General features: G+C 34.3%; 2 protein-coding genes and 1 pseudogene across 2 annotated transcripts; all 3 read left to right on the top strand.

The window, feature by feature from the left end:
- The first annotated feature begins 12,523 nt into the window (after positions 1–12,523).
- On the top strand, positions 12,524–19,560 carry LOC120128089 (pachytene checkpoint protein 2 homolog). Its single transcript, XM_039145878.1, has 11 exons — positions 12,524–12,551; positions 16,845–16,908; positions 17,079–17,185; positions 17,344–17,411; positions 17,688–17,791; positions 17,866–17,970; positions 18,626–18,715; positions 18,830–18,905; positions 19,010–19,079; positions 19,172–19,242; positions 19,360–19,560. The coding sequence occupies exons 1-11, from the start codon at positions 12,524–12,526 to the stop codon at positions 19,558–19,560; spliced, it is 984 nt and encodes a 327-aa protein (XP_039001809.1).
- A 17,832-nt stretch (positions 19,561–37,392) lies between these two features.
- LOC120127504 (homeobox-leucine zipper protein MERISTEM L1-like) lies at positions 37,393–40,658 on the top strand. Its single transcript, XM_039145402.1, has 9 exons — positions 37,393–37,679; positions 37,786–38,092; positions 38,165–38,584; positions 38,710–38,811; positions 38,929–39,129; positions 39,217–39,391; positions 39,478–39,749; positions 39,841–39,936; positions 40,010–40,658. The coding sequence occupies exons 1-9, from the start codon at positions 37,477–37,479 to the stop codon at positions 40,352–40,354; spliced, it is 2,121 nt and encodes a 706-aa protein (XP_039001333.1). The 5' UTR covers positions 37,393–37,476; the 3' UTR covers positions 40,355–40,658.
- A 19,971-nt stretch (positions 40,659–60,629) lies between these two features.
- Positions 60,630–62,845, top strand: LOC120128081 (annotated as a pseudogene).
- Positions 62,846–72,089: the final 9,244 nt, after the last annotated feature.

Genomic DNA, 72,089 nt, shown 5'->3' with positions numbered 1-72,089 from the left:
GTATACATGACAAGACTCATGATTTTTTTGATCACCCCAATACAACATACAATCATTCGGATAACTATGAATTTTCTCATATCCAAGACCCAAATCTTTTATCATTTTCTTCATATCTTTGCATGATTGAGGGATTTTTGCAAAAGGAAACATTTCTCCTAGAAACTCCAACAATTGCGAAAAAAAGTTACCAGTGGACCCTCCCAAGCATTTTAAGTGGATAAGACAAATGCAGAAAGATAGCTTTGAATATTTTGATCCCTCATAAAGTTGTTCATTCATTTTATTCAGCAACTTGTAAAACTCTGCCGCTTCTCCATTTGGCTCTTCAGCACATCCACTTATTCCAATCTCAGTGAAATCATTAACATCATTGTGACAATCATTTTTTGTAACAAATTGATGATGATTATGCATATTAAATGCATCTTGCAACATCCCTTCCATGTCATCTTCTCTAACAGTTCGATGGTGAGAAGTAGCAGGATAAGTTGAATAATTCATGGAATAAGATCTATCATATATAAACTCTCCATGAAATATCCATTTTCTTTACCCCAAACAAATCCAAAAACAACAAGATTCTCGTACACAACTTCACGAATGTTCCAATTAACGTTAGCACACTTCTTACAAGGGCAAAGAATCATATTCTCTTGGCTTGTATTTAGAAAAGATAAATTTAGAAAATTTTCGACTACATTTCGATATTCGTCGCTTACCCTTGAAAACTCCATCCAAATTTTATCCATTTCGTATTTCTGGAATTTCAATTTCAAATGTTAATTGCTAATATTATAGAGAAAGTTAGAACCTAAACATAAGCATTACATTTAATTTCACAATTTATATTATTAATAAATTCCTGGATAAATTTGTGTCAGAAGAAAATTATGGAAAAAGGACCTATATAAGGGGTCAAATAAACAACAAAACTATGAATCGATTACCTTACAACATTATTAATGTTATCAGAATAAAACTAAAAATATTGAACACATGGCATAGACTTAGAAGGTTATATAAAATTTCATATAAGGGAAAAATAACAGATTGGCCTAAAAATCATTACGATCATGACCAAAAAAAGAATGTACCTGTGAAAATGGTGAAATTTGCACCTCAAATCAGAGAGTCGAGCGTTGATGGCGTAACGATGGAGGCCTCGATGGAAACACTTAGCATTTCAAAAGTTATCAACATTCGTGATCAGATTAGTAAAGGTATTTGAAATCAACTTTAGCAATAAATTATCAACATATTACTGATGAAAATGGTAGTAATCCTAGAACAAATATAAACCAAGCATCAATACTCACAACTAAAAATGCTAGCACCCTGCACCAAATAAGAACTGTGTAAATCTTCTTGCTCTTGAAGATGAAAGGATGGAAAGTCCACTGCAAAGTCATTAATTTGAAAGGATGTAAATATTCTTGCCATTCTACTTATTTATTTCTAGAATGTCCAATTGAAAGACTATCTATATTTTGCATTAACAAAGGAAACTCAGGGATACTTCAAACGCATGACATAATCAGAAAATGTTGCAAGCATCATATTCGGTCGGGAAACTAAACCAGGGTGTGGCATAATTGGCGGGTAGGAAAAGCAACTTTGATTGAAAATTATCACGAGAAAGATGATTTTAGAAATGATGAGGTATCTTAATACATTCTTTATGATAAACAATGGGATACAACTGCTCTTTAGAATTTGGTTTCAAAAGAGATTGTTGATCAAATCTGAAGCATTTCATTAAGTTTGGCAAGACAATGGGAATAAGAGGATGATATTAATTGGGGATTCTCTAAGGATGAAGCTTTCACTGTCAAGTCAGCTTTCAGAGATATCATAAATAAAGTTTCGGTGGATCAGCAAAGGGAGAAGATTGAATGGATTTGGTGAATTGAAACCACAAAAAGAATTATAATGTTTGTGTGGTTAAGCTTCATGAACAGATTAAACACAAATGAAATAAGAGAAAAAAAAACCAGATGACACAGAACCCAAATTGTAGCATTTGTCAGAGTGAAGTCGAAACCATTGAACGCATCTTAAGGAAATGTTCAATTGCTAAATCAATTTGGGAGGAAGTAGAAGCAAACGAATGGATACCCAGTTTGAGGTAAGAGATTTCAAATGTAGGTAAACTGTTTCTCTAAGAAAATAAGTATCGAAGGTATTTCATGGGGAACTCTATTCTCGGCGATAATATAGGGATTATGGAAGGAAAGAAATGCTCAAACTTTCAGAAATATAGATAGAAACCCAATCCAAATAAAAAATTACAACATCAATTTAGGTAAAAAATGTTATCCGGGATGAGAAGAACTGAAATCTTCAAGCACTCAAAATCATTTTCTCGTTGTTGATTCGATCTGACAGTTGATTTGTATCTTTTATTCATGAAAACATGTTGGGAGATTTCTTACTCTCCATTTGATAACTATTTCTTACTCTCCATTTGATAACTATTTCTTACTCTCCATTTGATAACCATTTCTTACTCTCGTTAAATACCACTATGAAATCCATTTAGGTAAAAAAAGGTTAGCTTTTCTACAACGCTGAATGAATGAGGGGGAAAGGGGGGTTAGATTACGGAAACACAACACTAAGAGAGTACCTGAATATTGAGCCTTGAGGAGAGACAATGGTGATCGGAGGAGAGACGATGGTGACCGAGGGCGCGACGATGGTGATCGGAGGCACGACGATGGTGACCGGGCGCTGAGTTGGAGAAGATGTTGTATACCATAATGAGGAAGAAAAAGTTCTAAAGATGTTGAAATGAATTTAGGGATCGAGGAAGACTTTGGAATATATTAATTTTATTGCGGCGTTTCTCCAAAAAAACACCACTAAAATACGAGTTTTTACGGTGGTTATATACAAAACGCCACTATAATATGAGTCTGTAGCGATGTATCTTTAAAAATGCCACTAAAGTACGCGTTTTTATGGCGTCTGTTGAAAAAATACCACTATATATGAACCATATTACGGCATTTTTATACAAATGCCACTAAGTAATAGTCTTTTGCGGCGTTTGTTGAAAAACGCCACTATAGTCGAAACCTATTGCGGTGTTTTTATACAAATACCGCTAAAGTAATACTCTGTCACGGCGTTTATTGAGAAATGCCACTATGGATGAACCTATTGCGACTTTTGTATAAAACGCCGCTAAAGTACAACTCTATTATGGCGTTTTTTGAAAAACGCCACTATAGATGACACTTTTACGACGTTTTTATACAAACGTCGCTAAACTAAAACTCTGTCTCGGCATTTTGAATAAAAACGCCGCTAAGTAACCATTTTGTGGCATTTGGAATGTAAACGTCGCTATATGTTTAAATTTAGTGGCGTTTTCTCTCAAAACGCCGTTATAGAACAATTTTGTTGTAGTGATAAAAACAAAAAAAATTCAAACCACCATCTAGGACATAGTGAGGATTTCATTTCAAGGGAGAAAGTATAATTAACAATAAAAAAATAGGAGAAACAAAATCAAAATAAATCAAAACTTAAAAATTTACATATATATATATATATATATATATATATGAAATAGAAAATTTGAGGAAGAGAGAGTGACCCTAGAACTATATGTAATTCTATCCCTGCCGTTATCCAAGGTCCATGTTCATTATTAATGCATCTCTTATGTTGCTTTCACCATATACATTGAAATTAACAAAATCCCCACTCCTTTATTTTTATATTTTGATATCGTGTTTATAATGTATTTTTTTTATTTTTAAAATTATCTCATTCAAAATGCCTTATTAAAAAAGTCAACAAATGAACAACATTTATATTTCTCTTTTTATCCTTTTATGTCTTATTATTTTACACCTATCAAAATTAATTTGCCAAATCTATCAATCACTTTTTAGTTATAACTTTATCATTTTCCTTGATCAAATATATATCCTAAAACTATGTACATAATTAACATAAGACATAAATTATGAGACGAAGAGAGTAATATTGTACTCTTTAGCTCATCGATTAGGTAAGAACTTATAGTAAATCAAATGATACCAAAATTGTAAATATATATATATATATATATATATATGAAAAGGTCCTAGACTGATTTAAACCTGGGGAGACACACATGAGATAACAAAATTTTAAGGAGCCAATGAAATTACAATACCAACTTCAATAATTTGGAGTGGATATTCTTTGAGATAGCAACGAATGGGTTGTGTCTGATTTGACCTGAGGAATATATTTCCTCTACTCAGATTGGATTCAGTTTAATTAAGAAATGTCGCATCTAATTTAAAATTTAATTCGAATTTTCTTTTGAATGAAAAGAGAGGCTGTAGCCTTATGAAATTACATGAACCATGGTATAAGGTGGCGCAAGGAGGTCTCTTTCCAACAGAGAAACAACAGAAATGGGAGTTGTAGGGAAAACTTGAAGCATGAAGCTTGTCGTGTCATCGATCTTGAGTAATGCATCAGCGGCCATGTTAGCTTCGTGGAGAGTCTAAAGAAATTCAGTGTACCAATGTGGGAAGTCCATTGAGAGGCATTAGTCAGTGAAGAGGAATGAATTCCTACGCTTCCAAGTGTACCAAAAGATAATGGGGAAGAGTAAGCCCCAAGAGAATGACATATTTGGGACTGTATCAATGGAAGAAAGGTTGTTTAGAACCCATTCTGTGAGTGTCCAATTGCAAAAGCTCTGGTGACGTAAAGGTGGTAGGATGCTTTTCCAGATTGCCAAGACTCCCTGGCAATCACGTAGAACGTGGAGAGTGGACTCGATATGAGAATTGCACAAGGGACACAAAGGGTTGAAATCCATGCCCTGACGAACAAGCTCTTGGTTTGTCATGAGACGTTCCTTAAAAACGAGCGAGAGGAAGACTCTAATTCGTTTTGGGATCGGAAGGCGCCAAATACTTTCTCAAAGAAAGTCAACTACTTCCCGAAAATCATCAGTCAAACGACCATAGACTGAACTAACATGAAAATTTTGGACAGGGTCCCATTTCTAGCGACAACGATCAATCTCGCCAACATCCGAAAGAGGGACAACACCTAAAATATGGGGGAAAATATCATCTGGGAACAAAGCGCGGAGGGCATCAATGTCCCAGCTGCTGCTCCTGTCAATTACATCTTTAAAGCTTAAGTGAGAATTTACAGTTTAGGAAGGAAGAAGGAACTCGCGTAGAGGGCCCACAGTTGCGCACCAATCATCATTTAACATGTGTACATCTGTGACATTTCCGGGAAGCCAAACTAAGTGCCACCGAAATTGATCCCAAGAGTGAGACAAAGCATGCCACAAAGGTGAACAATTAGGCCTAGAGATAGACAATAGGCAGAGGGAAGTTATACGGTATTTTTGGCGTAAGACTTTGTTGAAGAATCGGGTAAAGAAAAATGAAAGAACACAAGAATTTTAACGAGGTTCAGCAATGTGCTTATGTTCTCGGTGCCTAGGCGGCGCTAGAAGTTTTATTCAATGTCCTCTTTACCAGTATATTTATGAGCCATACCTAACAAATCTCCACCTTGGCGAATATCTTGCCCTTAGGAAAAATTCAATGTAGGTTGGGTTACCTTACTTCTTTAACAACTCGAAACATTCAACTCGTAACTGGCTTGGTGAACATATCAGCGGCATTCTCATCAGTATGTACATTCTGAAACAAAATCTCTTCAGATGCAACCAACTATCTAATCTTGTGAAACCTTACATCAATATGCTTAGTTCTAACACGATATACCTGATTCTTAGCCAAGTGAATAGTGCTTTGATTATCGCAAAGCAACTGAACTCCACATTGCTGAACACCCAACTCCTTCACTAAACCAGTAAGCCATAAAGCTTCTTTTGCAGCTTCAGCCGCTGTCATGTATTCAACTTCAGTTGTAGATAGTGCTACAACATATTGAACAGTACACTTCCAACAAATAGGCCCTCCAGCAAGAGTAAAAACATACCCTGTCGTAGATCTTCTATTATCCAAGTCACCTTCATAGTCTGAATCCACATATCCTACAACCAAAGGATTATCCCGCAAACTACAAAAAACAATTCCATGTCCCACAGTACCCTTTAAGTACCGAAAGATCCACTTGACTGCTTCCCAATGTTGCTTACCAGGTTTAGACATGTACTTACAAACTTGACTAACATCATGAGCTAAATCAGGACGAGTACATACCATTGCATACATCAAACAGCCAATAGCATTATAATATGGAACCTTTGCCATATCTTCAGCTTCCTTGTCTGTCTTAGGGCACTGTTCTGATGAGAGCTTAAAGTGATTCGCCAATGGAGTGCTAACTGGTTTTGCACTGCTCATCGCAAACCTTTCTAGCATTTTCTCAACATAACCCCGTTGAGATAGCCACAGTTTCCTTGAGTCTCTGTCCTTGCAAATTTCCATTCCAAGAATTTTCTTTGCAGTACCTAAATCTTTCATATCAAATTCCTGACTCAATAAAGTTTTTAAATCGATAACATCATCCATGTTCTTCCCAGAAATTAACATACCATCAACATACAGTAACAGAAAAATAAAATAACCATCATCAATGCTTTTAACATAGACACAAACATCATACTCACATCGCTTGTAGCCAATCTTGATCATAAAGGAGTCAAGCCGTTTGTACCATTGTCTCGGAGACTGCTTCAACCCATACAAAGATTTCTTCAATCAGTAAACTAAATTCTCGTTTCCAGGTTGAGTGAAACCTTCAGGCTGCCGCATGTAGATCTGCTCCTCTAAATCATCATGCAAAAATAGTGTTTACATCCATCTGCTCTAAATGGAAATCCCAACTAGCCATCAATGCAAGTACTGCTCGGATTGAAGTGTGCCTTACCACAGGAGAAAAATTTTCATCATAATCAACTTCTTTCTGCTGTGAAAAGCCCTTTGCTACCAAACGAGCTTTGAGCTTCTCCACCTCTTTTTCTGTTACTGTTGGTTTCTTCTTATACACCCATTTGCAACCAATCGTCTTCTTACCCTCAGGAAGGCGAACTAAGTCCCATGTACAATTGTGATTCAAAGACTCAATCTCCTCAACCATAGTGCCATCCACTTGTAATTTTCCTGACTAGTAACTGTATCATGAAAAGTATCTGGATCATCACCGCTAACAGTAAGTGCAAAAGAGACCAAGACTTCAAAACCCAATCTGTTCAGAGGCTTTATATTCGTCCGTCTCACCTTGTCTCTAGCAAGACTATAATCCTGCAAATCATCAGTGACAGAACCAATAGAAGTCAGTAGAGAAGTTTCTGTTTTCTCAACTAGAAACTGCTCAAAATCCACCACTGTCGTGTCTTTCTTCTACTGCAACATGGGATGTTCATAAAAAATAACATCTCTACTTATCATAATTTTCATCGCAACTAGATCCCAGAACATGAATCCTTTGACGCATTTCTTGTAACCCAGAAAAATGCACTCCTTCGATTTTGCATCAATTTTGGATCTCTCATCAGTAGGTACATGTACATAAGAAGGACAACCAAAAATCCGTAAGTGATCAAAACTAACATCATGACCAGTCCATACGTCTTCTGCAACTTTCCCAACCAATGATGCCCTTGGCGATCTATTGATAAGATAACATGTCATGTTAAAAGCCTCAACCCAGAAGTGTTTGAGAATCCCCACATTTAACCGAAAACATCTGGCTCTTTCATTTAACGACATGTTCATTCGTTCCATAACACCATTCTGTTGTAGTGTCTTGCGCACTGTAAAATGCCTCTTAATCCCATGCTCCTTACAGAAGTGTAGAAACTGTGAATTTGTGTACTCCGTACCATTTTCAGACCGTAAACACTTGATTTTTCATCCTGTTTGGTTTTCTACCTCAGCTTTCAACAGCTTTAACTTCTAAAAAATGTCAGACTTCTGTTTCAAAAAATACACCCAAACTTTCTGTGAAAAATCGTCAATGAAAGTAACATAATACCTAGATCCACCCAAAGAAGATGTCGTGGAAGGACCCCATACATCAGAATGCACATAATCAAGAATCCCTTCAGTTGTGTGCTTTGCAGTCTTGAAACGAACTTTAGTCTGTTTACCAAGAACACAATACTTGCAAAAATCGAGTTTATAACTTTTAACACCATGCAACAGATTTCTTTTATGTAATTTATCCAAGCCACGTTCACTAAGATGAACAAGACGCATATACCATAGTTTGGTAGTATCATCACAGGACTCAACCAAATGAACTCCACCTACAACGGTACTCCCTAACAATCTGTAAATATTCCCTGCAGTCATCTTTCCTTTCATCACAGTCAAAGCTCCTTTAACAATCTGAATGGTTTCCCTATCCTCATCAGCCTTATGGATAAAACCATTCTTGTGCAAAGTGCCCAAAGAAATCAAATTCTTCTTTAAATCTGGGATATGTCGAACACCACTCAACGTACGAACAGATCCATCATACATCTTAACTCTGATACCAATTGTTGAAGAATCGGGTAAAGAAAAATGAAAGAACACAAGAATTTTAACGAGGTTCAGCAATATACCTTAGGAAACATTCAATGTGGGTTGGGTTACCTTACTTCTTTAACAACTCGAAATATTCAACAAGTCCAAGCAATGCTTGAACTTGTCTGTCATAACTGGCTTGGTGAACATATCAGTGGCATTCTCATCAGTATGTACCTTCTGAAACAAAATCTCTCCAGATACAACCAACTCTCTAATCTTGTGAAACCTTACATCAATATGTTTAGTTCTAGCACGATATACCTGATTCTTCGCTCACTCCGCTCCATCCCCTGTCCTCTTTACTGGTATATTTATGAGCCAAACCTAACAGACTTGCATCCAAAAGTCATTTGGGCGAGTGGTAAACGCATAATAGATTTTTCATATAAAAGTCATATTATGATCTTGATTTTGATGGATGCCTAAGCCTCCCCTATTAAATGGTTGGCAAACTTTGAACCAATTAACGAAAGAGAGCTGACACCAGTAGTAGTGGAGCCCCAAATAAAATATCTGGTGATTTTATCAATTTTGTTGTAAATACTCACTGGAAGCTAAGTAGTTTGCATAAAATAAACCGGGATTGCTGCTAGGACTGATTTGGCAAGAGTGATCTTTCCAACTAAGGAAAGAGAGCGGGTAGTCCAACCATTGAGTCTTGCTTTCATCTTGTCAAGGATAAACTAGAAATTCGAACAAAGGAGTCGACTTTTAGTGAATTTGTTAAAACAAAATGTTGCCAAAGTGACATCTTTTGTGTAAGTTAATTTATTTGAAATATCAAGATGATTATGTGTTCTTGTAATTCATGTGTTTATTAATTGACCTAAAGAAAAGTTAATATTTGGTCGGATTTCAAGCGACATCTATGCTAATAAATATGTGACAATTCTAAGGTATTTTTATGTGAACATTACATTATTCCAAAGATTCGTCTTTTGTTCAACATAGTTTATTGTCAATGTTTGATTACTACAATAAGAGTATCGTTTAGTGTTATTATTATTGTCCAAAGACTTGGTGTTAATGTAGTGTTTGATATCTTGTGATGAGAGTTAGCCATTACTTCAAATTTATTGTTTGCTTATGTGAGCTTGTTCTTTATTTTGTTTAGTTAGTTCTTCTGCTGCCAGGGTTTCTACTAATATCAATTCTATTCACATGCTTAATGGGGAAAATTTCAAGGAATGGAAAAGGCACTTACTTATAGTGATTCGCTATATGGACATAGACCTTGCATTAAGGGAAGAACAACATGCACCTCTCATTACAAAAAGAAGTCCTTAAGTAAAAAGGGATTTTTAGAGAATTGACCGTTCAAATCGCATGAGTTTGATGATCATGAAACACAACATTCCGGAAGCCTTTAGGGCACAGAATCTAAAGAGATTACTAAGGCTAAGGTTTTCCTTGATGAAATTGAGAAACATTTTGCTAAAAATGATAATGTTGAGATAAAATCACTTCTGACTTCTTTGATGTCTATGAAGTATAAGGGTCAAGGAAATGTGAGGGAGTACATAATGGGAATATTTCATATTACTTCAAAACTTAAGCCACGTAAGATCGAGCTTTCTGAAGATCTAATCATTCTTATGGTTTTGGTAGTGCTTCTTTAACCAATTTAAAACTAGTTACAACTGTCAAAAGGAGAAATTGACTCTAAATGAGCTCATATCTCATTGTGTGAAAAAGGAAGAAAGGTTGAAGCAAGATAAAACTAAAAGTGCTCATTTGGAATGTTCCTCTAAAGATAAGGGCAAGAAAAAGAAAAATAAAAATGAAGCTGTTAAGGGTCCAACTCAAAAGAAACAAAAACAAGATAAAGAAAGTTGTTTATTTTGTGATAATTCAGGACTCGTGAAGAAAGACTGTACCAATTATCATGCTTGGCATATAAAGAAAGGTATAATTCTTATTTTGGTATGTTTTGAGGTTAATTTAACTTCAATACCTAGAAACACTTGGTGGATAGATTCTGTTGCTACTACTCACATAAGTGTTTCTATGCAGGGTTGCCTAAACTACCGAAAGTCGAATGATGATGAAAGACACATTTATGTGGGCGATGGAAAATTGGTAAAGGTAGAAGCAATTGGAAATTTTAGGTTGCTATTAGGAACTGGTTATTATTTGGATTTAAAAAACACTTTTGGTGTATCATCTTTTAGACATATTTGGTTTATGTTTCTTTATTGGACAAAATTTGGATATTATTGTTCATTTGGAATAATTAATTTATTTTGTCTTTAAATTCAACTGTTCTTGGAACTGGTTATTTAAACCTTTATTTAATAGATATAATTGCATCCTATAATGAAACCTTACACATTAAAACACGTGGTATTAAGAAAAAAATTAAATAAGGAAAATTCAGCATCATTATGGCATAAGTACCTAGGTCACATCTCAAAAGGTAGAATTGAATGCTTAGTGTCTAATGGTATTTTGGGGTCCCTTAATTTTACAAATTTCAGTGTATGTGTTGATTGTATAAAGGGAAAACATGCCAAAATTAAGAGATTAAGTGTTAATAGATCAACATACGTCTTAGAATTAATTTATACGGATATTTGTGGGTCATTCCCTACGATATCCTGGAATGGTCAAGCATACTTCATAATATTCATAGATGACTACTCATGTTATGGGTACCTATATCTCATTCATTAGAAATCTTAGTCTTTGGATGTGTTCAAAGCTTATAAAGATGAAGTTGAGAATCAACACAACAAAAGAATTAAGAAATTCAGATCTGATCCTAGTGGTGAGTATTACGGTAGATAAGATGGATCAGGTGAACAATGTCCAAGATCATTTGCTAAATTTCTAGAGGAATATGGTATTGTCCCACGGTACACCATGCTAGGATCACATAGTATGAATGGTGTAGCTGAGAGATGTAATAGGACTCCTAAGGATAAGGTAAGGAGTATGATTACTCATTCTACTTTACGTAAGTCTCTCCGGGGAGAAGCATTAAAGACAATAGTTTGCATTTTGAATAGAGTACACACTAAAGCAGCTGTAAAAATACCTTATGAGCATTGGACATGTCAAAAGCCTAGTTTAAAGCATTTTCAAATTTAGGGATGTATAGTTGAGGCAAGGCCTTATAGGCCACGTCAAGATAAATTGGACTCCAAAACAGTGAGCAACTACTTTATTGGCTATTATGATTCCACAATTAAGAAAAAGTTTGAGACGAAAAATGTAATATTTTTTTAGGGTGTTGAGTTTGGAGGGAGAAATAAGGTTAAAGACATTGCTTTTGATGAGCAATTGAGTTCTAATTCAGTTCCTACTATCACTTTTAATGTTATTAAAGTTTATATACATATTAATCAAGAAGTGAATAGAGAACCTCAACAAGATAAAATTGAACAACTCCATATTCAAGATGAGGTAATTATTCTAGAAGAACAAACTCAACAACCTCAAGAACAAGTGCCATTAAGGAGATCTACGAGACAAAGAATAAATGCTATTCCGAATGATTATATTGTATTTCTACAAGAAAATGAGGATGATAATGAAATGATGGAAGATGATCCAATCAACTTTCATCAGGCCATGAAAAGTATTAACTCTTAAAAGTGGATTGATGTCATGTAAGAAGAGTATAAGTCCATGTAAGACAATAAAGTTTGGGAACTTGTCCCATTACCTGAAGGTGCAAAACCAATTGGTTGCAAATGGATATTTAAAACCAAGATGGATACATATGGTAATGTAGAGAGGTATAAGACGCGTCTTGTAGCTAAATGATATACTCAAAAGGAAGGCATTGACTTTACAGAGACATTATCTCCAATTTCATTGAAATACTTTTTTTAGGATAATAATGACACTTGTTGCTCATTTTGATCTTGAGTTACACGAGATCGATGTTAAGACTGCGTTCCTAAATAGCAACATTGAAGAAACAATTTATATGGTCCAACCGGAAAACTTTGAGTTGAGAGATCCAAGGGATATATTTTGTAAATTAACTAAATCCATATATGGACCTAAGCAAGCTTCTCGTAAATGGTACTACAAGTTTCATCAAGTAGTTATCTCGTTCGGTTTTGAGATGAATATGATTGTGTATATTTCAAGTTCAGTGGGAGTACGCATATATTTCTGGTTCTATATGTCGATGACATTTTGCTTGCCACAAATGATATAGGTTTGTTACATGAAACCAAGAGATTTTTGTCTAAGCTTTTTTAAATGAAAGATCTTGGTGATGCTTCTTTTGTCTTAGGAATCCAGATACATCGAGACTAATCTCAGGGTATTATTGTATTATCACAAAAGAATTACATCGATAAAGTACTTAAAATGCTTGACATGCAAAATAGTAAACCAGCTAATACCCCTATCGCTAAAGGAGACAAAATTAGTCTTACTCAATGTCCTAAAAATGACATTGAAATTCAGGAAATGAAAAATATTCCCTACACTTCTGTCGACAGTTATTTTTGCCCGAACCCGTTATAATAATAATAATAATAATTATTATTATTATTATTATTAATGTTTATTTTATTTCATTTATAGGCCAGTACAACGAGCCCACCGGACCCAAATTACAAACAGGCCTGATCAGGCCAAACAAAAATAAATCTGGCCCATTTACAGCAAGGCCCAAAGGACTCAACTCAAGATCCGAGCCCAGAAAGCAAACCCGACCCGGACCTAGTTTGATCTCCCATGTGAAACCATTGTGCCATCACTGTAACCCCATCACTGTGCTTGCCATTCCACGCTTGTCAACCCCATCACTGTGCCACCCACTGCAACACTCCACCTCTGCCAACAACATCATTTTAATCAACAATCAATTAATTGATATAATTTGATGTAATGGGATAAAAACAGGGGGAGGGCAGAACGAAAAGGGGGATTTTTTTTGTTTTAGGGGATTTGAGTGAAAAACGAGGAGGAGAGGGGTCTAGGTTTTTTTGAAAAATAGGGGGAACTCGAAAAAAAGAGGGGGGACAACAATGCAAAGGGGAAGAGGAGAACTCTCCTGATTCGAATACAATTGTAATAGGGGTTCTCCTTTTTTTTACAAGCAATGATATGAAACAATTTTTTTTATGATCTTTTTTCTCATAAATCAAACACCAATATTATATATATATATATATATATATATTCATTTCGAATGAAAATAATAAGTTAAAAAAGAGGGAAAGTGAATAGATACATTCGGTCGGAAGCTTCATCGGCATTGAGGGACCCCATTTGAAGATCCGAATGGTGAGGAGCTGTGCAAGGGCGAGGAGACCAACATACCAAAATATCACGACGATCCTAAGATGTACGGCGGAGATCGGGAAGGTGGAAGCAGAGAAGTTCTCGACCATTTTTGTGGAACTTTGGGTCGATTATCGCAAAACAAATCATAGATCCGGACTACATTGATCCAGACTACCCACGTCGAGGTGGATCTCTCGGTGGGCCACCGACGGCGGCGACGACAACTGTCAACAGAAGAGACGGCGGCCGACGAAAGTAAGCCACCAACAACTGATCAGTTTTCTAGAGAGAGGGGAAACCTCTCTCTCTAAAAATAATTTAAAAGAAAAATGGAAAAAAAGAAAAAAGCTTGTATTTATAGAAAACTTTAGGAGAAATTACACTTAGGTCCCTATAAGTTAGGTGTGTTTTTACAAAATGGTCACCAGTAGGGACCTTTTTTGTGATTTATCCATTTCTGCTTCATGTTATATATTTTTGGTTTAATTTCTATTTAGTCCATGTACTTTTAGGCATGTTTTACATTTTTGTCATGTGAAGTGACTGTTTAATTTTTTAAAAATATTTAAGGACTAATTTAGTGATTTTACCTTTTTATTTCTTAGCACTAACATTTTGGTTTATTTTCATCCAGGTCCTTATATTTCATGCGTGTTTTTCAATTTTGGTCACTAGTTCTCTGTTTATTTTCTTTCTTTAGTTTTGTGTTATAATTTGTTCTTGTTTCAATTTAGTCATTTTATTATTGTGATTTATTCGAATTTTGTCACTGGTTTTTGTTTTTATTCATTTTAGCCACTGTTTGGGTTTTATTTATTATTTAATTATAATTTAAATACAATATCTTCAATTTATACATCTTAGTCACTTATGGTTTATGATTTGGATATTGTTTTTATTTTTATTTCATTTTAGTCCCATTTCACTTGTTATCTTATTTTTAGAAATATTTTAATTTGAGTGCCTTACTTTAATAATTTTCATTTTGGTCTTGAATGATTAAAGTTGGTGTATTTAGGATTGTAGTGCTTGAATTGTGAAATATTTACAATGGTTGCCTTTATTTTTGTTGGTTGTATATTTTAATCCCTAAAGTCACTATTTTTATTATTTTGATCCATCGTCTATATATTTGTCAATTACTCGCTAGTTGTAATATTTTCAAATATTATTTAACTCGAGGAATTTATAGAAACCCGCATTAACTAACAAGGAATGTGTTTCCAAGAATTGTTGGAACAAAATAATATATTTTATTTTTGAATGAATTTTTGTTTTAATATATTTAATACATGTGTTTTATCAAAAAACTTGGGCAATATTATTTTGTACGAGGAATTCATGGAAGAGCCCCCTTAACTGACAAGGAAGGTATTTTCAAAAATTGTTCGTGCAAAATAATACCCCTGATATTTTTCTAAAAAGGATCATAATTTAAATGTATATCCGAAATTACCAATTTCAATATTTAGATTACGTATAATCGCTTAGGTACCAATTTCGAGCGTTGTGGGTGTGCTAATCCTTCCCCACACGTAATCTACTCATCTTTTAAAATTATTTTTCTTAAAATTATTTTAAAACATATTTTTTAGGTATTCGATCTACCTAAGCCAAAGGTCGATGGAGACTCCAAATTTGTTTATTTCTTCTTTATTTTAAAACCTAACTATTTTCCAGGATTAAGTTGGATCGATCCCCGTCATAGCCTCATAGAGCTTAAGGATCGTTCCGACAGCTTGACGACTCCGCTGGGGATATTAGAGAGTCAGACCGTAATCGATTATACGTCATCTTTTTACTTGAAAATGGTAAAATCAAATGATTTGTAAATTTTGATCCTCATATTTTGGTTACATCACATTGTACATCTTTTATTTATTAGTTGTACTAATATGTGATTTACATGTTTCAGATTTTTGACTTTTGTTTTGGTCTGTTTGTTTTTGGATCAAGGTGAAGGATTGTGAGTTTCCCCCCACTCGCACTACAACCGTTCGATACTTAGAGCCTTCTAAATGTGCTCTGTCCCGTTAGGTAGGAGTGAACCCTACACTTACGTGAGAAATAATATTTTTCTCCGCATGGGCTTTAGCAAGTAACCTTTGGGGTACATAAGCCTCGTGTTTACAAGTGAAACATTGAGTTTCCTCGCATGGACTTAGGGAAATGCATCCTCTCAAATTGAACTTGATCCGTTTTAGCCTATAACGGGTGAGGATCAAGGGTCTGGCAGGCCCTAGGGGGCACCATTAAAGGACAATCCGAGGACTCTGTTAGTAATACCGAAACTCTCCTCATTTTGTATTGAATTTCTGCCTGAGAGTCTTCAAAGTTCACAAAAAGGGGAACTCACTCTAACCTTTTTCTCGAATTTGTTTACTTATTTTGCAAAAAGCATGAGAACCAGAAAAGTATGTGGTTAAGTTTTATATTTCCGTACGAAGTTTGTGAATTAGATATCATGCAGTTAAGATTATTTTTTGTAAATAACAAAGCATGGGGTAGAAAATATGTCTGGGTAGAACTCACTACAAGAAAATATACCTTTAATGACACACGAACGATGACACACGCTAATTTATGACTTGTAAAAAATATGTATCATAAAAATGTCATGTTTTTTAAAATCTGAAAGATTTATGACTTACAATAATGTGTGTCATATTTAATAGTCATAATCCAAAAATTTTACAAAAATACGGAGTACACTTTTTAATTATGTGTCATATGTAAAAGTCATATTTTAATTTTCACCATTATTTTCATCTTTTCCCGCTTCTTCCCCCTCACGCCTAATGTTTTCCACTTATTTCATTCTCTTTGTTTGGTCTGAGTTTGAATCCCCAGCCTCGTCCCTTCCACCGCACCACCGTCTCTCCCTTCGCCTCATCCCACCTCTCTTCCTCCTCCTCCTCCCCTAAAATCGCTTTCCTTTTCTTGACCAACACCGACCTCCATTTCCTACATTTCCGTCTCATGTTTCCGGTTATTTCTCAGTCTCACTCTTTTTGCAAATCTGATTCTTTTTTGCGATGATTTATGTTTGTAATACATCTATTCTTTTAATGCCAGTTGAAGTTTGCTTAAAACCTTCAAGCACAGCTCGGCCTGATGATGTCCAAAAAGTCGTTGAACAGTAAGATGTTAAAATGATTTTGCTTTATTTATCTATTTAAAAATAGTTAACTGATGATGGCTATTGTTTGATGCTTATGTTGTAAGAATAATTTAATTTTAAATTAATTACGGTTGGGTTTGGGGGTTTTAACTGAAATGTGAAAGTAAATTTTTCTGTTTTGCAATCAGAAAGCTTGAAAAGAGAAGCCTGAGCTACATTGATGGTCCCATACCTGTTCCTAACGATGATCAATTTCTCATGGAAAATGTATACAGAATCTGTATTTGTGACACAGGTTTTTTTCTCTCTTCTTTTATGCTATCATTTTGTCTCTACACTTTAAAGTTTTCATCTATCTTGATAATCATATTTTAGTTTAAGAGTTCCATTGTTTATGTACGGAGGATGAGGGGTTATGATGTACTCATATTGTTCATGTTGTTTGTTGTGTAGATGAATGGGTTAAAAGCCATGATATTCTTTTGTTCTGGCAAGTGAAACATGTTGGTCATGTCTTTCAGGTACCATGCTACTCTGATTTTATTAAGGTTAAAAGTTTATCATTTTTTTATTATTATTTTGCTCATTTTTTCCAACAAATTGACTTAGCAATGTTTGTCTACACCTTGTTTGAAATTGAAACACATTTCAAATGAACAACTACTTGAGTTTGTAGAAGAGGATGTTGATACAACATTTGTGTGGTTGCTTAAATTGAAAAATGTCTGATCGAATCTTCAGTTTATACTTAATGTTGTCTATTTAAAGTTGAATGGATATGATTCTTGACTTGTTAGCTTAGTGAGGAGGGACCATGTGAGGAATTAACTGTGGATGGCCAGTTGTATAGCTTCAATGAATGGATCCTACCAGCTAAGGAATTTGATGGCATGTGGGAAAGGTTTGTCTACAGCTTCCATTTTTCTTGAACGTTTGGATTAGTTTTTATATTGATTTTGGAACTTGATTGTGCAGCTTAATCTATGAATCTGGCCTAAAGCAGCGTTTATTGCGTTATGCAGCCAGTGCATTACTTTTCACTGAAAAGGGTGTTGATCCTTTCCTTGTGTCATGGAATCGGTATGGAACCTCCTCATGACTTTCAATAAAGTAGTATCGTTTTGTTCCAAAAAAGAATAGAAGAAAATGAAGCGTCATTTCTCTCTTTCAGAACTAGTACGATGATCCTTATATAGTAATGAGCAAACTGATTATTGTTTCAGTTGGGGTTTTCATAGTTGGAATCTTATCTAGTATGACTAAAACTTCAAATAGAACATTCTAGATGTTGGCTTTTGAATTATCAACTTGTTGTCCATCTTTCAACATTATGCATATTTACTTGTTCATACTTATTGCTTGACAATACCACTTTGTTATAGTTTCGTATCCTTGATGATGCAAAGCTCTATAGAGAGGGAGAAAACTTACTACGCATCTATGATCTATATAAATATACATGCTTACTTTTCAAAATTCAAACTTTTCACGAATTTGGCAGTTCTCCTGTTGCATGATATTGCACCGTGGGCAACTTCTAGAAATAGGATGAAGCAAGGCTTCATATGGTCTACTGGTCATTGGTTCAAGACTGTTAGCAGCAGATAATATTGGTTTCTTCTTCGATATTTTCTCTAATTATCTTTCATTTAGTTAACAGGAAAGTTCAATTGATTACCGGCATTGATAATAGTAGTATCACAAAAATCTGATCAATGATTTTTCTTTCCTACAGCATTATTCTTTTACATGGGCCTCCAGGGACAAGAAAGACATCTTTATGCAAAGCACTGGCACAAAAATTATCCATTAGATTCAGCTCCAAGTCTTTTGTTAATTTTTGTGTCCAAAGCATATATCACTTTAAGGCCTTATACATTAGCTTGTGAGATGGTTAGTTCTAGCTGATTTTATTTTTGGCTTACCATTCTTTAGTCAGATATCCACAGTGCCAATTAATCGAAGTTAATGCACATTCATTGCTTAGTAAATGGTTTTCTGAGAGTGGCAAGTTGGTATGTTTCTGTATCAATTTTTTGAACTTATGACAGAAGTATCATGACGTCCTGGATGTTAATGGTATGTAGTTTACATTCTTAACTCTGGTCCTAAACTTTAGGTTGCAAAGCTTTTCCAAAAAAATCAAGAAATGGTGGAGGAAGAACACAATCTGGTATTTGTTCTAATTGGTGAGTCTTTTATTACTGAAGTTAGGGTTTTTATCATTTCTAGTTTTTATAGCTTATGACTTTTTAGATATATGATGATGTTGCTACCGTAGATGAAGTTGAAAGTCTTGCTGCTGCTAGAAATGTTGCTTTGTCTAGTTCTGAACCTTCAGATTCCATTATGGTAACAGTTTTGTGCAAGCAATTAAACTTCTTTATATTTTTTCTCTTAAATACACATCTTTATATGAGTATATTTACCTCAAATTTAGACCGAATACAACTTGAAAATGTACCTTAGGTTGTAAATGCGCTATTAACTCAGATGGATAAGCTGAAATCAGCTCCCAATGTTATAATTATGACTACGTCCAATATAACTGCTGCTATTGGTAAGCCTATAATCCATTTCACATTGGTTCCTTATTCTGATTTTAGTTTTAGCAGATATGGTTTACTTCAAATTGCTGATCATCTTGAATTTGATGAGAGTAGAGTCTAGGAAGCTCTTGAGTGCTTCTAATCGAATCAATTTTTGAATCAAAATGCTAGCTCTAGAGTTCTTTTAAACAAATATTTTTGAGTTGAATTGCTATTCAAGTAACGTGAATTTGATAATATGTTCCATTTCAAAAGTATGCTACCAACTTGACTTACTTAAAATCATCTACTTCCGAGGTCAAGTCTCTGAAATGTTATGTTTTTTATTTGATAGAATCATAGAATTTGAGGGTTGCTTGAGAAGTGTACTTCAGACCATGAAGTACGCATGGAAACATTGCATAATGAGTTACGTGAAAGAGCCATCTGAGACGCAAAGTGGCTCCAAATTCAAATAAACTCTGTAAGTGCTACTAGCTAGAACGGTGGTCTGATAATTGTATGAGGAAAAAGTCTTGGTTCTCTGCCTAACTATGAGATTTTTTTTATGTATACTTTTTTTTACTACTCAGTCGGATGCCAACTAAACTTTTAGGAACTTTGAACTGCCTATAAAATTGCAACCGCTGGCCTTAACTGGTGAAGAAGTTGACGTTCTTAGAGGAAAATATATCAAAAGATTAACCGCTGTTCTTGTACAACATATACCAGCTTTCTGGAAAGTGGTACTTTCTGTTTTTAGTGGGAAATTCGCAAAGGTGCTCTGAACTGTCTAAATCATTTTTGCAAGATTTGATGATATTATGGACTATATAATATTACATACTTGTTACTTATCATATAGTTGTTAGTTTGAGATCACATCTTTTGTTTTTCTATACTTTCAACTTATTTTCGATGGTCATATACTTATTTCATATTTTTTACTTAGGTTGGCGATGGGAATGAAGAATACACGGATGATGACATTGATATATTCGCAAAGAATGGGTATCTTATGTGACTAACTTTATTATTTCATGATATTTTGTATCGACATATGATTACAATAGTTTTGATAACTTAATTTAAATATATTGTATGCAAATAGATTGCTTATATATAATATGATATATATATTTAGTATTATGAGGTATTAAATGTGATTTAGTTTGATTATTTGTCAATATACAATATATATATATATATATATATATATATATATATATATATATAATTTACGACATACAATCACGACACACGAATGTGTGTCATCATTTTTAATGACATGTGCTTCAATGACACACAATGTAAGTCATAAATGCGCGTCATAAATTTATGACACACAAATGTGTGTCATCTTCATTTATGACGGAGGCTTCAATGACACGCAATGAGCGTCATAAATGCGTGTCATAAATGTGAGTCATAGATTTATGACTCATAATTGAGCGTCATCTGATATTTATGTCGGTAGCTTCAACGACAGGCATTTGTGTGTCATCCGCACCCATAGATGACGTGCAATGCGCGTTATTAAAGGGTTTTTTTTCTAGTAGTGACTGTTATAAAATCATGTCAGGATATATACCATGTTGGGTAGGATCTTTTCATTTCGTAATTTTTTTTTTGCTTTTTAGTTAAGTGGTACTAACAATTTCTTTTGTTTTATCTTATTTTTATTTGGCTTATGTTTGCATTTTCATTTTCACATCATAACCAAACAAGGTGTTAATTCACAAGTGATTGATCAAATCAGAAGGCTTTCATATCGATATAAGAGTTTCATAGATAGATAGTCAAATCCGGAAGGGCAATGACTCACAAACAAAGTTGAGCGACGAAAGAAGAGCTCAAATTCGATCAAAGACTCCTATTAAATAAACAAAGATCATGATAGTATCAAATAGCCAGATGATAGTTGGGTCAAGAGTAAGAAGATCCTTCGTAAGATATCAAGGTTGAATTCCTCTTGGAGAGTCCCATGAAAATGGAAATTTACAATGGGTGAATTAAAATGAAGAAATGTGGGTTAACACTTTGAAAAGTCGAACAACAACTACAAAGACAACATCAGATCGTAAGAAGTGCTTAGACCAAGTAAAAAAAGAAAATGAAGCTAGGCTTTCTAGTTTAAGGAGCACTCATGGTCTGATGAAGGTTGTTCTATGGTGGTCGCTTTTAGGAATTAACACCTTGTGTATTTGCATTTGCATCTGCATTGGCATGTTGATTTTGTATTAGCTTATTAATTCATTTTGATTATTTTTGTAGTAATTCTTTTCATTTTGTATTAACGTTGTTTTTATGATTATTTTTCTTTTTGCTTGCATCGTATGATCATGACATAATCAAAAGGTGTTGATTTGTGAGTGATCATCAGAGTAAAAGCTTTTCATGATGGACAAAGAGTTTCATAATCAAGTAAACTATAACATCGCTAGAGAATGGCATCTTGAGGGGACTCCGAGAATAGTGAAGAACTATGCACCTAAAGATCGTATGTCCGACGAAGAGCAAAAGGTGATAAGAGAGATAAAAAAGAAAATGTCCAAGAGGATGGATAGATTAGTTGCTCTAGTCTAGGAAAAAATGACTTCTACAAGAGAAAGAAAAGAGCTCGATGAAAACAATCCTGTGACGTTAAATACACAAGAGACTGCTTTAGAGCAAGTTAATCCTAGCCAATCTTAGAAGTCACACACATTCACGATTCGTATCAACAAATTGTCTAGAGACCCCAAGAAAATGGTGACAACTATGTTTAGAAAGATGAAATAAAGCCCAGTAATCAGAACTTGTGGTCATTTGAGAGTATGCTCCCAACGTCAGGAGAAATAAACCTGAAGACTCCAGTTCAATATAAGTCGAGAGGAGCTCAAGGACATGCCATTGAGAATTGCACCACCTTCAAGCATCAAGTATAGAACCTTTTAGATCATGGAGTTCGAGATGAAAGGTCGACCTAGTTTGGTAACTGATTGTCCTGTTAGGTTGGATCCAAAAGCGTTCAAAGGTAAAGATAGCAGTAGAAGCATCCAAGAGGAATAAGGTCTACTAAAGTATGAAGATCAAGAGTTGGCAAAAGGGGGTCACTAAACTGAAAAATGACGCTGAACACAAGAGAAAAAATTGCAGGACTCATGAAGGTCGAGCCAAGAAGTCATCTCTTGATTTACGGATTGTAGAATAATGGTGCAATACAACAGTTAATGATTTGGGAAGATGTCAAGCTAAAAATCAGATGTTGAATATGTCCATAACCAATATAGAAGCTTTATATCAGTGCCACAAGCCTGAGAATGATGTTGAGCTAGAAATCACTATAGCCAAGAACGAGACATTGATGAAGATTATAGATGGTTATGGAGATCTTGTACGAGAAATTAGCAGCCACAAAGACTTTCTTGCAAGCAAAAATGAACAACATTGTCTACAGCTCTGAGAATTGACACAGAAGATGAAAGAAAAAGATGACAAAATGAAAAAAAAACAATGTGGATCATAAGTTGATTGATGTAGCTAGCCTTGTAAGAGAATTGAAGCTTGTGTCCAATTTATGTATTTTCGTATGTGCATTTTTGCATCTTTACATTGACATATATACGTCCTACATTGCATAATATACATTGCATCTTAACATGCATTAGTCGCGGATCTTGGTAGTACCTCGTGGAGAATCTTGCTCAAGAAATATTGAAGGTAAATTGAAGCCATCTTGTTTGTTCCTAAAGAAGGTTTGAAAGACATGGATAAGAAGCTTGGGGCATGCCATTAAGAACTGTGGAATACCAAAGAGCAAGTTACAGGATCTGATCGATTCAAAGACATGGTTTTAATGAGCAAGTGGAACATCATATTGTAACAACCCTAAAGATCTAGTCGAGCACCCACATGTCGGATGAGTAATGGTGCTTTTAATTAGGAAAAGACCATTTCATCCATCACGAAGCTTTATTTCTCTTGCACTGTCTTGTTTGAGTTTTTTTTTTCTCTTTCTTTTTTACTTTATTTACCTAAATATTTTATCAAAAAAAATTTTTGATTGAACTTATGCTACTTTTAAGGATATGAGAAATTAATCAAATTTTTAATTCGTTAGTTCTTTGAGCATAAAATTAATTAAATATTCTTTTAATTTTTCAAGAATTATAAATCTTTGGCAAGTGGTAAAATTAGACCTTTCATATCTCTTCCAAAGACAAAAACACAATTATTTGATCTTTTTTACCTTACATAATTCATGGTTGCTACCAAAACCAAATTTCGACACTACATTTATTTAAGACTCCGAAGTCATACCTTTACCTTTTTTTCGAGACACCAAATTCATACTTTCACCTTCCCGGGAAGAGTCGTTCTTTTTATAACACTAGCTTCCCCCATATACACGACTTCAAAGTCATACCTTTGTCTTTTCAGATACAAAACCATCATTCTTCTTTATACCAGTGAAACCGAAAAACCTCAAGTGTAAAGTTTTTATTAGTCTGTGAATCTTCCTGCAAGAAGAGACGAGATGGGGCATCATAGATCAACTTGTTAAAGAGAAGCTCGAGTAATTAGGGCATACTATATGCAAGAACAAGAAAACAATAAAGTGAATGATTTAAATAATTCTATTATGCATTAATTACATTGTTTTCATGTAAATAAAATTTAATCCTGAATATTCACCCCCATGGGGATACCTCTTCTTACAAGGACTTTTGTGTATGAAGTGATGAACGACCTTCATTCATTTATCCCTCCACAAAAAGAGAAAATATATCCCTTGTTGTCCCCATTTGAGCCATAATTATTTTTCTTCGGATTCAACCCTAACCATGGATCACCCTCCATATTTGGGGGGAAGGTGAAGGATATCTACTCGCAGGAGTAAGGATCGTCAATCCAATTTTATTACATGGGCAAGTCTCGATGAAATAAAGAGGAATAACAAGGAACCGCAAGGTAGATCAAATGCAAAGTGCTCAGAGATTAAATCCAGTCGAGAACAAAGAAATAATTTTTAAATACAATAAACAAAGAGGACAAGAAGGTGCTCAAAGCAATTGGAGTCCTATACCCATCTAATAAATTCATAAAAATAAATAAAAATAGAGAGAAGATAAAAAAGAACAAGGAAAAAAGATAAAAGAGAAAATATAGAAAATATAGAAAAGAAATAAGAAAAAATAAAAAAAGAAAAAGAAAAAAATAGAGTGAAAATAAATCAAGTATTTCAATATGAGTGACTCATTGAGCCTCAAGACACAAGGTTGATCAAGTGCAATCGTTTCAATGATTCAGATTCAACAAGAAGAGCGAGAAATGCAGAAGATATAAGAAAATGGAGATGAACTCTAGGGTGAAAACCCAAAAATGGGTAGTCTAGAGGGATCCAAAAAAAGAAAAAGAAGATAAAAAGCAGGTAGCAAGAAGATACAAGCCAAGCAAGGTAAGATTGAAGGCATCAGAACGAATTGATCCTTGGTTCAATTACCCTTAAACACTTGTTTGGATCTATTTATCCCTTTCTTTCGTAACCGTGAGCCCTGACCTATGTTACGTGCCTGAAAAGTCCATTCTAATCGTACATAGATTTCTTAGTGAAAGAGACTATCTTCAGATTTCATTCCGCTTCCCAGGATTAATTTTTATTTGCAAAAATTGGTTTTCTAAAATCTTTAATGTGTGATAGGAAAAATAATAAAGGGGGTTCAAGATGTAAAATGTTGAATAAAGTCTTGAAACCAAAGGAGGATTTTAGTTGAAAACCTGAAAAGGTGGTTCAAATATTAAATTGTGCAACTACGACATAAGAGGCGGTCTTACAAAGCTCTTGATGAAGTACCACACATCCCAAAGATGTTCTTGAGAGTTTGGAACCAATAAGTATCCCTAGAAGATGAGCATAAGAACCACTTCTTCAAGTCAATGGACGCCCATATAGATAAATATGTTGTAATAAAAAGGCCAACCTGAGAGACTTTACCTTTACAGAATCAACCTACACCTTAAATTTGTCAGTAATTTTGAAACTTGCCAATGGGCTTTGATTTTTTGAAAGATTAAAAGAGTAGTTAACTTGTTTGATATTCATTAAACTCTTTTTTTATGATTTGTCTCAATTGTGAAACCTAGAAAAGGGCAATATTTTTCAAAATTTTTGATTAAATATTTTCAAAATTCTTTTAATTGATATTTTTCTATTTGTTGGAAATAAAAAGAAGAAGAAAAACATTTTCAAATAAGGCAATCTCTTTGGAGTAGATCTTGATAGTTGACACATGTCTCTCAGACACAGAGTTTATGCTTAGAATTAGTGTTGGAGCAGGGAAATAATGAATGTTGGGGCATTTTTGAAGAGCCATTATCTAGGAATACAAGATCATTGAATTAAACAAACATTTATTTTCAATGAAACATAAAGGTGTGAAGAATAAAAATGGTGAAGCAATGAATTTGCTTCTAAAAATCAATGCAAACTTAGAGGGCTAAGTTCTAGACAGTCTGATATTCCATCAATTGCTACAATGGTTAGCTCCAAGTAATGACGTATGATTTCCCCTATAGGGAAATAACACATACACAGTCTCCAATGCTTGAAATGGTGGATCCTCTTTTCAAAAGATGAAAGCTCTATTGAATTTCTACACAAGATCATCCAGAGAAAGCCAATCTTATCAGGGGCAAAAAAATTTACTAGGGGTAAGAAGAAATTGACATAACTCAAGACTTGCAAGAGTGCACGCTGGTACAAACAAAAAGTGAAGACAACCTAATCAGGAAGAGAATGAAGATAGCTCTTGCAGCCATTCCCACCACGGATCAAGAAAACTTGCATTTATACATGATACATGAATTTGTGTCATTGCACCATACATTATTTCATACATACATGATAAATTTTGATTTCCCTCATGAGGATGTTTGTTAAAATTTGTTTCGATAAATTTTTGTCTCTATTAAGATGGTTTCCCTAGAAAATTTAATCTATCTTTTTGATTCTTGACTTTCTCGTGAAGAGAAGTCAATTTTTGTTATTCTTAATTCCCTCGTGAATAGGAGCCAATCTATCTTTGTTATTCTTGACTTCCTCTTGAAGAGAAGTCAATCTTTTTTATTCCTGACTCCCTCGCGAAAAGGAGTCAATCTTTGTTATTCTTGACTTCCATATGAAGAGAAGTCGATCTTTTTTATTCTTAACTTCCTCGTGAAGAGAATTCAATCTTTTTTATTCTTGAATTCCTCGCAAAGAGAAGTCAATCTTTATTATTATTGACTTCCTTGTGAAGAGAAGTCAATCATTGTTATTATTGACTTTCTCGTGAATAGAATTCAATCTTTTTTATTCTTGACTTCCTCGTGAAGAGAAGTTTATCTTTTTTATTCTTGACTTCCTCTTGAAGAGAAGTCGATCTTTGTTATTCTTGACTTCCTCATGAAGAGAAGTCGAACTTTGTTATTCTTGACTTCCTCGTGAAGAGAAGTCGAACTTTGTTATTCTTGACTTCCTCGTGAAAAGAAGTCAATCCTTGTTATACATGACTTTCTCGTGAAGAGAAGTCAATTTTTGTTATTCTTGACTTCCTTGTGAAGAGAATTCAATCTTTTTTATTCTTGACTTCCTCGTGAAGAGAAGTCAATCTTTGTTTTTCTTGACTTCCTCGTGAAGAGAATTTAATCTTTGTTTTTCTTAACTCCCTCATGAAGAGGAGTCAATCTTTCAATGTTATTTTTGACATCCTCATGAAGAGAAGTCGATCTTTGTTATTCTTGACTCCCTCATGAAGAGGAGTTAATCTTTTAGTGTTATTCTTGACTTTCTTGTGAAGAGAAGTCAATCTTTCAATATTGTCATTCTGGACTTTCTCGTCAAGAGGAGTCAATCTTTCAGTGTTATTCTTGACTTTCTCGTGAAGATAAGTCAATCTCTCAGTATTTTCATTATTGACTTTCTCGCGAAGAGGAGTTAATATTTTAGTGTTGCCCTTCTTAACTTTCTAGTGAATAGGAGTTAATATCTTAGTGTTGTCATTCTTGACTTTCTAGTGAAGATGAGTCAATATTTTATTGTGTCCATCTTGACTTTCTCGTAAAGAGGAGTCAACTTTTAAGTAGTATCCTTCCTCAACGTGACTTTCTCATGTAGAGAAGTCAATCTTTCTATAATGTTGTCTTCAATCTCAACTCTCTGAGGATTTATGTCCTAGAAAGTTCACTTTAGTCTTTCTTGAAATCGTTTCGCTAGAAACCTCATCCCTATCTTCCATAAGACTCTTAAAATTAACCTTTTCTATTTTGGTTCGCTTCCATGAAATTTCTAATTTTATCTTTCTCAAAGACCTTTTAACTTTCTCAAAAGATTAATGGTAAATGAATTGCATCATTGCATTCATTATTCAGATTCATTGCACTATCAAGATGAATATTTTATAGGTTTTTCAAGAAAACTAAAGATTTATGATCAGCAGAAGTTATCAACCAATCCAAAATAACAAGAAGGGAGAGGTTAAAATGGCACTCGATTCAATGAAGATTCCCATATCTGGTGGTTGTGAGACAAGTTCTCACAAGAGAAATGGATTCTTAAAGATACTCTCAAAATCTAAACTTTCGAGTATGTTGTTTTCAAATTCTTAAATGTACACTAATGATTGGTAATGTTTGATTTTCAAATTCGAGCTTCTTGAAGACAATAGAAGCAAATCGATCCCGATTCATTTCTTTCTAAAGAATGGTGGAGTGAATCAAATTTCTTTGAAAGGTCTGATCTCCCCTAAAGAGTAGTGGAGTAGATTCTTCTTCTTTCAGATCTGGTCTTCCTGAAAAGTAGTGAAGCAAATTGATTCTGATTCAATCTTCCCTAAAGAGCAGTGAAGTGGATCAAAGTTTTCTCGAGTCTGACCTCCCCTAAAAAGTAGTGGAGTAGATTCTTATTCTTTCAGATTTGGTCTTCCTGAAGAGCAGTGATGCAAATCGATTTTGATTCAATCTTCCCTGAAGAGCAGTGAAGTAGATCAAAGATTTCTCGAGTCTGATCTCCCCTAAAGAGTAGTGGAGCAGATTCTTCTTCTTTCAGATTGGTCTTCCTAAAGAGCAGTGAAGCAAATCGATTTTGATTCAATCTTCCCTGAAGAGCAGTGAAGTGGACCAAAGATTTCTCGAGTCTGATCTCCCCTAAAGAGTAATGGAGCATATTCTTCTTCTTTCAGATTTGGTCTTCCTGAATAGTAGTGAAGCAAATCGATTCTTATTCAATCTTCCCTGAAGAGTAGTGAAGTTGATCAAAATTTTCTCAAGTCTGATCTCCCCTAAAGAGTAGTGGGGAAGATTATTCTTCTTTCAGATTTGGTCTTCCTAAAGAGCAATGAAGTAAATTTATTCTGATTCAATCTTCCCTGAAGAACAGTGGAATGAATCAACGTTTCTCGATCTGATCTACCTTGGAAAAACAGTGGAGAAGATCCCTTATCAAATTTCAGAGTACGGAGATGGAACAGGACAAAAACACATTGTCTTTTTATCTTTGCCCTATTCTTGTTAACACAAGAATGGGCAAAGAGGGGTAGCTGTCGACAACTGTTTTTACTCGGACCCATTTTTATTATTATTATTAACGTTTATTTTATTTTCTTTGCAGGCCAGTACAACGAGCCCACCCCAGTCCAAATTACAAATAGGCATGATAAGGCCAAACAAAAACAAAGTAGACCCATTTACAACAAGGCCCAAAGCACTCAACTCATGACCCGAGCCCACAAAGCAAACCTGACCCGGTTACAACTAGACCCGTACCCGAATTGATCTCCCACGTGAAACCATTGTGCCATCACTGTAACCCTATCATTGTGCCTTTCATTCCACGCCTGTCAACCCCATCACTATGCCACCCACTATAACACTCCATCTCTGCCAACAACATCATTTCAATAAGCAGTCAATTAATTGATATAATTTGATGTAATGGGATAAAAACGGGGGGGGGACAGAAAGAAAAGGGGTATTTTTTGGTTTTAGGGGGATTCTAGTGAAATCGATGAGGGGTCTCGATTTTTTTGAAAAATGGGGGGAACTCGAAAAACAATAGGGGGAACAACAATATAAAGGGGAGGAGGAGAACTCTCCTGATTTGAATATAATTGTAACAGGGGATATCCATTTTTTCAAGTAACGATATAAAACAATGTTTTTTTATTTCTGATATTTTTTTCTCATAAATCAAACACCAAGATTATATATATATCATTTCGAATGAACGTAAATAAGCTAAAAAATAGGGGAAGTGAGTAGATACCTTCGGCCAGAAGCTTCACCGATGTTAGGGGACCCCATTCGAAGATCTAAACGGTGAGAAGCTTTTCAAGTACGAGGAGACCAACATACCAAAATATCACGGCGATCTGACGATGTACGGTGGAGATTGGGACGATGGAAGCTGAGAAGGTCTCGACCATTTTTATGGAACTTGGGGTCGATTCTCGCAAAACTAATCCCAGATCCGGACTACCCACGTCGAGGTGGATCTCCCGATGTAATTTGGTGGCCAACGGCGGCGCAGTGGCAGCTGACGAAGGTAAGCCACCAACAACCGACCGATTTTCTAAAGAGATGGGAGACCTTTTCTCTCTAAAAATAATTTAAAAGAAAAAATGAAAAAATAAGAAAAAAAAATAAAATTTTGTATTTATAGAAAAATTTAGGGGAAATTGCACTTAGGTCCCCCTAAGTTAGGCATGTTTTTACAAAATGGTCACCTACAGGGACCTTTTTGTGATTTACCCATTTTTACTTCATGTTATATATTTTTGGTTTAATTTCTGTTTGGTCCCTGTACTTTTAGGCGTGTTTTACATTTTGGTCATGTGTAGTAACTATTTAATTTTCTTAAAAATATTTAGGGACTGATTTAGTGATTTTACCTATTTATTTCTTAGCACTAACATTTTGGCTTATTTTCTTCCAGGTCCCTAAATTTCATGCGTGTTTTTCTATTTTGGTCACTAATCCTCTGTTTATTTTATTTCTTTAATTTTGTGCTATAATTTGTGCTTGTTTCAATTTAGTCATTTTCATTATTGTGATTTATTCAAATTTTATCACTGGTTTTTATTTTTATTCATTTTAGCCACTATTTGGGTTTTTTTAATTATTTAATTATAATTTAGATATGATATCTTCAATTTATGCATTTTAGTCACTGATGGTTTATGATTTGGATATTGTTTTTATTTTTATTTCATTTTAGTCCCATTTCACTTGTTATCTTATTTTTAGAAATATTTTAATTTGAGTGCCTTACTTTAATAATTTTCATTTTGGTCTTGAATGATTAAAGTTGGTGTATTTACGATTGTAGTGCTTGGATTGTGAAATATTCGCAATGGTTGCCTTTATTTTTGTTGGTTGTATATTTTAATGCCTAAAGTCACTATCTTTATTATTTTGATCCATCGTCCATATATTTGTTAATTACTCGCTAGTTGTAATATTTTAAAATATTATTTAACTCGAGGAATTTATAGAAACGCGCCTTAACTAACAAGGAATATGTTTCCAAGAATTGTTTGAACAAAATAATATATTTTATTTTCGAATGAATTTTTGTTTTACTATATTTAATATATGTATTTTATCTAAAAACTTGGGCAATATTATTTTGAATGGGGAATTCATGGAAGTGCCCCCTTAACTGACAATGAAGGTATTTTCGAGAATTTTTCGTGTAAAATAATACCCCTGATATTTTTCCAAAAAGGATCATAATTTAAATATATATTTGAATTTAACAATTTCAATATTTAGATGACGTATAAATCGCTTAGGTACCAATTTCGGGCATTGTGGGGGTGCTAATCCTTCCCCACGTATAATCAACTCTTAAATCCTTTTCAAAACGAATTTCTGGTTAAACGTATACCATTTTTTATCTTTTAAAATTATTTTTCTTAAAATTATTTTAAAAAATATTTTTTAGGTATCCGATCTACCTAACCCAAAGGTCGATGGTGAATCCAAATTTGTTTATTTGTTCTTTATTTTAAAACCCAACTATTTTCCAAGATTAAATTGGACCGATCACCGCCATAGCCCCAAAGAGCTTAAGGATCGTTTAGACAACTTCAGCTATTGGGAGTTTGATATATGCTCAAGTATGTACGCATTCAGATTTTACGTACATTGTTGGGATATTAGGTAAATACTCCAATGACCCTAGTATGAACCATTGGATAGTAGCCAAGAAGGTTATGAGGTATCTTCGGAGAATAAAAGATTACATGCTCCCTTACAGGAGATCAAATCATTTGGAGGTCATCGGGTATTTCGATTCTGATTTCACTAGGTGCCAAGATAGTAGAAAATCCACTTCAAGCTATATTTACAATCTAGCTAGAGGAGCTATATCTTGGAAAAGTGCCAAACAAACACTTGTAGCTTCTTCCACTATGGCAGCAAAGTTTTTAGCATGTTATGAGGCATCAAACCATGGAATATTGCTGCAGAACTTTGTCATTGGGCTGCATGTTTTAGAGAATGTTGAAAGACCACTTAAACTCTATATGACAATAAGTTAGCAATTCTATATTCCAACAACAATAAGAGCTCGTCTAAGTCAAAGCATATTGACATAAAATTCCTATTTGTGAAATAGAGAGTGCAAAATGGAGAAATATCCATTAAACACATTGGAACAAACTCCATGATAGCAGATCCACTCATAAAAGGTTTAGTACTTAAGGTCTTTCATGAGCAAATTGCTCATATGAGTGTTATATCACTTGATGGTATCATTGTTTGAGTGGGAGTTTTGTTTACTTATGTTAGTTTTTAGACATTTATGTATTTGGTTAGTTTCTGATCAAAAATAAAGTATTCAGTTTATTCATTTTTTTATTGTTTAGAGACTGATCTCACTTATGTTTAAAGAGGACCAGTTGGAAATAGACATGTGTGGTTCATATTGTATGTAATTTCCATGTTACGCTCCATGATTGATTTATGTCATTTAATTGTGTTTGTATACGTGACCATTGATGGGTCTAGTCATGATAGATAAGACAAAGGCCGCTTTGATCCTATATGGTTATAGTTGATGGACGAGATTGTTATAGAATACCTATTACATGATAACAAATTTTGAGTTCATAAGGTTCTACATTTATCAGGAAACATATGTTGTCCAATTAAGAGATTGTTGGATTAAAATCTATAATCATGGGCACATATTTATCATGTATATTGTTATCATAAAATATGAATAAATTAAGTGATCAATTATGTCATAAAGTCATAAGGTATTAGAAGTATCATGGAAATAAAAGTGTAGATACTATTAAAGTTGGGGGCAGAGTTATAAGTACAGACAATAACTGATTCAATCAGCTATATAAAGGGGATATGGTCTCCAAGAAATAGATATCTTGTATTATCTCTTATCCCATTAGAGAGTTTATGCTAAATGGAATTCTATTTTCTTGGAAGATTACAACCAGAGAAAGATTCAAATATCTCAACCTTTTGGTAATCTCCAACAATGAATTCAAATACGCTTCCGCAAATCTAATATTTATTTTATTCTAGATGGCTTGACATGATTTGATCCTGGTTTAATTTTATATTTATTTATGGTTTGGTTCTAATATTTTTATCTAAATGAGCATCCTTTAACTAAGAAACTGACATGGATAAAATTACGTTAATGGTGTTGGGAGTATTATGGTTTAGTTACATTTTAAATTGATGAAATTAAGTTATATTTTTTATTTAGTTTTGAAATTAGATAAATAAAAATGTGATACATATTATTGATAATATAACTGATAAACAAAAACTTAATATACAGTTGAAAAATGACATCAAAGTTAAAGACATGACAACAAACTGGTACGTGTCATTAATATGAACCCGTTCCTAATATTTGAATGTGTTGGTCTTTTACAAGCAAAACACAAATTTCATTTAATATTGTATAAATGATTGTCACTAATTTACGAAACAAATTAGGTCATGGTATATAATATAGTATGATGGAAAATAATTTATTTAGACACAATATATATACTAAACCATTATATTAACTCACTCTTTGAGAAGATTCTGTAATCCAAAACCCACAAGAACTAAAACCCAATTTTCTAACGATGTTTTAGATTCGAGAATCAAATTATAATAAAATATTAGATATAGAAGCGTATTTGAATTAATCGATAAGTTAAAATCTTAAAAAAATTATTGTTGTGATCTTCCAAAAATATAAGTTTTCTCTTGCTATAAAAATTATCTGACAAAATAAGAGTTATACGAGTTAACCTATTTCTTGGATATCACTATCTCTTCATATAGGATGAACATTAGGTCAATCTATAAAGTATTTATAATTTTTTCACTCGTCAAATTATAAATATAACTTATGATATCTACACTTTAATTCCATGACACTATAATACATATGACACATATAATATTATTGATCACTTAATTTTATGTCATACTTTGTGATAGCATTATACACTATACATATGTGCCCACAATTATAAATTTTAATCCAACATCAAATATTTGGTTGATACTAAAATAAAAATTTAATTATTTATAAGTTTAGATAAAAACATTTACCCTTTTCTATATGCACTTATTTCTCCGTTGAATAATGCATATTAATATAATAGACAAAATTAAGTTATCCTATAAATCAAAAAAGAACTTACATAGATTTTGGTAGGCATGGGTGTAGTTTCATACACACTTCATTTAATGGATGGTTGGGAGGCATGGGGAAGAGAGAATCTATCTATGTAGTTAGGCTCATTTTGGAGCATAGGGAAAAAAATCTAACATCTACACACATAGTACACAAGTTGGTTGGTTTCTTAAAGGAATGAAGTATAATTCCTCGACTATAATTTTAGGATGAAAAATCAATTCACAATTATAACTAGATATAATTATTTAACAGATGTCAATATAATCAATAATACATATGTACAAATAAAATACATATGTATAAATAAGATACGCACGTGTATCTTTTTTTTTCTTGTGTCACAATTAATCTTCTTTTTTTTTCATTTTTATGATAACTGCATCAGTCTTAGTGCTAATCGACGACTATCGGTATTTATTATTTATTTTTTTATTATATTTTTTTTCTTCCTTTTTATTTTTGAATAACTATGTCTTTGTGACACATTTTCTTTTCTCCTTATGACACTTTTTTTCTATTTTTTCGACCGTTATTTTTGTTAATCTTTTTTCTCAATGTTAGATTTAACATTGACATGACTAATCAAGATAACATTTATTTGTTATCATAATATTTTACTTACTTTAGACCCTTAAATTTGATTTGAATACACGATTTTTATTAGTGAATAATTTTCTCACGTTGCTCGATTCTGATTTACGGTTTGTCGGTGGCTATCAATATCTGAATATACCTTTTATTAAAATTTATTTGGTTAGGATTTCTAACATTTTTCTTGTATGGTTTTTGTGTATTCTTAAGTAATTAGTTTCTTGTGTTAATGATTCTAAAAGATATTCTTATTATGTGTTTAGTTTGCTATTATTTTTTTCACAACAATAAATTATTTTTGTTATAAAAAGCATTGCTTAACTGAAAGCTAATCATGCCAAAATGGTTCCAAGAAAGGATTCAAAAGTTACATTGTCTACAGTGAGAAGTATTACATTAGTGACTATCACAAGGCTTTGAACATACTATCTTTTTTCTTTTCATCTTTTATCAGAAATCAACCATAGCGTTGCGGTTTCTAGCATCAAAAGCAAAGTGAATACCTGGAATCTGATGTGAAAGCCTATCAAAGCTGGTGAAGAAATTCCAAAATATATGGTCTCAATGACGGCTTAGTAACCCATGATACTGCAACTTGCGAATCTGGTTCCATGACCAACTCATTATGAACACCTTCTTCGGATTCAATAAACGATTGGAGGATTGTTTTCATAGCAATCAATTCCTCATGGTCAGAACAATCTGCAGAAATCGGACCATAAAATATAGCGCATTCCTCCCCTGATAATCTCTTAGAACTCCATCACAATCAGCAAGTCATCGACATTAAATTTAAGGCAGCTTGGTTTCGGGGGTCTCCATTCCACACAAGGCAACAAACTAGATTGGAGCGTCACTAGGCATTTTTGTGAATTCTGCACCACGCGTCCCTCAAATCCTTCATATCGTCCGTCGTTGTTTTACCCCGCGACATTAAGCGTAACTTCATTATAATTTTAATATTTTTTATATTTAACAAAAATAATGACTTTTATTTCATAAAAGGAATATGCGCGTGCATAACGGTTATACACGATATGCGTGTGTATTATTGTAAATGTATACTAGTACTCATTTTCTTGGTAAAAAAATAAATGCATTTATACATAATTGGTAATTTTATTTATTGAAACATATTCTTGGTATAACAAATAATCATTAGTTAATTGGAGAAAAGAAGTGATTAATTATTAGTGGATTTATATGCATAAGTTATTAATTTTCACCTAATTGATTCCTTTGGTATATATATTTATTTGTGAGACATTACACATTTATTAATGAAAAAACCAGTGGGCAAAACATTTTAGATTATTAGTTTGCATAGCTAATATATTTATTCTGACAATTATGAAAAAAAACCCTATTAATATCGATGAAGATGACAATATAAGTAGGTGAAAAACATGAAACCAAAATGGTATTCGATTTTTATTTCATATATTTTAAAATGGTGACTATATATATATATATATTATGAGTCAAGCAATTTTTTGTTATTTTTTAAGAATTTAGATTTAAGCAATATAAATGTCAAAGATACGAACGATTAATGTTAAAATAGTTAAAGAATTATTTTTGAACATATGTTATATTTTTTAATATATACTACTTTGCAGTTACATGAAATTAAAAAAAATATTATATTAATCTTATTTTCTTCATATGGCCGATCTAAACCGAACTGTTATCACTAGTATATATAATACTCTTGCAATTAAATTTAAACAAATGAAAGTGAAGAAAATGCATTATCTTTCTCTTTCTCTCTTGCAATTACACCTCTTTTCACCCTCCATTAATGCTATTGCACTCTCTCCAATCAATACCCTCTGCAATAACTACTTAGCTACCATATTTTCCACTCTTTCTTCTCTTCATTTCTCTCGTCTTCTTCGTCTGGTAGCTTAGGTCTCAGTCAAAAACCACTCATCTCTTAACCCCCAAAGGTGGGTTTTTCACAGTGACCCTAAACTTAAAAACTCCATTCTCAACAAAGCTCGAAAGGGTTTAGGTCTCATTCTCTCTTCTGTTTCATATATGTTTTATAGCTACAAAGGAAGAGAATTGCCCGTTATTGAGAAAGAGGGAGTACAAAAAATGGGTTTCTTACAGTCCAGTACTAGACAACTTAGTTGAGCGTTACAATCTTTTGGTCTGAAAGTTCGTGCGAGTCAAAGGGTTTTCTCACTGTTAACTCTGCTATCTTTTGGCACTTTTTGGTATGACTAAAATGCCTTAGTCATTTCAGTTATTTTGCAACTTGTAACGATCCCATTAGCTTTTCTAAGGGAAAAAAACTGTTGAAATCAACCCAAAACCTCCTTAGAAAATCCACAGATATGTCATCTGTGTAGTTCTGGTTAGGGTTTTAAAGGCACACCCTTTGCTAAAAGTTCTGTCTCCTTTACCAAAAATCAATCAGGTAAATTTCTTTCCCCATTTTCACCCATTTTGCTGCTTTTCTTACTAAACTCGTATGTTTAGTTCTCAAATGGTAGACTTGAGCTTTGATTATATCTTAAGATAGGTCTTAAATGAATATATTAAGATATTAGAAAGGAAAAAAAGAATATCCTTCTCGATAAACGAGCTTAAACTTTTTCTTAAGAGAGAGATAGTATGTGGTTTACTTGCCCTAGAAAGTTCACTGGTTTCGACTTTATTTGTGCCTGCTTCTTTTATTTATTCATTCATTCTCACTGTTCCAAAGTTTCTTTTCAATTTACTGGCATGTTCCCTTGGTAGAACCCAGAAAATCCATAGCTATTTGTAGCCATGTTCAGCCCCAATATATTTGATACGAGTCCCAGTTTGTTCGAAAGTGAACTGACGGGGAGGATGAGGATCGACGATGATTGCGACACCAAATCGGGTACTGAAATGGATGCACCTTCCCGAGATGATCAGGATCCTAGCCAACGCCCCAAGAGGAAGCGTTATCATCGCCATACTCATCATCAAATCCAAGAGATGGAAGCGTAAGATCTTCATTTTTCCTCTTTTACTTGCAGATGAACAGTGATGCGATCATGCGAGACAGATTAAAGAAGTTTTTTGTTCCTTTTTTTTGTTTATTTTTCTCAGATTCTTTAAAGAGTGCCCTCACCCAGATGATAAGCAAAGGAAGGAGCTCGGGTGCGAGTTAGGGTTAGAGCCTTTACAAGTCAAGTTTTGGTTCCAAAACAAACGCACCCAGATGAAGGCTCAGCATGAACGCCATGAAAATGCTGTGTTGAAAGCTGAGAACGAGAAGCTCCGTGCCGAGAACAATAGATACAAGGATGCACTAAGCAATGCTAAATGCCCCAACTGTGAAGGACTAGCTGCTCTTGGAGAGATGTCATTTGATGAGCAGCACTTGAGAATTGAGAATGCCCGGTTAAGAGAAGAGGTAAATAGGAAAACATTACACATACAATTTATTCATAGTTTGATGCTGAAAATCGTGACATTTTTGTTGCAGGTTGATAGGATAACTTGTTCATCAGCTAAATATGTAGGGAAGCCTATGAGTACTTCTTTTCCTCACCTTCCTGGTGGAGCTTTCAATTTTGAAACACAATCTGGGTTTGCAGGAGAGATGTGTGGTGTTGCTGTTGGAGATCTTTTGAGGTCAGTCATTTGGCCTACTGAAACTGATAAGCCTATGATTGTTGAGCTTGCAGTTGCTGCAATGGAAGAACTGATGAGAATGGCTCGATCTGGTGAACCTTTGTGGGTTCCTGGGGAGAATTCTTTGGATGCTTTGAATGAAGAAGAATACTTGAGGACTTTCACTAGGGGTATTGGACCAAAGCCTTTGGGGTTGAGATCTGAAGCTTCAAGGGATTCTGCTGTTATTATTATGAATCATGTTAACCTTGTTGAGATTCTCATGGATGTGGTAAGCTTTTCTTTTTTTTTAAGTTGGAGATTATTCGATGAACTGTTTGTGCATCAAATATAAATCTTTTACATAAATGTTCAGCTTCACTTAATTGTTTCTGATTTCAAATTATGGATTTGCAGAATCAATGGTCTAGTGTGTTTTGCGGCATTGTTTCAAGGGCTATGACTTTAGAAGTCCTATCAACCGGTGTAGCAGGAAACTACAATGGAGCCTTGCAAGTGGTACTAATTAGATACTATACATTCAATCCAATAATATGTCATACATGAAATTCTAGTAGTAATTGGAAAGATACTATAAGAGATACTGATGATCTATCTAGTGTTCTGCATTTTCAGATGACAGCTGAGTTTCAAGTTCCTTCACCACTCGTACCGACTCGGGAGAATTATTTTGTGAGGTACTGCAAGCAGCACATCGACGGAACTTGGGCAGTGGTCGATGTTTCCTTGGATAATTTACGACCGAGTCGGATCTCCAAATGTGGAAGAAGACCATCGGGTTGTTTGATCCAAGAATTACCAAATGGATACTCAAAGGTAAAGCTACATTTTTAGTGTAAATTCTCTGTTTATAGCAACCAAAACCTTCAGTTAATCATCACATGTTTTCATGATATACTTTAGGTTATATGGGTTGAACATGTAGAAGTGGATGATAGAGCTGTCCACAACATATACAGACCATTAGTCAATTCTGGTTTAGCTTTTGGGGCAAACCGATGGGTTGCTACATTAGATCGACAATGCGAACGTCTTGCGAGTTCGATGGCCAGTAACATTCCGGCTGGGGATCTATGCGGTAAAAGCAAACATAACCCCTTTCTCTTACAAGTTCAGTTGCCTGTTTAGTGCACTTCATTCTGTGTTATGTTACATGTTCTGCAGTTATAACTAGTACAGAAGGAAGGAAGAGTATGTTGAAGTTGGCAGAGAGGATGGTGACTAGCTTTTGCACCGGAGTCGGTGCTTCAACAGCCCATGCTTGGACAACTTTATCAGCAACTGGTTCCGATGATGTGAGGGTAATGACCAGGAAGAGTATGGATGATCCAGGCAGGCCACTTGGTATTGTTCTAAGTGCTGCAACTTCCTTCTGGATCCCGGTTCCACCGAAGAGGGCTTTCGATTTCCTTAGGGATGAGAACTCTCGAAGCGAGGTAAGCGAACATGATCATCGAAGCTTTCGATCAAAGCATTTGCATAGTTTCCATAAATCCGAAACCCTAGATGCTTCACTTGAATGTATAGTGGGATATCCTCTCAAATGGTGGTGTAGTTGAAGAAATGGCTCATATAGCTAATGGACGTGACCCAGGCAACTGTGTCTCCTTACTGCGCGTAAATGTAAGCTCTTTAGCTATTTGCATAATCCTTGTAATTAAGCTAACATTTTCCAATTTTAAACAAATTTTTGCAGAGTGGAAATTCAAACCAAACCAACATGTTAATACTACAAGAGAGCTGCAGTGATGCTACGGGATCATACGTGATTTATTCCCCGGTCGATATCGTTGCTATGAACATCGTCTTAGGCGGCGGGGATCCTGATTATGTCGCGCTTCTACCGTCGGGTTTTGCAATACTTCCTGACGGTCCGGGACTTAATGGAGAAGGAATTGTGGAAATCGGCTCCGGCGGCTCCCTCCTCACCGTCGCATTCCAGATTCTAGTTGATTCGATCCCTACGGCAAAACTGTCTCTCGGATCAGTGGCTACCATCAATAGTCTCAGTGGAAAGGATCAAGGCGGCGGTCATGTGTGATAATGCTTGACCGAGAAATGGTGGTAGCCTCTGATGAAAAGAAGTCAAGAACGCACCTTTCATGATCCTTGCAAGGGTAAATAGCTTGGTTCGGGTATTGACTTTGCCAAACAAGGAAACCACCATTTTTTGTGACCTTAGTTAGGCTAAGTCTCTGAGACTAATTTCTTTCCCTTTCCTTTTGGTTTCATTTGTTTTATGTTTGAACCTTTAGCTGGACTCACACCCGCCTTTGACAAACATTTGTGGTTGGTTTATGTTTTGGTAGCTTTGAAATCAATGAATAGCCTTTGCTTTTATTACATAGAACCTTGAATTGCCTACCATTTGATCCAATTACTAGTTGTCAAAAAGGTAATCGAGCTGATATTTCTTTTTCTTGAAAATTTTTCTAGCCGTCCAAATAGTAATGCATGAAAAGCTGGGGAATGATACACCAACGATAAAAAAACAGGCAAATTTGATCTCTCTTACAGTAGGATTTTTCTTGCCTACAATCAATCAATCAAGGTTGATTGAATATCTATGTTACATTAACTGATCAAATAACAGTAAAACGCATTTCACATGAAAACGGCGAAGGACTAAGGAGAGTTAATTTTTTTTTGTTTGGGGGGGGGGGGGGGACAACGCCTTAAGCAATAAGCTGGTATTTTAGGTTGAGGTTATTTGGGTTAAAGTTTTCAACTTATTACGGAACTATCATTTTAAATTTAGGTAAATTTCGAATTTATATCAATTTAAATTCGTGTTAGATAGATTTTAATTATTCATTTTTATGATCAAATTAAATAATAATTTCGTGAACTCAATATTAATAGGTCAAAATTATCAATTATAACAATAAATTTTTTATACGTGGAAAGTTACTTTTTATTATTTAATGATGTGATCCTTTAAATTGAATGTAATGAGTCATAATCGAAGTATCTATATACTTTAGTAAGTTATAGAGTTTTTATTTTAATACGTTATGCTGTAGCCGAAAAGACTGTTAGCTGGAACCCATTATAACACAGCAAGTCTGAAGAACAAAACACCAAACTGTTTAAAGAAAAAAAAACTAAAGACACTTGAGGCGACTATCCTTCCTCCTTGCTCGAAAAGATGAAAACAGTGAAGATGAAGATGGCCCGGCAAGAAAAACACGACGCAAAGATGGATCATAACATGCAAAACCCCCAACCCGACGGATCAATTAAGGGGATCCAAAAACCTTCTGTCTTCGGCTACCTGAAACATAACTCACGGAGGCGCCTCCTCGATACAGTACCGATCTAAGTTGCCCAGCTCAGTTTCAGCAACTAAGGTATGAGCGGCTTTGTTTCCCACCCTTGGAATATATTGAAACTCACAAGCTTCCATTAAAGCCATTAGTTGCTTTACCTCTCATGTAATCAGACTTATTTTTTATTTGTTAGGTTCCTCGGATACAATCTTCAAAATCACCGACCGAGCGTCTCCTTCAAAGATGACTCTCGTGAAACCCAAATCTCAGGCAAACTCCATAGCATGCAGAGCCGCCCAAGCTTCCGATGCGAAGGCTAAAGTAACCTTTTCAATCCAACGCCTACATGCTCCCAAAATGAGACCCTCTGCATCTCTTATAATCACTCCTGACCAAGCATGTTGATTCGATTGTATTTTCCTTGAATCGAAGTTGACTTTCACGAACGGATGAGAGGGAGGCCTCCAAGATACGTTTGACCTTGTGTTGGGATATGTTCCACCGATACAGGGACAAGAAACAATAATTTTTAAAAGTATATATACGGGAAACGGTAATTTTTAAAAGTTATAGGGACAAATACGATAATAGTATGATAAATTTAAAATAAATTTTAAAATTTTTAATAGACATAAAAATATCATAAATATTCATTAAAGTTCAAAAAAAATAAAAAAAATCATATGAAACTAAAATATTAGAGTACCAAATCTTAAAAAACAAACTAATTCTAAAACAACATTAAATCAATCATTGTTAACATCTTCTGATATTAACTCGCTCTCTAAATATGATTCATCAAGTGAGAGTTTCGTAAACTTTAAATATCCCACATCTCCAAAAGAATCAAATACATCTCCACTAGCATTTCACATCTAGGTTTTATCATCTTCGTATTGAGTAGAATTCCTTGATAATAGACGAAGATTGTAGTGGACATAAACCAAATCTTCAATACAACTTGGATTTAACTTGTTCCTCCTAAGTGAGTGGATGAAGGAATAAGTACTCCAATTTATTTCACAACAAGATGATGAAGTAGGTTGTCCAAGAAATTTAAAAGCAAAAGATTAAAGCAATGGAGCTTCGACACCAAAGTTAGTCCACCAACTTGTCAAATCTAAAGAATACCTCTTTATAAGAGAAATTAAATCTTCAAAAGGCCCACTCTTAAGTGAGAAATGAGCATATTCATCATCATTTGGAAATAATCTACGAAAGCATTTCATCCTCTCTCGAGATATATCTACATCTCTATGAGGAGCAATTCTATTAGAGTTCTCGATTAGTCAATCATCGCTATAAAACCTTCAACTTATTAAAAGTATTATATATATATATATCAATAAACTAATATTTGAGAATATAAAATTTAAAATTAACAAGATTATATACCTTTTAATGAGTGAGCTAGACAATGAAGAGGAGTATAACTTTTTCTCTAATGAACTATAAGAATCTCATAAACAACATGTTAAAAAGGATTGAAGTTCGAAAGAGAATAATTTTTCTTTTTTTAAATTTCAGACTACACATTCTTAATCATAAAATCCCACATCTCATATATCAAATGAAGGCATTGTTTATTGGTGTTGTATGCTCTAAGAATGTCATAGATAGGTTTGTGAAATCAATAATGTAAGTTATTTTATCCCACTAATCATCACTCACAATCTTCTCTTTCACAAAGTTCGCATTTCTCGTGTCATCCTCTTTATAAGAACCTCATTCATCACTTACGACCATTGCTTGAAGTCCTCGTTTAATGAGCTTAAACCTCTTAAACATTACAATAATAGAACCAAATCGAAAGTAATTTAAGAGGACTAAATTTTTGGAAGATTACCAGTCTCATGATGTGATTCATAATGAAATTCTTGATTTATATTGCATCCTACTACTTTAGTTGCTTTTATTTCACAAACGCCGCAATATTTAAGTACTTTAGTGACCTTTTTAAGTAAACGCCGCAATAGGATACATATATTGTGGCATTTTTAGAAAAAACGCCGTTAAATCTAGTACTTTAGTGGCGTTTATTTCACAAACATTGCTACAGATAAGTACTTTAGTGGGGTTTTCTAGCAAATGCCGCGAAAAAAACATGTACTTTAGCGGCATTTTTTAGAAGTCGCCGCTATAAAATGATAAATGGTGGCATTTGTTGACACAAACGCCATAGTGTTGTAAAATTTTAATTGTGCGAAACCCTTTCCTGTTTTTCATCTATTCCCACAATCCCTTTTTCCTATTTCCTATCTCCACCGGACATACCAAAATACCCACGGAAAACTGTTGCTGCTCGTCGTCACGTGAAGCTGTTGAGGCCTCCAACGTTACGCCATCAATGCTCGAATATCTTATTTGAGGTGCAAATTTCACCATTTTCACAGGTATAATCTCTACACATGTTCTCTTTTATTCACTCTATAATTTATTCGCCTTTTTTTATGAGTTGCTTGGTTTTTGTTATTTACACACTTTCGAATGATTCCTTTTTTGTTTTTAGTTTCTTTTTTCAGCTGAACGGTGCCATTCTATCTATTTACAGCAACTTGCTAATTCATACATTATTCTATTTTCCCCATTCTTTCCCTTTGTTAGTATGAAATATTGGTGTTGATGACTATTTTTTCCTTTTAATGATGTCAGAAGCATGTGATGTTTAAATCTAGCTGTAGATATAGATTTTTTCCCACTTTGATAATCTTGATAAATATAATTATATTCATAGAATTAGCACATGTCGTAGTATGATTACTATCTAAAAACTTGTTCTGCATATCATCCATCCAGAGGTATAAAAATACGATTTATTTTTTAGCATAAATTTCGTATCTTTCATACCTATTTGAAACTTCAAAGATGTAATATTTATGTTTATGTTCATTTTTTGGGTTTTATATACCTTCTTTACAAGGACTATCAGACTGACCAAAAGTTCACTCTAACTACTAGCTCTCCCACTGAAGTTGTAAGTTCTTAATATTTTTTTTCTTTTTCGTTGGGGGTTAATTTTTTTATTTTCTGGATTTATCTTTTTTATTTCTATGTAGATTTTGTTATATAAGAAATTGATTTTAGTTGCTATGCTTTGTGAGAACCAAGTTTTGATTTGTAGCTGATGTTAACACCCATCTGAAGAACAAGAATGTTACAACTGATATTAAAGTGGACACCAACTCCAATGTAAGTATTGTAACATTCTCAATACTGGGTTAGTGACCAAATTGAGAGATTTTAAAATTCAGTGACCAAATTAGATAAATTGAAAGGTTTAATGACTGAATTGAAATATTTTGTGCAGGATGATTTAGAAAATGAAGGAGAAATAAAGGGGCAAATAGGTCATTGAACAAGGGAAATAATTAAAATTTTTTATGGTTCTTTTAATACCTACGTGATGTGTAGGAAATAAAGGTTTCCAGATAACTCTTCTTCAACCTTCTTCTTCTCCAATCGTGAAGCACATAAGCTAAGGTGAGTTGGTTTTCTTTTGGTTAATCCTTAAGATTCAAGTGTGGTTTTGGTTAATGAGGCCTTAGGAAAGGTGATGGAGATAAAAAGGGGCATAGAAACTCAATGAGTTGTAAGTTATGGAGGATTGAATATAAGAAGTGCATAAGTGAAAATTTGAATAAGAAGACTTAATTGAATTTAGAAGCTGAATTTGACTTGTCATAGGTGTGAACAAGAAATAATAAGTGTTAGAACTAAGTTTGGATTACATGGAAAATTTAGTAAATTTCTTAATTTCAAGAATTGGAATGAGAGGGTTAAGTTTATAGGGTGTTAAGAAGATAAATGATAGTTAAAGTAATTGAGTTGAGCTTGTGGTATGAAATAAGCTTTATATATTGAAATTTAGTGAAGAGTTAATGATTTTTTTGGGTGAAGTAGTCTGTTCTGGGCAAGGGGTATCGGTACTTGATGAACAAGTACCGATACCCTAAGACCATTTTAGATGAACATCTTCTTGAGGTATCAATACCGAAAGGGGTAGTATCGATACCATAGGTATCGATACTTGGAAACATCGAATTTAATTTGTGTATTGATACCCTAGTAGTGTATCGATACCATTCTAAATGGAAGTATCGGTACTGTACCTAGGGGTACCGATACCACTTAATAAGGAAATGTGAATTATTTTTTGTTATCAATAGTTTAAGTTATTAAGATTGGGTTATATATTTAGGCTTAAATGTCTTGGAAATTATATTTATGTAGATACTAAGCCTAAACGAGTTTCGGAACAATTGACTAGTAAGATCGATCGAGGGAAAGACAAAGAGATATAGGTGAGTGCATATGCATAGTATGTTTATAATAGTATATTAAACTTTAGACTTGTGATAAGTCTAGATTCAATACCTTAATACATGATTACATTCCATACTATGATACATGATATGAATTCATATTATATGCATTATGTGACAATGATTTAAGTGAATACGTATGAAAATTTTACCTGAGTCATGTGATAAAGGTAAGAATTTATTGTCTATGAGATATAAACTACGTGAAATGTAAAAGCCCATGTTATGTAAATGAGAGCTATAGGTATAATTGGTATGCCAAGAGTCGAGGATCTACGCAGTCCTTCGGGACATATATGTATCATTTGGAATATTTATGTGGTCATTTGAGACACATAATTGGTCCTTGGAATTTGTATATCATTCTTAAGGAATTTTTATGTGGTCCTTATGGACACTTTATATGGCACTACGGTGCAATTCTACGCGGCACTTCGGTATAAATCTACGTGGCACTTCGGTGCATTTATACGAGTTGTGGTGACAACATTGTGCACAACCTCACGGTACTCATATACCTTAGGTTCTCAGTATTGTATCATGGGCTAACGTAATTATTAATATGAATTTATGATTGCTAAATGGATAAGTTTATGTATGAAATTCATTGTTCTGTAAATTGCATTGAATTAATATATAGTTGCATGATATTTAATCTCATGATATTATTATGATTATATAGATTATTATTGTTCCTCTCTAAGTCGATGACTTAGTGTGTGAATGTTTCACACGTATGATCCGAGACGGTAGACAAGTAAGGTTAGACAGTTAGGACAACATTACTCATGTAACTATCAGATCAGAAGCAACTTAAATAGTAGGTTATTTTGTTATGTAAATCTATGTTGGCATGTAATCAAAGGTTTCATATGTAATCAAATATCTCTAATCTATAGTTGCATTTATACCAGCCTTGAATGTTATTGCCAAGGTAGCTAAAGCATCTATCAATTGATTCTATCATCTTGGTATGTAATGGAAATTGACCTCATCTAATTCTTTAAGTAGATCCAGAATGAGCTTTTTGTATTCCACCAGTTTGGTATCTATTGATTCCTACTCTCCTCAGAGCTGATAGATCACTAAGGCAGAATCTCCCTACACTCTCAAAGTCATTATGTTCTGTCCAATAACAGCTCGAATCCCCAAAACACAAGCTTCATACTCTTCCACGTTGTTTGTGCAATCAAAGTTCAATCTGCTAGTGAACGGATAATGATTTCCTTTGAGCGAGAACAAAATAGCCCCAATGTTGTGCCCTAACGCATTTGATGCACCATCGAAATTCCTTTTCCAGGAGTTAAATGTAGAAATACTTTCTTTTATAAAGATATGGCTATCAAGTCTTCATCTGGGAAATCAAAGTCTAATGGTTCAAAGTCAGATCTGACACTTCCCTTTATAGCCTTTTGGCTCAAGTATTCAATGTCAAATTCATATAATAGCATTTGACATTGGGCTAACCTTCCAGAGAGAGCATGCACGCCCATCATGAATTTAAGTGGATCCAACATGAAAATTAACCAAGTGGTATGGTATAGCATGTATTATCTTCGTGTGGCCGAGATTAGAGCGCAATAAACTTTTTCAATGGGTAGATATCTGGCTTCACAGTCGATGAACTTCTTACTCAAGTAGTGAATGGCTCTTTCTTTTCTCCCAGATTCATCATGTTATCCCACGACACATCCCATCAAATCTCAAATATAGAGAGATAAAGGAACAAAGGTTTGCTTGGGATGAGAGACATTAGAACAGGAGTGCAAGATAAATACTCTTTTATTTTCTCGAAAGCGATATGGCAATCCTCATCCCATGTTCCAGAGTTATTCTTTTGAAGAATACGAAAAATTGGATAACAATTGTCTGTCGACTGGGATATGAACTGGGCAATGTAATTTAATTTACCCAAAAAACCTCGAAGTTCTTTCTGTGTTCATGGGGGGGTAGATTATGGATAGCTTTGACTTTATTAAGATCAACATCAAATCCTAACAACTTCCCAGATGTTACTCTGAAGGTGCACTTGTTTGGATTCAGCTTTAATTAGAATTTTCTCAGTCATGGGAAGAGTTTCCTCAGATTCTCGATGTGTTCATCTTCAGTTTCTCCTTTGACAATCATGTCATCAACATAAACTTTGTTTTCTTTATGCATCATGTCGTGAAATGAGGTCACCATGGCTCTTTGGTATGTTACCCCCGCATTCTTTGATCTGAATAGCATTACCTTGTAACAAAATGTCCCCCACATCAAAACGAATATGGTTTTCTCCATGTCATCTGGATGCATCTTAATCTGGTCATATCCTGAGAACCAGTCCATGAATGAGAAGAAAGAATTTATGGCTATATTATCCACTTAAGTGTTTATATACAGAAAAGGAAAGTTATCTTTAGGACTTGCTTTATTGAGGTCTCTGTAGTCGACACACATGTGCACTTTTCCATCCTTATTCAGTATTGGCACTATGTTAGCCACCCACTATGGATATTTGGCCACTTGAAAGAAACCCACATCAAACTACTTCCTGACTTGTTCTTTTATCTTAAGGAGCATTTCAGGTCTCATCCTCCTTAGTTTTTATTGCACGAGTTTGCATTCTAGCTTGATTGGCAATTTATGGACTACCATATCAGTGTCTAGCCCAGACATGTCTTGGTACGACTATGCAAACATGTCTTTGTACTCTCGAAGTAAGTCTATCAAGTTTCGCATTGCTTTAGATTATATTGTTGTGCCAATTTTAATTTCTTTATTTTATTATTTCGTGCCCAAGTTCAAGACTTCAATTTTCTCTTCATGGGGAAATATTTGTGTGTCTTCTCTCTCCAATATTCTTAATAACTCATAAGGTAAGTCGCACTATTCTTTGTAGTCACATTCATCAATTTCCTCAAGACACTTGAATTGCTCAAAATCCACCTCCAGGTCAGAATCGTTATTGTCCATATCATGAAGATCCAAAGACCTGAAACGGAAATGAGAAGAAAAATATGTATATGTGAGATAAGAAATATCCCACATAGAATGAAGAAAATAAATAAAATTATATACGAAAGAAATGAAATAAGATAAAAAAAAGTTTACCAAAAAGGAAAATTGCATCTTTTATTGAAATATAAATAAAAAAATTCATTAACCCTTACAAAAGACCACATATTGCCCCTGGTATAAGAAAATAGGGAAAGTTTGAGTATTACATTAAAAGAGACTTGAAAACCACAGGTAGTTCTTCGGTCGTCCAGTTGTTAAGCACGTACCTTGGCGGTAATAGATGGATTCTAGATCTATCAATGTATTTAGTGTCATCTGTTGTTATAGCATTTATGCTTAAGTCTTTCAGAGCTTCTTCCATATCAGGTAAGGCCATCATTTCTTCCTCCTCAAACACATAGCCTCCAGATCAGAATGTGTTATGAAGGGGAGAAAAAACTATTGGTTTCTATTGAAATTCTTCCTCAGTCATTCTTGCCCTTCTTCTCTCTTGGAATTTCTGAATTTCCTTCTTCCTCTGTTGATTACTAGGCTGATATCCAAGCCCAAATTGATCAAATTTGGCAACAAGAAAAATGGGGCTAATTATCCCTTATAGAAAACTATCGAACCCTCTTCCTATTTTTGCACCTCTTTCCAAAGTTTGCTTGATTTCCATCTTGGTGCATTCTGAGAGTCTTGGTCTAGGAATCTTACCCCATTCGGCCATAAATATGGCATTGACAAACTTCAATGATCAGAATGAACACTCTAAAGCCTCCTTATTCACATATATGTAAGGGGCATCTTTGGTCACGCTGACCACTACGTCTTCTTCAGCATTGATGATTACAAGAGCCTCGTCAATAACAAACTTGACTTTTTGGTTCAATGTTGATGGTACTGCCCCATCTTGATAAATCCATGGCCTTCCTAAAAGGCAGCTGTATGGAGGTATAATATCCATCACTAGGAACTCTATGTTATACGTAGCTGGTCCAATGGTTAATGTTACTTCAATTTTACCGAGCACTTCTCTATTTATCCCATCAAATGCTCAAACCACACTCTGGCATGTTCTTATGTGGGAAGTATCCATTGGTAGCCTTTTCAGAGTGACTAAAGGCATTACATTAATGGTGGAGCCACTGTCAATTAATACGCTTGGCAAAGTATGCCCTTTGCAATGAGTTGTGATGTGTAATGCTTTAGCTCGACCTCTTCCTTTAGACGGAATCTCATCATCAGAAAATGATATGAGATTATCATCTTGGATGTTGTTAACTAGTCGATCCATCTTATTGAGTGGTATGTCTTTCGGTACAAATGTCTTATTTAAGACCTTCAGAAGGGCCTCTCTGTGTGCCTTCGAACCTAACAATAGTTTTAACATTGAAATATGTGTTGAAAAACTATGTAATAGTTCCACAATGTTGTACTAACCATGTTTTAAAAATTTTAAGAACTCCACAACCTCTTCTTTCTTTATTGGCTCATTTACTGCTAGTACATCCCCTTTGAACCGTTCAAGTGGTCTCTAGGGTAGGTTAGACTTTTGGGAGTAGTATTTCCTAATAGTAGGTCCTACTTCATCGACATCTTCCTTCAAAGAGCTTACTTGGTATTCATATTTCCAAGGCACTTATTTGTTGTCTTTATAGGGAAAAGGTCTTAGTGTTGTTATTACCACCTTTTCCGGTACTTTATCTGCCATCTTTTCCTTGGGGTGATTATCAAAGGGCGGCCTGTGCCATGCTCCTTCTCATATAAATCTTCAGTCACACAAACATTGGCTTCCGGAGTGTCATTGTTTTCTTCATGGAATTACAGCTCCTTCCTGTCCATCATGAGTTGTATCAAAGCTTTAAATTCGAAACACTCGTGCACCTTGTGTCTCTCTTCATTATGATAATATCAATAATTTTCGTCTTTATATTCTGATATACTTACATGTGGCGTAAGAAATCCTACCTTTACCATTTGTATCCATACCCAAGCGAGAGGAGACCTTACTTTAGAAACACTTGTCATGGCCCTCTTGCCTCTCTATTTGATGATTGTATTAACCTCACTTTCTTGGTGGTTAAGCAGAGGGTTCTGTGCAACATTAGGTGTTTTTTAGTTGTTGAAATAAATCAAGTTCCTTTGAATGATCCACTTAAAAGTGAGGTATTTTCAATAGCATGCCTCAGGACACCACTGTGATACTCATAATGTGTGTTTTCATCGTACCACTTGGGGTATGGGGGCTTTAGTGGTTCTACTGGTATGGTGATACCACAAGTGTGTCAAAAGCTACTAGTAAAGCTCCTTTTATGTCATGGGAATTGGCTCAAAATACTCCTTTTCCCTCATTGGTTCCCTCGCATATTCTCTAGAAGTACCTGATGGTATAGTTGCAGTCGGTTTTGACTTGGCGATCGTAACATTTTTTTGGGTACTAAAGGTGTTGATGTTGTTGACCTCTCATTCTTTCTTGTTTATGGGAAGTCTCCTGCTTGATTCACCTCCATCTATCTTTCCTTTTTTAATAGCCATCTCGATCATCTCTCCGACCATAATCAGATTAGAGAAATTCCCAGATGTATTTGCAATCAGATGCCCGAAGAAATGAGCCTTCAAAGTATGTACAAAGAGCTTCCTTGTTTTTTTTTTTCATCCAGAGGAGGGTGGACTTGCACAACTAAATCCCTTCATCGCTATGCATATTGTCTGAAGCTTTCATTATTTCTTTTCCATGATTTACAGCATGACACGATCTGGGCTCATGTCATTTACATGCTTGTATTGTTTTAAGAAAGACTTGGCGAGATCTTTCCATGTTCTGATGTATGAATGGTTCACTTGATTATACCAGTGAATGGCTGAACCTGACAGACTCTCTAATGAATTAGGAGCTGATCATTTCTCTCATATCCTGTCATAATTCGAAAGAACATGGAAATGTGAGCTGAATGGCCACTATTCCCATCGTATTTCTCAAAATATGGGACTTTAAACTTAGAATGAAGAATTAAATATGGGACTAAGCTTAGTTCTAGAGCATCAACTCCGTAATAATTATCTTCTCCCTTAACTGTCTTCATTTGATCTTTCAACAACTTAATTTTCTCCTCCATCTTCTTTGCTTTATCATCTTCATCAAAATCCGGAATACGATAATCATCTGGATTATTTTGAGGGTTAGTTACAGAAGCTTTTGCTTTTATATCCGATGAAGGTTGTGCTTTTGTAGCAGATAAAGCTTGTGTTTTTGCAGTAAATAAGTCTCATTGAAGTCCCTGTAAGATCTCAGGTGAGATAATCAACTGTGGGGTAGGTGGTACAGTCACCCTTTCAGATGCCCCTTCCTCAAGAGCATTCATTTGATTTAGGTCAGACAACCTTGCAATGATCTGATCAACTAATGACTCTTGGTTCCTAGTGATGGAATCCAAGGTATTTTGTTGATTTTGACTTATTTTTCTTTAAGTTCCTTTTGTAACCTTAGCATGTTTTTTTCAAGTTGAGTGATATTAGCTTTCATCTTCTTTTTCTTTGAAAGAGTATTGTGAGGATGAGGTGTGTCTAATGCTTGAGGTGGTGCGTCTAGCGTTTGTTCCTTTTTTTTATGAGACATTTTCTATTAGTTAATGTGAATGTAAAGAAATGAAAAGAAAAAGAAAAATGCAAAATATGCATGAATGCATGAAGTTTTCGAGGCACTGATCCAAAAATGTGTCTGTTATTACAAATAATCTTTATTGGGACAAAAGTGTTATTTCTAAGAGACCAAAACAACTTAAAGGTACATTCTAGCTAGGTCCTCTAGACCCCGAATGGCTTCTAATAGGCTTGTAAGTCTTCTTGCTTCATATGTTACTGGCTGAATACATTATTGAACCACTCCAACTTCTCTTGCCAAGCCATACAGGTGACGAGCTATTTTCTGTACCTGCTCTAAAAAGTCTTGAATGACTACATCTCTAACTTTCACCCTTTATTAAGCTTTCTCCCAATGAAACGCCATTAAAGTCCTATATCAAAAGGAACTATCTGAAGCTCACTTATCTGCATCTACAATAATCTCCAACTCAGCTATAGTTCTACCATCATGTTCTTACTGCTTTTGAAAGGATCTTTCCAAATCAGTTACTTTAATTTTCAATCATTTGTTATGGTGCTGGATTTTAAAAAAACATCTTTGGGAAGTCTTTAACTACTCTTTCAGGGTCTTTCTTTCATCTTGTTCCTCAAACTTTCTTTTCAGGTTATTAGCTTCACCTTTCTAGTACTCAGAATACCTTTTTAAGCTGGAATTATTATGAACTTGCTCATGATACCCTTTTCTCAAATTTTTCAACTCAGAGCAGACTTTCTTATGTTCTTTTTCTAATATGTCTACTCGATCCATTTGAGTATCATTATCTAACTTCCATTGGAAATTTTCAGCTTCAAGTTCCCTTAGTCTTTGTTTCAGCTCCTCATTTTCATCTTTGAATTTCTTCATTGATATCTCTAATTCAGAGGGAACAAGTTTAAGATGCTCTTCCATGGTCCGAGTATCTTCATGATCTGGTATGGGAATGGTGTCATTCTTCCTTAGCTTCCTTCATTTTATATAATCTGGAGTAAGCATGTATTTAGCAGCTACGACATCTGTACGAAATATCTTCTTCAATGACTGAGGTATATCTTTAACCTTATTCTTTTAGTTATCCTCATGGTATGCAAAATCTTATCCAAATATCTCATGTGTAACTGGGACAAACTGACGTGCCACATACAGCTGAAGTGCTAAAAGAATAGAATAACTAACTCCTCCCTATAATCCAAGTAACATTATGATTCCTAAGTCTCCACATCGCAAAAGGATGTCACTGCGAGTCAGCCAAGGGGCTCTCTATACAATATCCTTATCTTGAAGGTACATGAATACATTTACCCATTTCTCATTTGGAATCATTCTCGCCACTTTTGTGTAAGGAATTCCTCCAAATGAGAGTAAGTGGTGCCTAATTGGTAGTAAGAAATCCCATTAGTCTTCCAGAAATGATTATGAATCCAAATTTGAAGAAGTTGTGTACACCCTATACATCATCCTCCACTAGTCCTTCTACAATGGTTTAGTGAACAAAAAGTTTCAGCTAAGATTGCTAGCGCAGGGTTGACTTCCTTAGGTAATTGTTCGAATAATTCCACTATAGCTACCTCGATGTATCGCAAAGTTTTTGAGAAGATAACACAACCATAGATACTCAATGCAAAAAGGTAAATCACCTTCCATTCATCAGGATGATTCTTCATTAACTGCTTGATGTGAGTCCAAGAAATTTCTTCTCTATTGCCTTTGTGTAGAATCCGTTTAGTTACCCACTTTTCATCTACCTTTGCAACCTTTGCTAACCCATTCTTGAAATGCTGACCTTTGATATATTTGGTGTAGACCCAGTCCATTATGATTCTTTCACAATGTAATAGGGTAGTGTATTCTTCAATTGTGGGTAACATGTCTTATTGGTTGAATGTAAAACAGTTGTACCCCAAATTCCAAAATTGCACTAAGGATCGAATCAAAGATTGATCAATCTTGACATAAAGCAGATTTACGATATCACCGTACCACTGGAAAAATCTTTGTTTTCTGTCATTTTTCTAGCTGTCCCAAATGCTCCGCAACTCCTGAATATCGTTATGTTTTAGGCTAACAGAAGCATAGCCAACCAGATCTGATACATAGTTACTTTGCAGATTGTCCCCATTTTCCTTCCGAGTCTTTTCTAACCATAGTCGGACCTCTGTATTTTCACCTCTTGCATTACATTCCCTTTGTCCATTATTGCAAATTATTCGAGTTTTAATGAACACACTTTTTGCGGATCAACGCCTCTTTAAATGATACAAGTGATAGAAATAAAAGAAAAACAAAAATGAAGGGAAACAAGTTAGTAAGATAAAAATAATAATGAAAATAAAAATTCCTACCCCACATGCTTTTTCATACTCGAACGTGATTTCTATCCCGCATGTTAATTTTCTGAACAAATCCTAACCACATATATTTCTAATTCGCATGATTTGAAAACAAGAAATAAACCAGGCATCTTAGGTTTTTGAAATGAAGTTTCGGGGTGGGCTCTAATTCCTTGTAGTCTCCAGGTTTAGGTTCTAAAAAAAGGGTACACGAGTTCTCCTCGCTGATGCCCCTTGAGCTTGCCAGACCCTCAGTCCATTACAAGCTTATGTGGCCCGAGTTAAACTCGAGAGGACGCATTCCCTTATGTCTGTACGGAGAATAAATTCACACGAAGACATAAGGTATATGAATCCCGATGATTACTTGCTAGGCCTATACGGAGAATAAATTCCCACGAAGGTGTCGCTTTCACCTCTACTTACGAAAGGGTTTGGAGCTCGGGTATAGAGTATGAGATGAATTTTTGAAATGCTGAAATCATTAAAAAACCAGTACAACTATTTATTTGAAAAATAATATTCAAAAGTAAATAATAAGGATCAAAAAGATAAAATAAATTTAAACTTACAATTTTTGCTTAAAAAGACAACCATAAATTAATTTTAGCCTGAATCACTTACCTGTCCCCAGTGGAGTCGCCAAGCTGTCGAAATCGTCCTTCGGGTGGCCCCAGAATCGGGTTTAGGCTTGAATTTAATGTGTTGGAGCCGCCTCCGATCATTTAAGATTATGTTGATCGAAAACCTTAATTTACCATTTTACCTGATCTGTGTTTTACCAAAAAAATTTCGGATTCGGGAGTCAATTACAATCAAGGAAGGATTAGCACCCTTGTACTGCCCTTTCGGTACCAATTTAATTTCCCGATTGTCTTAATTATGAAAATTAAAAGTTAAATTAAAATTTGAAATTTGATCCAAATTACTTACATTTGATCGATTAAAATTTTCCTAAAAAAGGTCAAAAAATATTAAATAAAGTAAAATAAAATAAGATAAAAGAAAAGAAAAGAAAAGAAAAGGAAAAACACAAAAAATTAATATTAGGGTTAGAATAAATTAAACAAAAAATTGAAGTAAAATTAAATAAATAAAATCTAAATTAAAAGTATTAAATTGGAAATAACTAAGGATCAAATTGAATTAATTGAAAGCTGTAAGGACAAAAAATAAAGTTAGAAGATTAAATTGCAAACGTATAAAAAATATAGCAGGTATTAAATTGAACAAATTCAAAATTAAAGGGTATATTTATAACAGGTGACCAAAATGAATTACACTTCAAACTTCTAGGGATTGCGAAAATAATTTAAAATTTGATATTTTCAAACCGATCCCCTATAAGTAGCCCTAAATTAACAAAAAAAAATCATTTATCCATACATACTTCAAAAAAAAATGGTCTCCCTACAAAAACTCTACCCAAGTTCCAACCGAAATACCAACCCCCCGGCTCCGGTGACCACGTCCGCCACTAAACGTCACCCCGACCACCGCCACCGGTGGTCAAGCAAACCTAAAACACCCCAAAATGTTCGTCTCACTCTCAAAACCAAAATTTGAACCCCAAAGTTACAAAAGGAAATCCCCTCAACGTAGATCTAGATAAATAGGGTTCTTTTTTTACCTTTTATCTCTGACGACCCTTCAGTTTTCAAGTGTCCTTTTTCTCATTTGCTTTGCAATTTATTCGCGACTTTGAGAGATGTTGTTTTTTGCTCGGTTTATGCTATATTTCGATTTGTGTTGCTGTATTCCTTGGTGTGTTCTTAGATTGTTGCTTTGTTTTTTTCAGTGCTTTCTTTGGTTTCTATGGATACTCTGTTTTTTTTCGATATTTTTCTGTGTCCTGTTCGACGTTTCCCTGGAGGCTTTTATAGCCTTGGTCCGGTCGTTGTGGTCTCGAAAATGATGGGATTCATGTTGGTTGTTGCAATATTTTTTTTATTTTTTGGGTTGTTTATGGTTTGTGTTTGACTGTACATCTCGGGATGGTTTAGTCCCGGGTTGCTTGATCGAAAATCTAGGCCGATTACTGGCGCATGACCTCCACGCTTTGAACAACGATAGTTGGGGTCTTCTGCTCTATTGTGGGTCGTTGGATCAATTGATCAAATCTAATGATTTTTACTTTGCGGCGATGGTATTTTAATGGTTAGGATTTATAAACCCTAAGAAATTTTCAATATGGGTCATCCATCCATGCCCTTATCCGAGGGCTCTCAATCGTGCGACACTCCCCGTTTAATATGGAATACTAGCTCGCAGGGTCAGGCGGTTTGGGCTTCTATCCGTTGGGCTCTAGTTAGGTGGGCTTGCTGGGTCAAGCTTGCCTACTCGATTGGGCTCCCTTATACCCTTGCTGGACTCGGATTTCAATTTGGACCTAAAACCAATAAATATAATTAAGTAAATAAACGAATAAAATAATAATAAATAATAAATATAACGTAACGTAACGTAACGTAACGTAACGTAACGTAACGTAACGTAACGTAACGTAACGTAACGTAACGTAACGTAACGTAACGTAACGTAACGTAACGTAACGTAACGTAACGTAACGTAACGTAACGTAACGTAACGTAACGTAACGTAACGTAACGTAACGTAACGTAACGTAACGTAACGTAACGTAACGTAACGTAACGTAACGTAACGTAACGTAACGTAACGTAACGTAACGTAACGTAACGTAACGTAACGTAACGTAACGTAACGTAACGTAACGTAACGTAACGTAACGTAACGTAACGTAACGTAACGTAACGTAACGTAACGTAACGTAACGTAACGTAACGTAACGTAACGTAACGTAACGTAACGTAACGTAACGTAACGTAACGTAACGTAACGTAACGTAACGTAACGTAACGTAACGTAACGTAACGTAACGTAACGTAACGTAACGTAACGTAACGTAACATAACATAACATAACATAATATAATTATTTAAAAACTATATAACATATATTATATTTTCAAAAAGTATATAATATGTTTACAAGAATTATATATATTATATATGTTTTCAAAAACTATTTTAAAAACTATATATATGTTTTCAAAACTATATTATATACGTTTTCAAAAATCTCCTTTTAAAAACTATATATTATATGTTTTTAAAAAAATAGTTTTAAAAACTATATATTATATGTTTTCAAAACAATTTTTAAAAACTATATTATATATTTTTAAAAACTATTTTCGAAAACTATATTATGTATCTTCAAAAACTATATATATTGTTTATTTTTGAAATTATTATATATATTATCATATATACTAAATACGCTTTTTGAAGTCCCGGACGAAAATATATCTCTACACATTATATAATACAATAATCAAAGTTTGATATTTGGTAATTGTAGACAACAGCCGGCGCCAGGAAGCCATGGATATCTCCATGAAGCTTTACATTGGTGTGTCTCTCTTACAGATTTTCTTCTTAACTCACTCCATTTCATGCGAGCTGCTAATTTCGAGACAAAGCTTCGACAATCTGTCTGTGTTTCCGCCCGACTTTCTCTTCGGAACAGCGTCTTCTGCATATCAGGTTTGCCTCACTCATCTTTAATCAGTTAAACCATCCATGAAGAATGAACATTTTTTTATCTTTTTTTTTTCCCGTTGATTTTGGGTTTTGAACAAAAACAAAAATCTGGGTTTTGACAGTACGAAGGCGGATACTTGAGTGATGGTAAAGGTTTGAACAACTGGGATGTCTATTCTCATAAACCAGGTATCTCCATTTCCTTACACCTTTTAGAAGCACCTTTCTTGTTTTGCTTGGGGATTGGTTTTAGTACATCACGAAATTTTTAATAAATGTTTTTGTCTAATGATTTTTTCATTAATTCCGTAAAATAATTTAATATGTTTATATATATAAGGATTAGTATTGTTTTAAAGCTTTAAATTTATTTTTATACTTTAATTTTATGAATTAAGTCTTTAAATTATTTTAATCATAAAACCTTGATCACGTCATTAAATTTTATATTAGTTATTGAAGTGATAATTATTTAAAAAATATTTTTTTTTTGTAAATTAAGTCTTTTATGTTTAAAAGTATAATAAAAATTGATATATTCTATAAAATCCTTAAAAAATATAGGTTTTTCTTCCAAGTTCTGGCCCTTCTTTGTTGGTCGGTGTTTTTTTTTTCCATTGATAAAATCCTGGTTTACTTGAGGTTCCCGCATGCACACATCCTTTGGGTAACGATTGTTATTTCGCGCTTTCTTGCTGTTCATTGTTTACGTCTTCCTTCAGATCCCTGTGATTAATAATTATTCCGTTCGTCTTCTGTTTCTGGCATGCGTCTCTTTCTGATGTAGAGTCTTGCGGTCTTCCGCCCCTTGCACCAAAGAGGCCGGTCGGAATCTTGCTATCGCTTGCTTTGGCGTTGTCACTGGGTTTTTCCACTCCCTTTAGTAAAATTAAAAAAAAGATAAAAATACAATAATTGATTGTTTGATTGATATTAATGTTTAATTTAATATATAAATTAATTAAATAAATAGTGCTTTGGACCCCCAAAATATTCTATTAGATTTGATTTTCAAATCCCATAATTTCCATTTTTTTAATTTGCACGTTGTAATCAAATATATTAAATTAAACATAAAGACAACCCTACATATCATATAGAGAGCCAGAGGTATTAATGTCCGGAATTGGATTGGGTCGGGTTTAGTTTAGTTTGTATATATTTATAATGTATTTTATGAGTTAATTATAGCATATATCTTTAAATTATGAATTATTTTAAATTGGTCTCTAAATTTTTTAATATTTTGATTTTATCTCCAAACTATAACTCTTATTCCAATTTAGTCTTCAAACTTTTATTTTCATCTTCAAACTATGATTGTTATTCTAAATTGGTCCTTAAACTTTTGAGCATTTCAATTTCATCTCAAACATCAATATATGCTAATCACATCTTATGTTAATAAAACTGTTAGGACAAGCTATTTTATTATATCTTTGAATAACAAATTTTAAGTGAAACTATGGTTGAAACTAATTACATATTTTGATGAATTTGGGAATGAAATTGGAAGATTCAAAAGTTTGAGGCCTTATTTAGAATGAGATGTATATAGTGTAAGGATAAATTTGGAAGATTCAAAAGTTTGGGGACCAATTTAGAATGAAGGTTATAGTTTGAGGATAAAATTGGAATATTAAACAAGCTGAGGACTAATTTAGAATAAAAGATATAATAATTTGAGGATAAACTTAAAATATTTTAAATTTTAAATATCAATTTTAAATGGAGATTATAATTTGATGACTAATCGTCAATTGTTTTCTTCAAACCCTTCTATAATTCGGAAATAACTTTGGATGTGGACAATAATCCAACCTTTGAATAGATATGATATAACAATATGGGTAAACTACATCAGATACCATCATACTTTAGGCATCGTATCGTTTATATCAGTGAGCTTTCAAATTTCTCCAATTATAGCACTGAACTTTGATTTTCGTTTCAATTATACCATTGAACCGTTAAATTGTTAATGACACGATGACGTGACTGAAAACTACTAATGTAGACACCTCACCAAAACAATGTTATTTTGATATGGCTGTTAACTATTTAACGGTTTAATTGAAACGAAAATCAAAGTTCAATGTTATAATTAACATAATTGTAAGTTTAGTGGTATAATTGATACAACACCTAAAGTGTGATGGTATATAATGTAATTTATCCTAATAATTTATTACATTTTAATTTCCTTTTAAAAATGGAAAACATTGCAGGAAATAAGATCATCGACGGAAGCAATGGAGACATAGCTGTGGATCATTATCATCGCTATTTGGTATGCTTACCTACTACCCGTACTACTATTAATCTCATGATCAGAATTTTAAATTGTGATACCTTATTGAAAAAAACATAATGATATTTTCTGAAATTATTATTATACGGTTATAATACTTATAATGATCATAATAATATTTATTATGTTTACAGTTATAATAAATATTATATAACAAAAAATATAATCGCAATTATAATTTAAATTCTTATCGATGATTGTGATTGTGTCATGACACCAAACTCATCGTCAGTTACGAGTATATAAACTGGAATTATCTTTTTACGTAGCATATCATTATCTTTGATGCTTTCATGTAGGAAGAAATTGATCTGATGCGTTCGCTTGGAGTCAAAAGCTATCGGTTCTCTATTTCTTGGGCCAGAATTTTACCTAGTAAGTCTTCTGAAAGTGTCATTTATGATCTATGAAAGTGTTAAGCTCTGGTTAACCGAAACAAGACTTTAAATCAAATCAGAAGGGAGATTCGGGAAAATCAACGAAGCCGGTATCGAGTTCTACGATAACCTTATCGATGCTCTCCTAGTTAAAGGTTCATTTCATTTCCTTCTTCGGATGACTGTTATTAAGTTTCTCTAGGAAAATGCAGTGTCTTGACGTTTTCGACATTTTCTGCAGGCACTCAACCGTTTATAACACTGACCCACTTCGATTTTCCTCGAGAACTTGAAGACAGATATGGAAGTTTGCTGAGTCCTGAATCACAGTAACTATCTTGTTCAAGCTTCAGGTCTGAAAATGGCATCCCACTTTGGCAATTAACACTCTTCGTTTCAATCTCAGGGAGGATTTTGCATACTTTGCAGACATCTGCTTTAAGTCCTTTGGAGACAGGGTGAAGTATTGGGTCACCTTCAACGAGCCGGATTTCCAAGTCAAGTTTGGGTACCGTATGGGTACGTTCCCACCGTCGCGTTGCTCCAGGCCATTCGGGAATTGTACTTCCGGTGATTCAGAGAAGGAGCCGTTTATAGCAGCCCACAATATCATCCTACCACATATGGCAGCTGTTCATATCTACATAACTAAATATCAAGTACCAATTAATGCACTAAATATCTAATTGTTTAACCAGTGTGAGCTTAATCGATATGCAACAACATTTCTGGTTTTAATCTCTAGGAAACGCAAGGAGGTAGCATTGGAATCGTCATGCAATGTTCTTGGTACGAACCGATCAGCAACTCTATAGCTGACAAGCTAGCAGCCGAAAGAGCTCATGTCTTCACCATCAACTGATAGGTTTCTTCACCGCTATCTTCTTCTATTTCGTTACAAAAGAGGCCACGAGGAATCGAGAATGTATTGTAGATGTTGAGATGCATCTGATACCTTACTAAGCTTACATATAGGTTCCTGAAGCCAATCATATTCGGAAGATATCCTCCTGAAATGCAAAACATTCTAGGATCTATTTTACCTGATTTTTCAACAACCGAGAAGCAGAAGTTGAGTAAAGGGCTCGATTTCATCGGAGTCAACCACTACACCAGTTACTATGTCCAGGATTGCATGTTCTCCGAGTGTGAACCGGGAGACGGAACTTCAAAGTCGGAAGGATTTTGGGGACAAAGCTCACAGAAAATTGGAATCTCTATAGGAGAGCCTGTAAGTAACCTTAATGTATGATATTACAACCATGTTGCATCTTATGCTAAGCAAACAACTGAAGCCTTTTAACTATGCAGGGTGAGTTGGTTTGGCAGAATGTTTATCCTCAAGGACTGGAGAAGATTCTAACATATCTAAAGGAGAAGTACCCTAACATTCCTATGATCATTACTGAAAATGGTGAGAGAAACAAAAATTCATCACTTAAATGCGAAAAATAACATACCTATGTGGTCATAATGTATGGTGTTCCACGTAGGATATGGTTACAAGATTAAAGCAGATTCCACCACTGAAGAACTTCTACATGATCTGAAACGAGCATAGTAAATTGATGCAAACTTGGATGCTCTGGCATCAACAATCAGGTAAAGATTCGTTTGACAATAATAACGGTGCCAACTGAACTAAGACACGATCGGCACATTGAGGTGACATAGAACATAAGAGATTAATGTTGTTCTCTTGAATGCTATTAGGGAAGGAGAAAACGTACTTTGCCTGGTCTTTGCTAGTCAACATTGAATGGAACAATGGATATACTGTTCAGTCCGGGCTTCATCATGTTTACTATAAGACCTTAACGAGAACACCGAAATTGTCAGTAACTTGGTACAAAAATTTCTTGACAGAGCATTCAAAAGTGAAGTACCACCAACAATCAAAAGATGATATTTTTTGGTATCAGAGCTAGCTAATTCAGTAAGCGTATCGTATCATTTTCTCTCTCCCGTGTTAGTAAAAAAAGAAAAAAAATTAAAGAGGGCAAGATCAATTATTTTCATCTTTGAAAAAAATAATTAAGAAGGTTTCGTATTCGTTTCATCATTTATTTTATTATCTTTACGATTTCATTGCCTATTCTCATCTTCGTTCTTTCTTGTAGCCAATTCTTTTTTTTACTAACATCATTTTTCCAACAAAGTCCACTCTGTTTCAGCAGAAGTCTACGAGATGCCTTGTAAACCTCGAGGGAGTTCTACAAGAACTTTAAAGGAAAATAAGAGCGGTAAAAGACAAGAGTGTGTATAAAGGGTAAAAGCCATCCCGAGCGAAACACGAGTGGAGTACCTTTTTTTCTTTGGAGTGTATTGGTGAGGTTTTCTGTTGGTGAGGTATATTTTTCATTTTTTATAGCTAATCATGTCTCGCACTTCTAGAGACAATTCTCATATAGGTGACACCCAAAATGATGGTGGTGAACCAAACTTTCAAAAGCAATCCATGACATTAGAGATAAGGAGTTTGTTTCAAAAGCATCTCGACCCAATCTCAAATAAATTGAAGCGAATGATCGAACGACATTCTTGTTCACAAACATGTCTATCAAAGATCAAAACACAACTAAACATGAGAGATCATACTCGATCTTTTTCTTGTTCTACACATAATTACAGTATAAGATCTTACAATGAGGACCTCAATTTTCTAACAAGAAGCAATGTAAAAAGTTCAACGCGAAGTGAGTCAAGAATTTTGCATCTTTCAATCCAGAAACTCTAGCTCGTCTTCAAGTGTGTTTTGATAATTTTGTCAAAGAATCACAATTGCAAGAACTACAATTGCAAGAACTGTAAAAAGAAAGTGTTTACAAAAAAGAAGAAGAAACGATAGTTGAAAAAGACATTGAGAGCATTAAAAAGAGAATTGAGAGTGAAAATGAGCACATTGAAAAACAAGAGTGTGGTAATGAAGAGATAGTTCAAAAGAAGCATGAAAATGACAGAAAAGAAAGTGAAGAGTTGGAAAATTTGTTTTCTACTAACCAATCTTTTCTTCCTACTCATCCTCTTGATTTACAGGATATTCCAAGAGTCATACCTTTAAAAATGATGATTCAAAAAACATGTCCATTGAAGTTCCAAAAGGAATGACACTTGAAATTTCAAAGGTTGAATCGCTTGAAATTCCAAGGGATGTGTTTATTGACATTCCAAGTATACTCCATCCATTCGAAGAACCTAATAAAAGGGAAGTTTCAATGAATTTGATTCTTGAGAATGTCAAGGGCCAAATTCCATTCACGAACTTTCATGAATTTTCTATGTTCATTCATTTTATTAATAGTGTTCCATGTTCTAACTTAGATTTATTTTGTAGAACATTTATTCATGGAACTTCTCTTTCTTGTGATGATCGATTCAAGAATATGAGACATGTATTATCGATCTATTCAAGGTTCATAATGTGGAAGGGCAATAACATTAAAGTTGACAAGATCTACCTACTTGAATAAGTCCAAAAGAATTGTGCACATGCAAACCCAAACCATTTATTCAATGAAGGTTTACAGGAGCCTCATGCATTAACCAATTGGCATGATGATTCCAAGGGACATAATGAAGAAAGATCGCATGAACCAATGCATATTTCCATGAAGAACCTCAATCATCGACCACTATCTCTAAATATTCTTGGGTTTATTTTCCCTATCTCTTGAAATCTGATTTCCTTTTCTACTAATCTAGTTTTGATTGTAGGATGTCCACATTCTTTCTATCACTTCATTTATCATCTTTTCTTCCATTTCCAAGCAAGGCAAGGCAGCCCAAGAGTCACACCTACTTTTTGGATGAATTTAAGACTAGAATTATTTCAAATTAAAGCTAAATTCATCCATTTTCAATTTACATGGCTAGCCATCAAAGGATAAGAAGAATGGCAAGGCATTTAATTGAATTCGATTGCATTTAGGTGAGTGTTTTATTTTAATTGTAAAAACTCTTCATATGGTGCCCATCAACACTATAAATAGGCACTTCCATGGCATTTGTACTTAGAACTTTGTGCATAATAAACTCTTTGAAAGGTTGCTTTTATCTTAGTTCTTGGATTAGAACACTATCGGTTTCTTGTCAGTCTTAAAGCCTTCCTCCATTTCATTTATTATAACGTTGGTTCCTAGCTTACCTATAGCCAGCGGGTCACGTTCCATCATCTTCCACCTTGATTCCATCATATTATATTGTTGGTTCTTAGCTATATATAGCTAACATGCCACAATTCATTTTCTTTTCAATGCATCTTACACATTCCACGCCATTACCAATCCATACCTTTGACATTATTCCATTCCATCCAAACTACAACTTCCATTATCTTCCGTTCAAATAAAACAATTCAATCTCTTACTAGAATCACGATCGGCAACAACGTATATGACTCGAAACACATAACCGGAATCCTATAATTTGGTATCAGAGCTAGCTGATTCAGTAAGCGTATCGTATCATTTTCTCTCTCTCAGGTTAGTAAAACAGAAAAAAGCAAAAAAATCAAAATAAAGAAAAGAAAAAAAGATAAAATTTTAAAGAGGGCGATAGCAATTTGTTTCATCTGAGAAAAAAATTAATTAAGAAGGTTTCTTATTCGTTTCATTATTTATTTTATTATCTTTACAATTTCATTGCCTATTCTCATATTCGTTCTTTCTTGTAGCCAATTCTTTTTTTACTCGCATTATTTTTCCAACAAAGCCCCAATTATTTTAGCAGAAGTCTACGAGACGCCTTGTAAACCTCGAGGGAGTTTCACAAGAACTTTAAAGGAAAATAAGAGCGGTAAAAGGCAAGAGTGTGTATAAAGGGTAAAAGCCATCCCGAGTGAAACACGAGTGGAGTGCATTTTTTTCTTTGGAGTGTATTGGTGAGGTTTTGTGTTGGTGAGGTTTATTTTTCATTTTTTATTGCTAATCATGTCTCGCACTTCTAGAGACAGTTCTCATATTTCAGGAGGTGACACCTAAAATGATGGTGGTGCACCAAACTTTCAAAAGCAATCCATGACACTAGAGATAAGGAGTTTGTTTCAAAAGCATCTCGACCCAATCTCAAAGAAATTGGAGCTAATGATTGAACGACATTCTTGTTCACAAACGTGTCCATCGAAGATCAAAACACAACTAAAAATAAGAGATCATACTCGATCCTTTTCTAGTTCTACACATAATTACAGTAGAAGATCTTACAATGAGGACCCCAATTTTCTAACAAGAAGCAATGTCAAAAGTTCAACACGAAGTGAGCCAAGAATTTTGCATCTTTTAATCCAGAAACCCTAGCTCGTCTTCAAGTGTGTTTTGTTAATTTTGTCAAAGAATCACAATTGCAAGAACTACAATTGCAAGAACTACAAAAAGAAAGTGTTTACAAAAAAGAAAAAGAAACGATAGTTGAAAAAGACTTTGTGAGCTTAAAAAGAGAATTGTGTGTGAAAATGAGCACATTGAAAAATAATAGTATGGTAATGAAGAGATAGTTCAAAAGAAGCATGAAAGTGACAGAAAAGAAAGTTAAGAGTTGGAAAATTTGTTTTCTACTAACCAATCTTTTCTTCCTACTCATCCTCTTGATTTACAGGATATTCCAAGAGTCATACCTTTACATAATGATGATTCAAAAAACATGTCCATTGAAGTTCCAAAAGGAGTGACACTTGAAGTTTCAAAGGTTGAATCGCTTGAAATTCCAAGGGTCATGTGTATTGACATTCCAAGTATACTCCATCCATTCGAAGAACCTAATAAAAGGGAAGTTTCAATGAATCTAATTCTTGAGAATGTCAAGGGAAAATTCCATTCAAGAACTTTCATTAATTTTCCATGTTCATTCATTTTATTAATAGCGTTCCATGTTCTAACTTAGATTTATTTTGTAGAACATTGATTCACGGAACTTCTCTTGCTTGTGATGATCGATTCAAGAAGATGAGACAGGTATTATCGATCTATTCAAGGTTCATAATGTGGAAGGGAACGAATATTAAAGTTGGCAAGATCTACCTACTTGAACAAGTCCAAGAGAATTGTGCACATGCAAACCCAAACCATTTATTCGATGAAGGTTTACAGGAGCTTCATGCATTAACCAATTGGCATGATGATTCCAAGGGACACCATGAAAAAAGATCGCATGAACTAATGCATATTTCCATGAAAAACATCAACCATCGACCACTATCTCTAAATATTTTTTGGTTTTCCCTATCTCTTTAAATCTGATTTCCTTTTCTACTAATCTAGTTTTGATTGTAGGAAACGAATGGAGACATCATTTTGAAAGAGCACAACATCGAAAGATAAGAGCATTTCAAGAGAAATGTTCTTTAATCAAATTCGTAACCTTTCAGACCAAGGAATGATTCAAAGGACAAGTTCCTTCATCAATGGAAGTGATGTTTTGAATCAAGGCAAGGTTCAAAAGACAACTCTCGTTGCCAAAGAATATGATGTTTCAAAAAGATAGATCCAAAAGACATGTCTATATTCGAGTGAACCATATGAAAATAAGGTTTACAAGCGTGAAGATCTTGATCCTAGAGAATGGGTTTTGTGTAAATCAAAAGTAAAGAAGTTCCATGACCAAAGGAAATCAAAATTGTTCCCGTTCGTAGTAAGTGTCGATTTGGGGACAAATCGCATTAAAGTGGGAGGGAATGATGTGATCCCAATCAGCCCTAACTTTCTTCTTGATCTAAATAAATCATTGAAGTTTACCAAGGCAGATTCAAAGGGAGTTCTACCTTACTTCATCCTATACCTGCTCATTTATGCACTATATTTTATCATATGTTTGCATTTACCTCCTAGGATATGCTTATCATACGATATCATTCAATGCATGAATTTGGATGAGTTTTATTAGTTGCATGACATTCATTGCATTTAATAAGTGTGTTGTTCATTTAAACATGCATTGAATTTAAAGAATCTAGTTCATTTAGGGAAGTAGTTCATTGAATAAAGTTAGTTCATTAATTAATCTAGTTCTTTCATCAAACTAGTTCATTTATTAGACTAACTCTTAATTGTTTAATGCATGTTTTCAATTAAAGATTGAATAAAGTTCACCTTTGTGTCTAGGTGCATGAGAGAAGTTGAACGGTTTCAACAGATGCAAGAATATCAGTCAGAATGTCTTCTAATTCTGGATTCTATACAGACGTTTTTGGGTCTAGAAATCAATTGGAAATTATTCATCTATCTTTTATCTTTCCAACGCCTTTTAAATCACCTCAATCCGATATCGGGAGATTGATATATGATCAATTTACTAAAGAGAGTGCAGGCTGGAATTTTCATTACTTATACAAGGATGATTTGGATAAGTTTGAGCTAAGCAAGAGTTCTTTCATCTTCTACCAAGAGACAAGCCATTTAAGGTCATCTTAGTTCACCAATTCAAGGCATTCAGAGTTGATGTTATAACCCACTGAAGGCCATTCATGTTCAAGCAAGGGAACATGCAATAACCAGCATTCAAAACTTATCATTCAAGGCCTTTATCATCTCTTGAAGGCTGATCATATTCTACAAAGGAACAAGCAATGAAGGCTGATTTTATTTCATTTAACCACCAAATTAAGTGATAAAATCTGCAAGGAATTTGAAGGGACAATCTGATTTGGACATGTAGGATGTCTACATTCATCCTATCACTTCATTTATCATATTTTCTTCCATTTGCAAGCAAGGTAAGGCAGTCCAAGAGTCACACCTCCTTTGTGGACGAATTTAAGACTAGAATTATCTCAAATTAAAGCTTAATTCATCAATTTTCAATCTACATGGCTAGCCATCAAATGATAAGAAGAATGATAAGCCATTTAATTGAATTCAATTGCATTTAGGTGAGTATTTTATTTTAATTGTAAAAACTCTTCATATGGTGCCTATCAACACTATAAATAGGCACCTCCATGGCATTTTTACTTAGAATGTTTTGCATAATAAACTCATTGAAAGTTTGCTTTCATATTAGTTCTTGGATTAGAATACTATCGGTTTCTTGTCAGTCTTGAAGCCTTCCTCCATTCCATTTTATTATAACATTGGTTCCTAGATTACCTATAGCTAGCGGGTCACGTTCCATCATCTTCCACCTCAATTCCATCATATTATATTGTTGGTTCTTAGCTATATATAGCTAACGGGTCACAATCCATTTTCTTTTCAATCCATCTTACACATTCCACGCCATTACCAATCCATACCTTTGACATACTTTCATTCCATCCAAACTACAACTTCCATTATCTTTCGTTCAAAGAAAACAATTCAATCTCTTACTAGAATCACGATCGGACAACAACGTATATGACTCAAAACACATAACTGGGATCATATCATTTGGTATCAGAGCTAGCTGATTCAGTAAGTGTATCGTATCATTCTCTCTCTCCCGGGTTAGTAAAAATAACAAAAAAGAAGAAATAAGCAAAAAAAGAGAAAAAAGAGAAAAAAAGAAAAGGAAAAAAGAGAAAATTTTAAAGAGGACGAGAGGAATTCTTTTCATCTTTGAAAAAATAATTAAGAAGGTTTCATATTCGTTTCATCATTTCTTTTATTATCTTTACGATTTCATTGCCTATTCTTATCTTCGTTTTTTCTTGTAGCCAATTCTTTTTTTTTACTCACATCATTTTTTAAAAAAAGCCCCAATTGTTTCAGCAGAAGTCTATGAGACGCCTTGTAAACCTCGAGGGAGTTTCACAAGAACTTTAAAGGAAAATAAGAGCGGTAAAAGGCAAGAGTGTGCATCAAGGGTAAAAGCCATCCCGAGTGAAACACGAGTGGAGTGCCTTTTTTCTTTGTAGTGTATTGGTGAGGTTTTGTGTTGGTGAGATCTGTTTTTCTTTTTTTATTGTTAATCATGTCTCGCACTTCTAGAGATAATTCTCATATTTCAGGAGGTGACACCCAAGGTGCACCAAACATTCAAAAGCAATCCATGATACTAGAGATAAGGAGTTTGTTTCAAAAGCATCTCGACCCAATCTCAAAGAAATTGGAGCGAATGATCGAACAACATTCTTGTTCACAAATGTGTCCATCGAAGATCAAAACACAACTAAAAATGAGAGATCATACTCTATCATTTTCTAGTTCTATACATAATTGCAATAGAGGATCTTACAATGAGGACCCCAATTTTCTAACAAGAAGCAATGTCAAAAGTTCAACGCGAAGTGAGCCAAGAATTTTGCACCTTTCAATCCATAAACTCTAGCTCGTCTTCAAGTGTGTTTTGATAATTTTGTCAAAGAATCACAATTGCAAGAACTACAAAAAGAAATTGTTTACAAAAAAGAAGAAACGATAGTTGAAAAAGATATTGAGAGTATTAAAAAGAGAATTAAGAGTGAAAATGAGCATAGTGAAAAACAAGAGTGTGGTAATAAAGAGATAGTTCAAAAGAAGCATGAAAGTGACAGAAAAGTAAGTGAAGAGTTGGGAAATTTGTTTTCTACTAACCAATCTTTTTTTCCTACTCATCCTCTTGATTTACAGGATATTCCAAGAGTCATACCTTTACAAAATGATGATTCAAAAAAATGTACATTGAAGTTCCAAAAGGAGTGACACTTGAAGTTTCAAAGGTTGAATCGCTTGAAATTCCAAGGAACGTGTTTATTGACATTCCAAGTATACTCCATCCATTCGAAGAACCTCATAAAAGGGAAGTTTGAATGAATCTGATTCTTGAGAATGTCAAGGGCCAAATTCCATTCACGAACTTTCATGAATTTTCTATGTTCATTCATATTATTAATAGTGTTCCATGTTCTAACTTAGATTTATTTTGTAGAACATTGTTTCACGAAACTTCTCTTGCTTGTGATGATTGATTCAAGAAGATGAGACATGTATTATCGATCAATTCATGGTTCATAATGTGGAAGGGCACGAATACAAGTCTAAGAGAATTGTGCACATGTAAACCCAAACCATTTATTCGATGAAGGTTTATAGGAGCTTCATGCATTAACCAATTGGCATGATGATTCTAAGGGATACCTTGAAGAAAGATCGCATGAACCAATGCATATTTCTATGAAGAACCTCAACCATTGACCACTATCTCTAAATATTCTTGGGTTTGTTTTCCCTATCTCTTTAAATCTGATTTCGTTTTCTACTAATCTAGTTTTGATTGTAGGAAACGAAATGAGACATCATTTTGAAAGAGAACAACATCGAAAGATGAGAGCATTTGAAGATAAATGTTCTTTAATCAAAAGTTGTAACCTTTGAGACCAAGGAATGATTCAAAGGACAAGTTCCTTCATCAATAGAAGTCAAGGCAAGGTTCAAAAGACAACTCTTGTTGCCAAAGAATATAATGTTTCAAAAAGAGAGATCCAAAAGACATGTATATATTCGAGTGAACCATATGAAAATAAGGTTTACAAGTGTAAAGATTTTGGTCCCAGAGAATGGGTTTTGTGTAAATCAAAAGTAAAGAAGTTCCCTGACCAAAGGAAATCAAAATTGTTCTCGTTTGTAGTAAGTGTCAAGTTGGGGACAAATCACATTAAAGTGGGAGGGAATGATGTGATCCCAATCAGCCCTAAGTTTCTTCTTGATCTGAATAAATCATTGAAGTTTACCAAGGCTGATTCAAAGGGAGTTCTACCTTACTTCATCCTATACCTGCTCATTTATGCACTATATTTTATCATATGTTTGCATTTACCTCTTAGGATATGCTTATCATATGATATTATTCAATGCATGAATTTGGATGAGTTTTATTAGTTGCATGACATTCATTGCATTTAATAAGTGTGCTGTTCATTTAAACATGCATTGCATTTAAAGCATCTAGTTCATTTAGGGAAGTAGGTCATTTATGCATATTTAGATCATTTAGTAAGCTACTTCATTCATGCATCTAGTTCATTGAATAAAGTTAGTTCATTAATTAAACTATTCATTCATCAAACTAGTTCATTTATTAGACTAACTCTTAATTGTTTAATGCATGTTTTC

The sequence above is a fragment of the Hibiscus syriacus genome, unplaced genomic scaffold, assembly GCF_006381635.1.
Source record: "Hibiscus syriacus cultivar Baekdansim isolate YM2019G1 unplaced genomic scaffold, ASM638163v2 tig00001478_pilon, whole genome shotgun sequence".
Classification (NCBI taxonomy): domain Eukaryota; kingdom Viridiplantae; phylum Streptophyta; class Magnoliopsida; order Malvales; family Malvaceae; genus Hibiscus; species Hibiscus syriacus.
This window is presented reverse-complemented; position numbering and strand designations above follow the sequence as displayed.

What these genes read in the sequence shown, in the direction of transcription:
- LOC120128089 (XM_039145878.1), top strand. Translation starts at nt 12,524, where the DNA reads ATGGACCTAAGCAAGCTTCTCGTAAATG. An exon ending in TCCATTAGATTCAGCTCCAA is followed by an intron (nt 18,716 to 18,829) that starts GTCTTTTGTTAA and finishes TTCTTTAGTCAG; the next exon opens with ATATCCACAGTGCCAATTAA. An exon ending in TTTCTGAGAGTGGCAAGTTG is followed by an intron (nt 18,906 to 19,009) that starts GTATGTTTCTGT and finishes CCTAAACTTTAG; the next exon opens with GTTGCAAAGCTTTTCCAAAA.
- LOC120127504 (XM_039145402.1), top strand. Translation starts at nt 37,477, where the DNA reads ATGTTCAGCCCCAATATATTTGATACGAGTCCCAGTTTGTTCGAAAGT. An exon ending in ACAATGGAGCCTTGCAAGTG is followed by an intron (nt 38,812 to 38,928) that starts GTACTAATTAGA and finishes CTGCATTTTCAG; the next exon opens with ATGACAGCTGAGTTTCAAGT. An exon ending in TCTCCTTACTGCGCGTAAAT is followed by an intron (nt 39,937 to 40,009) that starts GTAAGCTCTTTA and finishes AAATTTTTGCAG; the next exon opens with AGTGGAAATTCAAACCAAAC.